The sequence below is a fragment of a genome, unplaced genomic scaffold (assembly GCF_019419815.1).
Source record: "Pyrus x bretschneideri cultivar Hongxiangsu unplaced genomic scaffold, Pyrus_bretschneideri_v1 Contig4, whole genome shotgun sequence".
Taxonomy (NCBI): Eukaryota; Viridiplantae; Streptophyta; class Magnoliopsida; order Rosales; family Rosaceae; genus Pyrus; species Pyrus x bretschneideri.
The window spans coordinates 13,629,744-13,701,832 of NW_025999723.1; the positions used below are offsets into that span (position 1 = coordinate 13,629,744).

Below are 72,089 nucleotides of genomic sequence, written 5' to 3' on the forward strand. Positions count from 1 at the left end.
GACGCTCATAATTTGTTAATGGCGTAGAACAAGATTGCCGAACGAGCCTATAATCAACAAGTTAGACCAAAAATGGTCGGCGAAGGAGAGTTTGTTTGGAAAACTGTGTTGCTTGTGGGAACTAAAGACCCTAGATTCGGCAAGTGGTCGCTGAATTGGGAAGGGCCATTCGTAGTCCATAAAGTCCTCGGAAATGGGGCTTACCATTTCAAAGATCGAACTGGCTTAATTCATAAACTACCAATCAATGGGAAATTTTTGAAGAAATACTATCCAGTCACATGGGAGATGCGAGAATAAAGATCATTTTATTAAATTCATAAAATGACGTACAGGTACATATATAAAGGGCTTCTAAAATTCTAAGGGTCGAGGGGAGAAAGGTTTCAAGAGCAGCCTTCAACTCTAGCCACCTTACTTCGCTCAGTATGATCTTGGCCTGTTTCGTCTTCTTATTAAGTTGGAGCTGCTGGATATGCTTTATGCCAGCAGCGAAATTTGTCATCCGGACCTTATTCGTCTCAAAATCCCTCTCGAGTTCTAAAACGACAGTCGACCTTTGTTGTTGAAGCTTGGCAATTTGATGTTGAAGCTCAGAAATTTGGCGATCAAAACTAGTCAGCTGCGCATTCTTTACTTTTATAGCCTCGACCTCCGACCGGCTGGCTTCATGAGCAATCTTTGCCATCTTTAGGTCGTCCTCGGCCCGGAAAGCTTGTTCAAAGTAATAAAATGTTGCTGGGTTTGCTCTAGAAGATCAGACAAATAGGCGACATTTTTAGTACTCAAGAAATCATTGTTCGCAAGGTCATTCAGGCACTCCCTTATAGAGATGAGGCCCTTGCACTGAAGGACCTGAGAGGTCGAGAGGGATAAAAGTTCTTGCAGCTTCACAAAAGCATAGGATTCGGCCATAGTGTCCGCAGGCTTGGTCGAAGCAGCAGAAGAACCAGCAATGCTAGTGGTGCTCTGAAGAAGAGCGTCAAGCTCGACTTCCCACGAAGGTTGCACAGGAAAGAATTGTAAGCAGAAGAAAAAATTATATGGAATGCATAAGGGAATTTGCTTTAAACCTGTTGAGATGAGACTTCGGCCATGTCATCTGGTTCATTGCTCGAACCTAGAGAGCTCAATGGCTGAGCCCAGTATTTGAGGTTGCTCCTCAATTCACTCGGCCGATGGAGGTTATCCACGTTTGACGGCCACTGATGTGGCCAGGAAATATAGATAACACCCTTCGGTGCGTAGAACTGTCGGTGAAATGAATGGTCGGGCACCTGACATTTAATATTTTCTAGGTTCAAATTTGTTGTAGTAAAATTAAACAGAGAAAGGGATCGAGCCTTACGAAAGCCGAAGTGACTTCTTGAGGAGGAACGCCGAGGTTTTGATTTTACTAATGGACCGGCGTCTCCGCCGTCATTTCAGGCTCAACGAGTAGCCTTTTCCCGCAATCTGCTACAAGAGGATTATCTTGATTGGCCGCCTCAACCACAGGAGGGGGATTTACAATAGGGGCTCTGGTTGGTCGAGGACGGCTCGTCAATGGGATTTCATCGTTTTCGTCATCTTGAAATAAAAAGTCGTCAATATTTATGAATTCGATGTGACGAAGAGGGTTACCAACAACATCATCATACCTCTTCCAAATTGATCGTTGGTTGCTTGTTGGGAGTTGTCTCGGTGGGTGTGGCCACCTCTTCCAAAACTGGCTCAACAGTCGACTTCGAAGCTGCAGATGGAGCGACAGTTAGTCCAACCACGACCTCAGGGATTGGTTGGTCCATTTGGTGGGTTAGCGTTAGCCATTTTTCCGTCAAGGCTTGGACAACTGGAACGGGATGAGAGACACTAGGCTCGGTCGCTCCCGTGGTCTGACTAGAGATAACGTGAATCTCCCATTCTCCATTTTTCGCCAATTTCTTGACACATTTTGGGGGTCGAGGAGCTTCACCTGCCATCTCTGTGTCCTGGCGGGGCCGTTTGCTCGACAAGGCATGTGTGGCGGCTTTGATTTTCTTGGAAGAAGGGGCTGACTTCTTCTTGACCGCGGTCGCGACAATCATGTCTGTTGTTTTCAACGCTCCACCACCTAAGGAAACCAAAGCAGGTCAGCAAAGTTAAAGTTAGGTATTTGAAGAATGAGGGTGGATAAACAAATACCTTAAGCTTTGTTCTGTGGGTGTGGGGGCAGAAGTTTTCTTCAGGCGATCGCCGAATATTTTCTCGATAACATTTTCGACAGGCGCGTCAAACAAGTCTTGAGTATTGAGAGTCTCAGGGACGTTCGATCGAAGACGGAATTTCTTACACCTTTCTTGAAATTTTTGCTCGGCCTCCCTGCATTCTCTCTCCGAAGAACCAAAAAAGCGTCATCAGTTCATGAGAGAACGGGATGTTAGTAGGGGCAACGGGCAGCCTTGAAGGTACCCAAGTTGCCGTGCGGTGAAGTGGGGTTGGTAGATTTCCCAGCTTGCATGTTTGGCGTCACAGCCGAATAGAAGGTCGCGAGTCAGAACAAACGACCCCCAGCTCTTTCGGAAGTAAGCATCTTTGGCTTCAGCCCATGCCGAGGATGAAAGTTTGATAGAAGGAGGGTATTCTTGTTGATGGTAGATCAAAAATTCATCATCAGAGAGGTCTTCTAGGCCGAAAAAGTATATGAAGACTTCTTCAGTCGAATGAGGAGAAGCAGGTCTATAGCCCAATTGAAAACCCAAGACTTGGATGGGTACGAAGTTTGGGGTTTCTGGCTTGAGGGTGGCGAAATAGACCTGCAGCCATAGTTGAAGAACCCAGAGTAAGCCAGTCTATTGTGGGTCAATCTTGTTTACTATCGCCTCGACTAGACAACGGGTAAGCTAGGCAAATACAGCCGAGCTAAGTGCCAGGACGTGACCACTGGCTAATGCCTCAACAATTGGCATGTTCTCCACCAAACACTTATTTGATTTGGTACAAAAAATGAATTTGTTGTATCAATAGAAAATGAAGGCTTAATGTTCCCTATTCCTGAGATTTTCTTCGCCTCGGCCAGCGAAATGCTGGATAAGGGTGTTGTAGTTGAAGAAGTTCTTGTGCAGTTTCTGAACTTCTTCTTTTATGGGCTTTTGGTGTTTCTTCCTCAGTGATTTAACATCACATTCATCGAAGAGCATCTTAAGGTCGAGATTGGATGGACACCCAGAGAGAGAGACGTCGATCGGGAGACCCAAAAGAGAAGTCCCGAGAATGGCTGAGACATAAAAAATGGTGGGACCAATGGGGCCAAGTGGAAGAATCATGGTATTGGTGGCCGAGCACCAAAAGCTTAGATCTGCCATAAGAAGCTCATTGTCTATAACAATCTCGATGGTCGAAAGCCTGATAGCGTCGTAGATACCAAGAACCCTCTATTCTTTACTGAAGAACTTCTCCATCCTTTTAACCCACGCTACCCAAGCCATGGTGGTAAAGGCCAAGCCCCTTGGGGTTTAGTTGATTCCCACTTCGACTAATCAAAACCTTGACGCAGGGGTGCCAGGCAATGATCCTTGAGGAGGTTGATGATGGATGCCGGGACGTTATCTTTGAATAGTGGTCCTAAGATTTGATGGGAGGAGCTTGAGTCACCTTCAAATCGCAGGTTTTTGATGGCACTCCAGTCAATAAAGTCCCGACACTTAGCACATTCATCGGAGAGTTTGGAAATAAAGGTGTTGGAAGCCATTGTAGGGAGGTTGGAAGGATTTCTGGGAAGAAAGCTTGGAAAGATTTCTAGGATGAGACCTTGAGACTTTCTGGGATGTTGAAGGCAGAAATGGCGAGAAGAGTTTCAAGTTATTTGAAGACGTAAAATATAAATGAAGGAAACTCAGGTATTTATAAGCATTTCGAGAGGAAGGTCAAACGTTTGATCTTCAAGAGCAGTTGATTTTCAAATTTTAGGGCAAAATCGACCGGGAAATCCCAAATCATTATGGGTATCTTGGGAATCTCGGGGGGAAAATTGAGGTTTTCATGGTTTGAGAACACACGATTACGTGTTGCGGCGGATTTAATGCATTAATGTGGAAGAGATGTTTCGGCTGAGGCACGTTTCGAGGGTCATGATTAGGGGTTGCTAGGATAACCAAAGGATTGACATGGGGCAAGACGTGCAGGGAAATTCGGATCGTGTGATCATGTGTCATAAATACGTTCGACGGTTGGGATGTGTGAGGCTTTTCATTATCCCGTTGTTATCTTCTGGGGTTTACTTCTTCAAGGTCAAAAATCAAGTAAGGGGTTCCAGGCCGAAGACCTCAGAAGCGAGGGGGGCAATGTTTGGGCCTAAAATAACATTTTAGGCCAAGCGTAGGTTCGGCCCAAAGCTTTTCCAAATATACTATAGGCTGCCTGCTGGTCTCGGGCTGTTCAATAAAGGTGGTCGAGTCCTATTGCAAGACGGAGTAATTTGGATGAACGGATGGGTCGAAGAAGTCCCAATACGATAAAGGGTCCTAGTGCAATATGGATTCTCGATCGACAATTAATGTGGCCTAAAAAGGGGGTGAGTTCAAAGTCCTAATAAGAGTAGGATTGGTCGAGATAAAGTTAGATCAGAATAACTTAAATTAAACTTTGAAAACAAAAGATAGAATACACCTAAGAATGTTCCAACAATCCAAACTTGAACAGCAAGCACGGCTCCAAAGGTCTCCTCTCCTTTCACCTTGCAAGGTTGTGGCACAAGGTGTTTGTGTATGAAAATTGGCTGGTGCGGAATTGTGTGTATGATGGATGGCTGAATGGTCCCCTTTGTGCGGCAGAAACATATGAAAATAAAGGGAAAATGCAAGGCATTAATTAATTAATTTTGGAAAAGATTTACCCTCCAAATCCTCAAGGAAAAAGGGTAAATAAATGTCAGAATCCAAGAGGAAAAGGGAAAGGGATATGCGGCAGGATCCAAGAGAGAAAGGGAAATGGCTTGCATGGCAAGGTAAAAGGTTTTCTAGAAGGAAAAGGTGCGGCTCCCTTTAGGAATGGGATTAGGCCTTCTAGAAACATATATTTAGGTGTCCTAAATTAATTAGGGACCCCCTAACAGCTAGAACTTAGGTAGTGAATGATTAGGATAGGTTTAGGACAAAATAAGGTAACTTGGCTCTTGTTTCCTTCTTTCTTTGCTGAGATCCATATCTTCTTTGTCTTGAATTAATTCTTCCATCTCTTTAGCATATTCTTAGCCCCTCTTGAACTTCAATTTCATCCATCCACCTTGCTCCATGCATGTGCTAGCCATTCTAAGCCCAAAACTGCTCTAAAATGCTCCAAATTGCCTTTTCTTGCCACTTTAGCCAATTGAACCTAGGAACACACAAAAATAGCTTATATCACTATAATAAATAGAAACTAACTCACTAAATATAAGGAAATAAGCTAACAAAGTTGCATAAATATGCTCCTATCATGTAGATCTTTTCTAACTTGTGCATAGTCCCCTAGTTTGGTTCCGTTGAACAATGCACATTCAATTGCCTATAATAGAACCTGGGAAAAAAGTAGAATTCTCTTCTCTTCTATTCTCATCCCCTTTCCTCCCCTCCTTTCATAGATTGCTTTTTGACTTCTTCTGGCTATTAAAAAATTAATACAAAACGTTGATGTGGCTTAATCGTAACCATTCAAATAGGAAGGGAGGGAGATTAAGAGGGGAGAAAATCCTACTCGGGAAAAAAAAAGGTTGTCCTACAAACTAAAGCATACCACCATGAAAAGAATGTACTAATTAATAAAACAAAACGCAACACAATATAGACAAACATAGAATTAATATTGTATTGTATCTCTACTGGATTGTGTAAAAGCTCAAGATTATTGCTTAAGATAGATGAGCAACATGTTTCCTTCTTTGCTCAAGAAATATATGTTAAAAGTAAGGGTGGGCGCGGGTTGGTTTCAGTTGAGTTTTGGGCCAAAATCGAAACCAAACCGACCTAGTTGGTTGGGCCAAAATTGCAAATCGAAACTGACCAAGCTGGGTCTTTAACCGATAGTGGCGGGTTAGCTTTGGTCGATTTTGGGTTTGTGTGAAGACGAAAAATACATAACAGTTTTCTCTCCAAAAGCTACATAATGTAGCACTAATATGAGTGATTGCTCAAAAGAAAACACAAATAAAGGAGCCTAAGGAGAGCACCAAAGCAGCAGTTGCTGCGTTCTCGAAATGGTCCCCCTAGTTTAATTAACCGTTTATATTACTACACGTATTAATTATGGTTAAAAAAATGAAATTAAACATATGGGGGTCGGTTTGGTTAACCGCCCCCTATGAATTTTGAGAATCGATTGTCAAATCGATTAAAGTCGGTGCGATTCGATTTAACCACTGAAAATTAAAAAAAAAACCGAACCAAACTAAATCATCCGTGCAGTTCGTATGGTTCTCTTGATTTTTTTTTTTTTTTTTTGGAAGTGTGGAATTGGAGTTTCTAGGCCCCACTAAAATTAATCATATTTTTCAAAGTGTAGGATACTTCAGATTTTGAGAATTTTTTTTGAAGTGTGGAATTCATCAGAGTTTCTAGGTCCCACTAAAATTAATCATATTTTTCGAAGTGTGGGATACTTCAGATTTTGAGAAAACAAAATCCCCATCACATAATTTGGGATGCTATTAAACCTACCACTTAAAAATTAAGGATGTGCTATCCACAAACACTTTTTTAATTCTCAAGCATCTCTTTTTAATTTATGTCGTTGATTTCTTTTTAATTCGTTTGATCTGACAACAACAAATTAAGAGGGTGCATGAGAAGTTAAAAAGAGTTTGTAGGTAACACATCCCAAAAATTATTATTAGAATGGGTGTTAAGACTCTCTAACAGTGAGAGACCCATACTTCTTCAAAAAGTCAAGTACATTAGAAAACAAAAATACTAGCCTTAGTATATATATTTGAACTATAGTTTGCATATATTTTTAATAAAAATGAAATCCGTATATGTTGAAGGATTTTACTCCTGTTAAAAAATGATATAGATAATAATAAATATATGGTAAGTATAAGATTATTGAAAACTACATTCACTGAGAAAATGGAAGGTACTCATCAACCATTTGAAAACTACAGCTAAGGTTGTCGGTTTGTCTTTCGTTCAAGAAAATTTCTCCACCACAGAACGTGAAAGGAAGATTTGTCTGCATCAACTGTGGCCTACGGATTGAATAAAATCACGTCACAACCAACTTTTCTTTGATTCATTAAAACGTTAATTTTGGACACGGACAGGACACCACGATGACGGTGCATAGGTGTTTTACTACATACTAATAGATTCGGACATGGCTTCTTTGCCCTTCCATTTGCTATACATTCTCATTTCTTTCTATTTTGTACAATCACAGATAAGTTATGTTAACATTTTATATTGATTTTTTTTTATAAAGATAATAAGATAAAAATTAATAGTAATATAAAATGTTGATGTGATTGCACAAATAGGAGGAGATGAAAGTGTATGGGAAGGGGGAGGGCAGAGAAGCCAGGTCCATTAGATTCTTCCCATAGTAGAGGGTCATAATGGAGGTGGATTGTCTGCCCTCTCATTTTCATACTCTTCCCATGTCCTCCTGTTTGTATGGTCACGGTTAAACGACATTAACATTTTCTATTTCTATTACTTTTTGTTTTATTATTTTAATAAAAAATTAATATAAAATATTTATATAGTTTAATCATGATCACATATCAGAGGATATGGGGAGAATATAGAAATGGATAGGCAGATAATCCACCTCTGGTTATAATGGCACTCCTCATATGCCCTTGCATGCACGCCCCACACAGATGAACGGTGTCGATACTGCATCGATAAGGTATCTATTGATATTATCGACAGAAGAAGTCAAGCACGGAGAATTTCTAAAAAAAGAGAAAAACACAAATACTTGGTAAAGAAATTGCCTTTCATCAAACTAATATCTGCAAGTATTACAGAAGGCCTGACCAACGCAAATACAGTTTCAGAGAGATACACCTCTATAACTTTGTATCAATATTGCAGAAGAGAAATGCCAAACGAAATGATACCAAATTCACAATCGACAAAACCCAGCTCATCGATAATCGTCTTCTTCGTGCTAGATAGATGCCCCAAACTTGTAAAAAAAATGGCAATGTAAGCGAATCAATGTGTGTGTTTCTGGGGCAGTAAATACATATTGACACGGTCTCGAGCAAGTCTCAGCCATGAGTGTTCAAAGCTTCCCAGACCAAGTTCTTCGGGACTTGATTGGACAGGTCCCTAGCCTGAAGCGCAGCATTCCTTAGAGTCCTAATTGTGGACACATTGGCCTCCCAGAAGGACAAGCTCCTGTATGGCAAATTGTGCTTCTTGCACAACTCCTTCACAGTTGGAGCAATCTTCCTCAGTTGTCCGCGAGGCATTCGCGGAAACAAATGATGTTCGAGCTGGAACTGCAGGCCGCCAAAGAACCAATCCATCCAAGTTGAGCAGGAGATATCGATAGTCCCCGCGGCTTGCTTCTCGAACCAGTCATTGGCATTGGGGGCACCGAGATAGGTGTCGCCGGAGAAATGATTCAACGTGAATTGGATGTGCTGGAGCGACGTCACTGCAAATGCTGCCAGCACAAACATAACCCTCTCACTCCAATTGGGCAGACACGAAACGAGGAGGGGAAACCATGTCCAGAAAACAAGGATTCCGATGATGTTCAATCCCCTGTTCGGGACATTCCGCCTCGAAAACAAGAGCAAGAATGTCTGGATAAACAAATTAACCCTCCCCACCATCATAACCGGGTAATATGTAAAATGCTGGTAGCTGACCAAAAGCCTTGCCAGAGGATCAAACGTCAAAACTCTCCCGTAAAAAATCGAGGTGATCGAATTGAAAAACTTTGCGGAGACAGCAAAAACCGGAATGTGCTGGAGATCCGGGTCGTAATCGAGGCTGTTGCAGGCAATGTGGTGGGCATTGTGCGTCCACTTCCACCAGGCAATGCTGATTCCGGTGAAGCAATTACCGGCAACAATCTGGGCAATGTTGTTGTAAAACCGGCTCGACATTACCTGGTAATGCCCCGAATCGTGTCCGATGTAAGCTCCCTCAATCCACAACATCCCCAGAAGCATCCCGCAGATCAAATGTACCAAGACGCTGTCGGATTTCAAAACTCCGCACACGACGAGGTTGAGCATGATGGCAATGATCACGATTGAGCACAGAGCGCCGTGTCCCTTCTTCTCGAACAAACCCGCCTTCGAAAACTCCGTGGCCATTCTTCTGTAATCTTTCGACACCTCGGAGACCTCGAAATCTTTGAGATAAATTCCGGTGGAGAATTTCTTGAGGTACTGCCATGCAGTGCCGGGATGGTAGGCGATGAAGGCGTCTGTAACATCCTGGCCACCCAGATTGTACAGAATCGTATCGCCGCCGGGGTGATCTTTCGCCCAATCGGACACATTGTAAACCTTGCCCTGGATAGAGATCCATAAATCTCTAGGCTTCTTGTGCTTCTTCAGCTCCTCTGCAGAAATATACTTCTTCTCCACCTCCATTTCCATTTGTGAACAACAATAAAATCCCAACAAAATTTCAAAAAAAAAAATCGCAACAATACACAATTTTTTTATTCTCACACGCAAATCAAACCGAGAAAATGCCTGTGTTCATAAAAAATAAAAAAAAACGAACCCAGTAGTGCATTGGGATAATCTCAGATTTGATTTGGGTTTTTTTGGATTCGTTTTCAAATTCTCCTTCTTCTCCCTTATTTCTCAATCTCGGGATTTTTGTTTTTTTTTTATTTTTTATGACATGAATCGTGTTTGGAAATGAGATTTTATATGGGTAGGGGAAGCAGGGCAAGTTGAGTGGTCGAGTTTCGTTGGTTACGGCGAGGCACACGGCTCCAGCGTCCATACCGTATCAGATGTTTTAATCGGATCTGGACACGTCGACACCACCCCACGTTTATAACCACATCCCTAAGTTTAGTTACGTGAATTGTCACACCGAATTTGAACAATAAAATAAAAATATGTAACACGGAATGATGGTCACGTGGTTCCCGGCATGTTTTGGATTTGAGCCTCGGTGTTGATAAATCATACGAGGTGGTCATGAGATAGCTGAAATGCTTATGTGAGTTTTTTCGGTCTCTAAAATAGTAGTTTACCGAGACGAAACCACCAATTGGTTTTTTTTTTTTTTTTAATAAATTTATTTCGTTGAATTTTGGTCGGATAAGTTCTCTTTACCCTTTTATGAAATCAATTTTGTGATAATGGCAGCGCAACCACGGCTCTGTTTGTGTATGGGCAAAAATATCTACAAATTTTTATTCTTATATGGAGATGCGAATATCTTGTATTCTAGCTAAAGAATATACTAAAACATGCTGTGGTTACGCATCGATTTCCATTTGGGTGTTTCATACTCCACCTTAGATATCAAATACATCAATTTGTTTGTATTTTTTTTCATATTTTAGAATTTTGTTACATTACACGTGGATTACTTGCAGCAATTGATTGGTATGGACTTTTATTTTTTATTTTTTATCAAACGATAAATTTGTTAGATCATATGTGTGAGAATCCGTATTTTAGAATTATTATTTGTAGATTATATTTTATATCTAATGGGACCTACCCCGAGAATTTGCTGCATTGGTAATTAACTTAACACCACCTGCTACGTGTAGTAGGCACCTTCCAAAAGAAAACCTAGTAGCATATTCATGGTTGTATATTGATAAGCTCCACCATGCTGCTAATTTATAAGAATTGTCAAGAAGCCTTGTTGTCAACCTTGCATGGCATGCTGGTGACTAAGCTATAGACCATTTCAATACGTGTTGCATGCACGGAATAAGTTTCTCCCAAACCTACACGCAGCAGTTTGCCAGTATGAGTTCGTTGACATTATCCGGAATGCACTGAATGAAATTTAACGACAATCAATGAGGAGTAGGGAAAAATGCACTCAATGAAAAAAGCGAGTATCAAACTCTAACCATTAATGAACTAAATTAATTTTTTCCGTATTGGTTGCCCAGAGAGAATTTCTTCATGGTTGATTAAGTGCATTTTTTCTGAGGCAAATTTGATGTTGAGTATCCCCCTAAGCTATTTTAAACCACCAGATACGATAATTTGGGTTGCAAAGTGTTGACAGTTGATGGTGTGTGGAGAGTTTGTCTCACATTAGTGAGGGACAAATCTAGCTAAGGGGAACCCAAATTTCATCTTGGTATCAAAGCAAGCTGTCTCTCGTGTAAAAGCCTAAAGGACCACACGTGCTCACACATCACCCACTTGTTGTCCATGTGTAGGCTTAAAAATCGGCCACTTGGGCTATAAGGTAGAAGAGCTAAACCGCTAGCGCTAAAACCACATATGTGATTGTCTTTTGCATCTAATCTATTTTATATGTATCTGTATACATGAAATGAAAATTTGGGAGCCCTGTGTGTTACATCCCACATCGTCCAGGATAGTGGATCCTGTAAGCCTTATATGTATATCCCCATCTCTACCTAGCACAAAGCCTTTTAGGAGCTCACTGGCTTCGAGTTCCATAGGAACTCCGAAGTTAAGTGAGTTCGCACGAGAGCAATTCCATGATGAGTGACCCACTGGGAAGTTCTCGTGTGAGTTCCTAGAAACAAAACCGTGAGGGCATGGTTGTGGCCCAAAGTGAACAATATTGTGCTATGGTGGAGTCGAGTTCGGGTTGCGGTGAAGGTCCGGGCCGGGATGTGACACTGTACGGTGGCACCTTTTGCACACCCTCAAGGCAGGCTCTAAATCTGCTCACCGTTGCTGGCAGAGATCATGGTTGCTCGGGTAGCAGTGGTTTTTGCATATAACCTGGTGACAACTCACTTGGAGATGCAGGGGGATGCAATGGTGGTTATGAATGCCCCTTCAAAAGGATATGGCAACTCCATGTAATGGTGCCTTTGGGAACATTTTGAATGATACCCGACAAATTCAAAAGTCTTTTCCGCATTGAAAGGTCACGTTTGGTCGACGGGAGACGAACACGATTGCACATCATCTTGCGAGATTGGGATTACATTGGATAATCAAGTTTCTTGGTTTAAAGAATCTCTAAATATTTATGGTTTTCTTTTTCAGGATAGCATTTTAACTTAATTTAGAGGTGCGGGATGCTGTTTTTTTCTTGATCTGTGTTGAAATCTCCAACAAGGCTTTTATCGAGACCCATTGTTAGCACCCTATCCTCTTTGATTGTATGTTTTCTTTCTTCTTCAAGGAATATCATACTTAATCTATATAAAAAAAGCATATTATTAGAAAAGAGAGTAATTATTTGTTGCAAAAATAGTACGTACGTTTTTTGTGGTCAGAGATATAATTGCATGAAGCCAACAATAGTATTTACCATTGGGCAAAAAAAAAAAAAGTATTTACGACAAGGTGATTCAATGGTTGTGGACACTGTTCTAAAAATCTCCGTCTATCACCGTCTAAGCGCTAGAAGGTTGGTCACCGTCCAGATTAATGTCTAGGTGTTTGAAAATTAAGAAAGGATGCCTAAACCTACTAAGGCGCCCACCTCGCCCGCCTCGCCCGCCCAGACCTGCCTAAGTTGTAACTCACTTAGACAGAAAATAGATAACTTTCATTTACATTTTATTTTTTCAATAAATTGTAATAGACTTGTTGAATACTTAAAGGAAAACACATTATATACTTGTTCTCCATATTTTCATTGTGTTCCAATAGCTCATAATATGTATGTTATTTCATTTTGTAGTTTATGATGAAAACATATATATTGTAAATATAAACAGACACTTATTTACATAAATTATAATAGATTTAATTAAATCCATCTAGTCTGCCTAGACGGCTAAGCCTTAGCCCGCTGCCTGACTAGTGTCTAGTGTCTTTTAGAACCTTGGATGTGGATGAATTTTAGGCCCGTATTTCACATGGCATGTCCTACATTTGATTTTGTTGCGCTGGTGAATCACACAATACTGTCCAGTTGAGGCTAAAATGCCTCTTAGAGTCTTCTGGCCCTCCAAAAGGTGGACTGCAGTGGCCAAGCCACCAGCTGGTCCCCTTTAAAAAAAACAACAATATTTGCCAAGCACTATAATAACAACTACATCAAGTGGCTCAATGGTAAGGACGCAAACTGTTGCTTCCCAATAAACAAAAAAAATGCAGAGATCCCGGATTAGATGCTCTGAGTTGGTGAGTATGCTTGACTGTGGCCATGGACAAGTTGAAATTTCCCATAGCCTCTCTGAGCCCAAAAAGAATGGATAACTGTAACTTGTCACCAGTTGTCCCCCTTCAGAAAAAGAAAAAAAAAAAAAACACTATAATAACACTTTCATCTATTCTAATAATTCAAATAAACTTTTAACCTAGAATTTTTAAAATTGAAATTTTCTTTTCAACCAAGGATATTATAAATTCATAAGTATTCTGTCTTTCATTTTTTAACCATTTATGTGTTGCTTCTAATGGCATTCATGCATGCATGTGTAGACAATATTTGGAAACTTCCTACAATTTTCTTGCAGAATCTAGTAAACATTTTATATGGTAATCGGAAAGCAAATGCAGAATATTCCAAACTACACTTAAAGTAGAGGGAAACCGAGTATGGCAAGTCACCTTCACAACGAAACCACCAGTGCCATACTTCAGCAACATGAGCATATCAAAGATAACGTAAAAAAGTACATGTACAACGTGTTTAATTCAACGTTACGTAAAAAAGAAACAAACAAATCCTTAATCTAATTACGGTACGAGATAAGATTTAGGATTAAGTACCTAAAACCCTCCAATCTTTTAGTGTCATTTCAAATTAGTCTTAGTTTTTTTAAATATTTTAAATAAGTACCCAACCTATTGAAAATGTCACATTCACTAAGCCCCAGTTAATTTTTCAAACATAGATTATATTCAAAACTCACCAACTGGGAATATCATGATCAACATTAATATTAATTGCCTCAAAATCTAAATTTCAAACATAGATTATGTAATATGGAACCAAATGATTAAACGAGTATCGAAATGAATAAAAAATGGACCCAAATTGAAATTACATCAGGCGGGCAATCTTCTAACAAAGAACATGGTTAAGAATTTAGATAGAGTTTCAGGGAACTTGTTTCTGCTCATGTAATTTTCTCATTTGCCGATTCTTGGCTCGTAAAGCTTCTAATTCTTCTTTGTGGGTGGCAAAGATGGTGGTGGCCGCATCATAGCAGTCCATACCATTTCAACAACCTCCATGCCTTCTTCTCGATGTTAGCGGCTTGAGTTGTAGGGTGGAGTTGGTGGTTTTGCGTTGGGTTTTGAGGTGATAGCTTAATGGGGGTGGTGGTGACTCTTAGTTGGTGGAAGCTATGCTTCTTATGACCTTCTATTGATTTTGGAGACAAGTTAATTTAACATATTTTTAATTGGGGCTTAATGGATGTGACATTTTTAATAGGTTGGGTACTTGAAATGCTTTAAAAAGGTTGAGACCAATTTGGAATGACACTAAAAGGTTAGGGGTTTTAGGTACTTTATCCTAGGATTTATTAAATTTAATTAACTATTTGGTTACTTTTATTAGAGAGTGTTAGTTATGTGAATCACATTGCTAATCACCTCTATAATATAGGTGAGTCTCAATTATATAGATGAGGTGGTCAACAAAATAATTACATTAGGTGGTATAAATTGTTGTAGGCATAATTTACTGAACAATTATGGAGGCCAGAGAGAGAATGGGTGCGGCACATAGAGAGAGAAGAGAGAGATATGTAATTGTGAGGTGTGTTCTATTCCATCTCATTGTGCCTTTATTTATAGTAGTAGGGAAGGTTAAATCATTACCCTAATAAGATTACAACACTAATAGGATAATAAATAACCTTATAGAATATTCCAAGATGTCTCTAGATACACTAGGATGTACACAATTACATTCCTAATCTGATAGAACTGCAACTCCCCCATGAGTGTGTAAATACTCAACTAAAATGGCGCATCAGGTCTTCAATGATGAAGTAAGTACAATTGATGAAGTCGTCGGCACAATGAACGAATGTGAGTCTTAGATCAATGGAAGAATGCATAAAAGGTAAAACTCACAAAACATCGCTATGGTAAAACTCTAGGTGGGAGAAAAACCCATAAGCTAAGGAGAAAAGTGAGAAGTTGCATTAAGTCAAAATTAAATATCCTCTGGTCACAAGTAGAAAAAGCTCACAACGGTATGACCAGCCCATGATGGGTACTTCGTCAAAACCTAGTTAGGTCCAATGGAAAAAATGCTCCTAATTGTGGGGAAAAAGAGTACATTAAGATTAAGTTAGTATATTTCTGGATACTCCCCTTGAGTTTGACAGAACTTCCAATTGAGAACTCAAGCATTGCATATGAATAGTTAGGCATACCAATTCCTCGAACAAATTGACTTCGGCAATGATATCGTGTAGAAGTCGACAAGGTTGTTTAGGATTGACTTGTATGACTTCAATCTCTTGATGCTTTGCTAATGTAGATGCAATATGTCTTGGCATTGACTTCGTTGATGTATCATGTCTTGGTCGGATGAATACATGCGACATAGTCTTCATAGATTGTCGTTAGGACTCAATGATAAGAACTCCTAACCATGTCTCACGTGTGGCGTAGTGAAGTGAGGTGAGTCTTGGAACAATTCGAAGGTTTCCCAACTAAGGTTATATCGTGGACCTCCAAGATATTGCGATATCTCTTAACGGTAAAGAGATAACCTTTCGGGGATGTGCCTTATGCGGGTCTAATAAGTAACCAGGGTGAGCATAACAAATAAGGCAAGCATCATTCTGAGGATCAGGGGGTCAAATTCGCTCGAGATACATTGGGATTAGCCCAAATCCGTAGTACCTTTTAGGGTAATGGAAAAACGTCTTTAATACCAATTCAATGGTTGCATGTATGCATAGTGCTGCATCTTTAATAGATCACCAATGAAAGAGATGTTCTATCTAACGCTATGAGCTAAGTACAACAAAGCGCAAAATTGAACTTAGATATGGAATTTCGGATTCCATAATCTCTTCAAGTGCCTCATTTTCATATAGCATATGGAATATCATAGGTATACTCAAAGGCAACACCTTCGGGGTGTAGTTCGACTGGTAGACCAAAGTATCGTCAAAACAACGCTTGAACTTCATGTCTAGGCATAAACGAGTTTTCCCAAGATTTTTCATCTCAAATTCCGTTTTCAAGTGCAAGACAATTTTCTCAAGCTCTTCTAGAGTCTTAGTGAGATTCATGTCATTTGACAAAAACTGTAACTCCAGCAATTCGGAATAAGAATTCATAGTTTAACACGCAAAGGCATAATTTATATCCCTAACTGATCAAATTATTACTTTGACGGGTATACCACATTCGCCGGATTGCTTCAATCCGTAAGTGAACGCCTCAAAAGAGTTGCTAGGGTGTTCCGTGGTTTGGAACTATTTGAACCAGTCCATGTAGTTCCTCAGGAACTTACATTTAAATCTCCGTATCAATATCCCCATGGAGAAACACTAACCACATTCATAATGTTGCAGTCAATCACAGGGTGTTTGAGAGAAACCTTGCGCCGTAAAGCATGCATCATATCGCACCATTTCATTCATCTCATTACGCTTCCTTTCCCACTTGTTACACAATAGGTATATGATCTTGTCACTTTAGCTAGATTAGAGGAATGTGTCTAGAGCAACATTCTGAAAGCTAGAATTCACACTTACTTATCACACTTGTGCAGCTTGGGGATCAAGATGAGACATAATAGGTAACGTCCACTCAAATTCACGTCATTCTATAGAAAAGTTGACGTTCTTATCTCCCCCTAACGACGAGAAGACTGTCTCATTAAAGTGACAATCCGCAAATGAACGATAAAAAGATTGCTTGCAAAGGTTCTAAAAGAGCTAGTGTGAAGGAGAATCATGATCGACAAATATTCACAACCTTCTGTGAGGACCCATATTGGTACATTGTGGCGGTTCAACTTGGCACATGGAATGCACATCCAAATGCGTAAATACCAAGCATCAGGTTCGTACCCAGTAACCAACTGTAACGTCAAATAGGTTGAGTGGCAATGGGCCTTAAGGCGGACCAACATAGCTATGTACAAGATTGCATTGCCCCAGGCAGAAACCAAAAGCTTGGTGCATTTCACCAAGGTCCAGATGATCAATTAAATTACGCTTTATGATCGTTATGCAAGGCTGTTTTGATTGAATATAAGAATTTGATGTTCAATTGTAAACCCAAAAAGAAATAAAATGTGCAATACTTATATTGAAAACCGTCGATATGAAATTTCTGGCATTATCTAGTCTTCCAGACTTTATGGGATAAGTAGGGTGGTCAACCTTTAAAATTGGCCACGAAGTTTAGTAGCAATGTGTGTGAATAAACATGTAACCACTTTGTTGATTCATCAACCAAAACTATAATTATTTATATGGTCCACATTTTGGTTAGATTAGTCCACATATATTCCCTTGAATCCACTGTGAAAAGAATGGTCATTTCGTATATTTGCTAGGGATGATTTAGAAAATCAATTTCCCCAATGAGCAGGCTTGGCAGAGTATGCTTTTAAGCACCATATCCTTACTTTGGGTAAGGAAATGCGTCGTAGCATCATTGTTCGACCGAAGTGTCCCAAAAGGTCGCGCCAAAGCAAGTAAACTATTCGAATCACCTGGCTCTAGCCGGCCACATATAGTGTGTTCCCAGTTAGAAGGCAGCCCATTAGCCCTAAAGCAAAGCTTCAGGCTCATTTTTGGATGTGGTGCAAAGATATTCCACTCTATTTTCTGCAATGTTTTCATTCATGATCATTGTTCTCTCGAATATTCTTAAGCTCAACGACGTTCTTCCAGAACGGGAAGAATATAAAGTCTCTTAAATGGTAATGTGGTACACTTCATACAACGAAGAGCATACCAATGCTCTTAATCAGGTTGGATAGACCTGAAGTCATTGCTAGGGATGTGATTCAGGTATAAAGTTAGTGTGCGTAGTATCGCATTCGTCCAGACAACTAACTTTCCCATATTCCTACCTAATCACGTGTTTAATTGAATTTGGTCACATGTATTAAGAAACATAATTCAATTAAATCATATTCGATGACAATATCAATAAGATTATCCATAACTTACACAAACACCAAATGTGAATCCAAGAACATAGAAAAATGTTCACAAAGTAAATGGTTTACTAAGGGGATTCGACCAACAAGGCCATCCATGTCAAAACTTTGCTCTTCCAATGGTGTTTGGTGGAGCAAAATCAATCTCACATATTAACTACGAGAATGGTACTCCTCAACGACATTGGTTGGGGCACAAACAGGTGCATAACCAATAATCTATTCCATCAAGACGGAAATATATACTACAGGGTTTAAGGTTTTGGAAATATTATCCCTTATTCTTGAAGTTTTAGGTCTTAGGTGCCAAGGATCACACTTCGGGCATGATGCCATACCTTGGCAAACCCTGATTCTGAAGGAATATTTGTGAAAAACATGTTCATTTAAGCAACATCAATAGCATGCAATTAACAATTAAAGGCGGAATCATGCTTGTATGCACTTAAAAACAAAACATTTACCCATGAAATTCAAAGCCTAGTAGATAGGTGAACCAAGACTCAACTCAAAACAAAGTGAGTTGAGAAATCATTACCTTTGTAGATTCCTCTTTGCATAAGCAAAGGCTAATCACCCAAAGAGAGGGCCTTCATTCCTTGCATCTTAAATCCATGGATTTGGATGGATGAAAAGGTTTCTCCAAGTTCCCAAAATTGAGAACCTCTAATGATTCATCACCAAGGCATAATGAAGAAGAAATGAGTGACCTTGGAGGAGTTTGATTGCTAGATGATCCCTCCAAGGTGGCCGAAATTCTTGAGAGAAAGGAGAGCTTGTGTTCTCATCCTTTCCCCAAAAATAACCCTTAGTAAATTTTAGGCTATAAAGTCCTTTATATAGTCCCTTCAAATAAGTGACCTAATGGACCAAAAGCCCTATTCTTTTACACATGGCCGGCCTATAGGTTTATTGGGCTTTCAAGCCCTTTGTTTATTCAAGTTGTCATACAACTTGAGTTAATGGGCTTGACATTCAAATCCCATTGGGCCTTGCGGCCCAAAACTAACCCGAGGTCTTTAACGAACTTATTCGTTTGATTAATTAACATATTAATTAATCCTAGCCTTAGATAAATAATTAAACCATTTAATTATTCTTACTCATCTCCGTTGTTTCTTCAAACTCTACCTTACTCGGTGAACGATCCATTAGGTTCTTTTTAGCGAGGCAGTGGGCGATTAAAACTCTTTCTAATCGATTGTGAATTGAAACTTACTTTCAATTCTCCCGTTAGTGATAATACACTTTTAGGGCTTCCACAAACCATGGTCGACGCCTAACAGCATGTCATGGTTACCCAAGCTAATCAGAAGAGGTGGAGAACCTATTCAGTTTTAGGATTACAAATGCAATACGGTCTTTCTCTAATACAATACTCTTGACCACATTGTTTGGTTTGATAGTTTATTCATGTCTACTATCCAATGTGAGTCTTGTGCTTATATGATTACCTTGAATGTGATTTGGAACACATTCCTAAATCTCATTCATACTTTGGCCAAAGATTCAAAATCATATCATAGAGTATTCTCCCTCAAACAGTTTGAAGGTTAGAGATCCCTTGTTGCGCATTCACTTGCCTCCATGGCTAAGTGGCTTAACCCCAACGATGCCATGGACACCCTCATGATGGAGTGACTTTGACATAATCAAAGATTAAGGACCTAACCACAAGACAATTGTGATGCCTCAGGTCAAAAGACTAATTTGCATTATCCCAACCATGAGTTCTCATGTGACATGAATATGAGAACTCTTCGTTGATCGTGTTCAATGAACTCATTCTCTATTGAGCACCTACGTACTTGTCTTGATGTCACACACACAAATGACTCGAGACTAGTCACTCTCCCTGAGAGAAGACATAGCACGTACTGATCTTAACGGACTGTCAATGCCCAATTGACAATCCTATGATCAGGAACATTTAGGATGTGTCAACGAAAGAATGGTCTCATGAATCTAACTTCTTTAGATCGCATTCTTCCAATCACATATTCCTTGGACTTATCGTTTAAGCATATAACATTTATATGAGACGGCTCAAACAATAATGTTTGCCCTTAATATTAAACTAGATTAGTTTAACATGTGAAATGTCCATAAAGTATCATCATATGATTGGTTTTAGGGCACATTTCCAACAATCTCCCACTTGCACTAGAGCCAATCAGCTTAGTCATCAGTGATGATACCTCTTCTGTAGTCATTTCATAAATGGCTGAGTAGTAGGCCTAGACAATGGATATCTATATGTTATCCATAGAAGCAACCTTGAGAATAACGACGTCACCATTATACATGATTCTCGATCATGTGGTTCAGTCTCTCATTTGAGTTCGGACCTTGATGAGACCTTGATTCCCTGGCTTGAGCTATCGCCCCATTAGTGTCATACACTTTCTGGTTGGAACCAAATGGAGAGTTCATGAATGAACTTTCCCATCCAAACAACAATGTTGTAAGCTTCTATATGGCAATATATTTTGCATACATGATGGAATACATTAAAGTCATTTTACTTTTAACGTTTCCACCCAAATATCTCTTTAGTCATATTAAAGAGATATCTCATTATCACTTCATTCATAATGAAGAGATATTCTATGATGGATTAGATTCATAATCTAATACATTTACGCTTCCATTACGTTACTCTAATTCTTCCTCATTCTTGAGGAATCCATCCTTAGTATTTCTTAAATACCTAAGGATTCACTTGACAGTTGCCATGGTTCTGATCCTGGGCTTGCACTGATATCATCTTGTACCGTTCTAGGTACAACTTATATCAATGTTTTCATACAATATGTAATACATAAATCACCTTTCTGCGTATGCATAAAGGATTCTATTTACGCATTATTTCTTTGGGAGTCAAAGGGTACATTCCCTTTGAGAAGAACAACTTCCTAGTCTCACTAGAATTGTCATTCTAATTGAAGTTTATCATCATATGAGAAACTTCCTAGCATCTCATTGTCTATTTTAGGGATTGATATAATCCAATTATATCTTGAAATCTATCATTATAGATTTCCATCCCATGTATATAGACTATGTCTCCCATATACATTCTATCATTATAGAATGTTTAAAGTCATAACTTTAACGATGAAGAATTCCTTTCATTTTCAAAATTAATATATATCATGTATATATATATTCAAATTTAGGAATATGATCAACTCCCACTAATCTTTTGTAAACCTAGTAAACAAAAGATTCATTTACATCTTTATGAGAAATCAAACAATTGATCTTTTCTCATAAGACGCTTATAGCTCCCACTAGCTTGCTAAGATCCATGATGGATGGATCTCTACAACTAACCTGTCTTGTGATTTATAGTTTTAGACATATATTATCAAGACTATCTTAATAATGGTTTCGGAAACCCATATTATGTCCAAACCATTCAACTGAGACGGTTTATAAATCCTTCTGGACTACCTTGGAGCTTGTGGTATAGGAACTAGGTTGTCTTAGAAGTATATATCATATATATATATATGGGTAATTGATAATGTCCAACGAACTAAATCTTATTCATGTTCATTCTTCTCCTAATGGAGAAATTCATTATCTTACGATGCTACTTTCCTTGATATTTTTCAAGGAAATTAATCTAAAGTGTTACTTTTTCCTTGGATCAAATCTAAGGAGGTAAATACTTTAGACGTCTTACTCATCTACTTACATTTCTTGAATTCTTTGAAACCTTTTGCAAAGTATTCGGACTTGTGTCTATTCAAAATAAACTATAGTCCTACTGAGAGTGATCTTCGGTGAATGTCATACAACATGAGTAGTATTATGTTGTGGACAAGTGCCACTAACATCTAAGTGAATTAACCTCAACAACTTTGTGATTCTTTCTTCTTTCCAAAAGAATAAAGATTCGAACATTTCGCCTCTATACAATTTTAACAAGAAGGTATTGGATCCGGATCTAACGATCCAAAGCATCCATCTATGACCAACTCGTAACTTATGTTTTAGAGGTATCACTGTTGGAAATGTGCCCTAAAACCAATCATATGATGATACTTTACGGACATTTCAAACTAATGTAGTTTAAATGTAAAGGGCAAAGATTATTGTTTGAGCCGTCTCATATAAATGTTATATGCTTAAACGATAAGTCCAAGGAATATGTGATTGGAAGAATGCGATCTAAAGAAGTTAGATTCATGAGACCATTCTTTCGTTGACACATCCTAAACGTTCCTGATCATAGGATTGTCAATTGGGCATTGACAATCCGTTAAGATCAGTACGTGCTATGTCTTCTCTCAAGGAGAGTGACTAGTCTCGAGTCATTGGTGTGTGTGACATCAAGACAAGTACGTAGGTGCTCAATAGAGAATGAGTTCACTGAACACGATCAACGAAGAGTTCTCATATTCATGTCACATGAGAACTCATGGTTGGGATAATGCAAATTAGTCTTTTGACCTGAGGCATCACAGTTGTCTTGTGGTTAGGTCCTTAATCTTTGATTATGTCAAAGTCACTCTATCAGGGTGTCCACGGCATCGTCGGGGTTAAGCCACTTAGCCATGGAGGCAAGTGAATGCGCAACAAGGGATCTCTAACCTTCAAACTGTTTGAGGGAGAATACTCTATGATATGATTTAGAATCTATGGCCAGAGTATGAATGAGATGTTGGAATGCGTTCCAGATCACATTCAAGGTAATCATATAAGTACAAGATTCACATTGGATAGTAGACATAAATAAACTATCAAACCAAACAATGTGGTCAAGAGTATTGTATTAGAGAAAGACCGTATTGCATTTGTAATCCTAAAACTGAATAGGTTCTCCACCTCTTCTGATTAGCTTGGGTAACCATGACATGCTGCTAGGCGTCAACCATGGTTTGTGGAAGCCCTAAAAGTGTATTATCACTAACGGGAGAATTGAAAGTAAGTTTCAATTCACAATCGATTTGAAAGAGTTTGAATCGCCCACTGCCTCGCTAAAAGGAACCTAATGGATCGTACACCGTGTAAGGTAGAGATTGAAGATTCAACGGAGATGAGTAAGAATAATTAAATGGTTTAATTATTTATGGCAAAGATTAATTAATATGATTATTAATCAAACGAATAAGTTCATTAAAAGACCTCGGGATAGTTTTGGACCTTAAGGCCCAATGGGCTTCGAACGTCAAGTCCATTGACTTAAGTTGTATGACAACTTAATGAATAATGATTCACAAAGGCCCAAATAGCCCAATAAATCCCTAAGGCCGGCCATGTTAGAGAAAGAGTGGGTTTTGACTTATTTACAAGTTTGCCACTCAAATGAATTAAGGTATAAGTGTGACTTAATAGCCAAAATTCATTAAGGGTTGTTTTTGGGGAAATTGGAGAAACACAAACTCTCCTTTCTCTCTAGAAGTGGCCGGCCACCTTGAGGATAACATCTAGCAATCTTACTTCCTCAAGGTCACTCATTTCTTCTTCAATCTTACCTTGGTGTGGAGACTTAGAGGTTCTCAATTTTGGGAACTTGGAGAAACCTTTTCATCCATCCAAATCCATGGATCTAAGATGCAAGGAATGAAGGCCCTCTCTTTGGGTGATTAGCCTTTGCTTATGCAAAGAGGAATCTACAAAGGTATTGATTTCTCAACTCACTTTGCTTTGAGTTGAGTCTTGGTTCACCTATCTACTAGGCTTTGAATTTCATGGGTAAATGTTTTGTTTTAAGTGCATACAAGCATGATTCCGCCTTTAATTGTTAATTGCATGCTATTGATTTTGCTTAAATGAACATGTTTTTCACAAATTTTCCTTCAATCACAACTCAGTTGGGATTAGTCACTACCTTGCAACCTTTTAGGTTTTAAGCATCATCGTATTCTAAACAGTTAAACTACCACATCATCTCTACTATAGAGACAACCAATTAAATTACAATAATCTAATTATTGATTAATAAAGAACAATGTTTTTGTCAAACAAAACATTTATCCATCTCTACTATAGTGACGGATTTAAGTTCCTTAAAATTGGAATGTAAAGACAATCTTTAGTATTTTCCAATTTCTTTGGTAGTTCATATGAGGAAGTAAGTACAATCCGCTTTCGCAGAGATCTATATTTTATTCACTTTCCGAATGTGAAGTACTTTCTCTTCTCTCATTAATCTTCTACTTCTTATTAGCACACTTTTACAACAATTGTAAAACATAGTTACTAATACGGAATCAAGCATTCAAGTAGAAGAACCAACTGTTTTGAACTATTTCAAGAACATATTACAACACCTTCGAAAGGTGTGTTCTTGACACTTGCAAGACATTTCTTGCAAATACCCCTTCCAATGTCCATCCTTTCATAAAGAAAGTTTGTTCCCTTGGAGTTATTTTGCCTTCTTCATTTGACTTCCATTTTGATTACAATAGTCATGGTCCCTAAACTCCCACTATCTCTCTTGAAACTTATTTCAAATGTGTTATACACATCAAACGATTTGGAGAGCGTGCGGTTATTGTTCACTATATAGTTTACAATAAACTTAGTGAACCATTAGGATAGGGACACAAAGGTGAAGTCCTTGCCTAGTTTCCGTCTCGTTAAGTGTTTTAACACTTCAACACTCAATGATTCAAAATCATCATAAGTCCATATAAATGGACTATTTTTGTCAACCAACCATTATGTTCTAAACATAATAACAAACTTTCAAGAGTTGTTCAAGGCAACTCTCATTTCTTCATACAACAATTTGTAAGTGAAGAATCATGGCACATAAAGCGTCCATGCCCTTGTGCTTACTTCAAAAGTTCCTTGTTTATGTAACAAAGAAACAAGCACTAAAGTTTGTGTTGATTAAGGGTTGTTCAAAGCAACTCTTATTTCTTCATACAACAATTTGTATTTGAAGAATTATGACATTAAAAGTGTTGTTCTTCTCATGTTTAGACTTATCTAACATATTCTTCCAATGATACATTATCAATAGGAAGATTGTGAGGATGAGACTACTTAGTTACATCTACAAGCCATTAAAGACAATCTATGGGATTGTAGAACTAAGTCCGGAAATTAAAGCGTTCGGTTTTTCTTTGTCAAGTTTTGGATAGCGTTTGCAAATATATTGGTAAACAAATACATAACGAATATAAATTGATTGATTTTAAGCCATTTGATTCGGGTCTTTAAATCAAATAGCACCACCTACTATTTTCGGCAAATTCCATATCCCTCATCGGAATTCGAGAGTTTTGGAGGAAACTCTTGTTGGAAGTATGCCCACAAAGCCACTCATTTGATGTAATAGCTTTTTGGAATACTTATTGTGTTAAACTTTTATATGTTTAATAGAAGGGCAAAGCTTATTGTTAATCACTATTTATAGTATCTTGTGTTTAAGTAATAAGGGAATCCAAGGAATGTATTTGATCTAAGAGACAAGTGATTTAAGTTAGTTAAATTAACGAGACCTTTCTCTTATGTTCATTCCTAAAACGTTCCTAGCCATAGGATTGCCAATTGGGCATTGACAATCCGCTAAGGTTAGTATGTGTTATGTCGACTCAAGCGTGAGTATGAACTAGTCTCAAGTCATTTGGTGTTGGACACTAAGGCAAACACATAGGTGCTCGAAAGAGTAATCGAGTACACTGAACAACGATCAAACAAGAGTTCGAACATACATGTCATGTGAGAACTCAATAGTTGCAATATGCAAAGTAGTCCTTTGACCTGAGGCATCATTGATGTCTAATGGTTAGGTCCTTGATCTTTGATTATGTCAACGGCATTCCATTGGAGTGTCCACGGCATTGTTGGGGTCAAGCTATCTAGTCATGTAGGCATATGAATGTACAACAAGGGATCTCTAACCTTCCATGATGGAAGGAGAATACTCTAAGATATGATTCGAGAGTCTTTGGCCAAAGCATATGAATATGACTAAGGAAGATGTTCCAAATCTTATTCAATTGAATCATATAGAGAAGTATCACATTGGATAGTAGACATGAAACAAACTATCACTTAAACAATGTGATTAAGAGTATTGTATTAGAGAAAGACCGTATTGCATTGTAGTTGTAACTGGATAGGTTCTCCAACCACTTCTACTTAGCTTGGGTAACCATGACATGCTGCTAGGCGTCACCCATGGTTTGTGGAAGCCCTAAAGATTAGCAAACACTAATTTAAGGGAGAATTGAAATGTGGTTTCAATTCACAATCGATCGTTAAGAGTAACATCGCCCACTGCCTCGCTAATTGGAACCTAATGGATCGTACACTGAGTAAAGATATAAGTGAAGAAATTATATGAAATGGATATGCAATTAAATGGTCAAGATTAATTAAATAGTTAATTAATTATACGAAACGTTCGTATTGGGCGTTTAAGTTAGTTTTGGGCTTCGGGGCACAAAAACGTTTTGGGCCACAAGGCCCATTATGTTTAAGTTGTATGATAACTAAAACAAAATGGGCAATTAAGCCCAAATACAACATATGGCCGGCCATAACCTTCAAGGGTAGTGAACTTGGCTTAATTGCAAGTTTGCCACTCCATTGTGAGGTGGTATAAAGACATCTTTATAGCCATTTCACCCTAAGGGTTTCTAATTGAATTTGGGTGAAACCTATTCTCTCATTTTCACCTTAAGGGAGGAACATCTAGCAATCTTTCTTCCCTAAGTCATCCATTTCATCTTCACACAACATCTTTGGTGTGGAGACTTAGAGACACCAAACTTTTGGTGTTTTGGAGAACAAATCCTCAAATCCTCAAAGAAGAAAAGGAGCACTAAAAGGGAGGAAATCACAAGGAAGATTCAAGGAGCAAGGAGGTGACTTGAAGGCCCTCCACTTGGGTGAATCCCTTGTGCAATCAAGGATGAGCTTCAAGGGTAAAGAATCTCTAAATTCTTATTCTCTTTAATTTTGTTAAAGAGTCTTATGGTTCACCATATACTAGGCTTTGAAAGTCATGGGTTTTATGAATTGTTTTTGAATGCATGCTTACTTTAAAGTGTTATTAGTTTGCATATGTATTCAAATGTTCTTACATGTTCTTAGCTAGGACAAAATTTTTCCTTCAACTCTTAGTAGGGTATGGGAGGCTCACTATTACCAAGCCCACCTCACGATGATACGATATCGGCTAGCATTAATAATAATGAGAGAGTACGCTTACTCATTTGCATCTCTTGCAAGTACCCATCTTATTTGGCCTCTAGAGAATGTTGCCTCACAATGATATGATATCGGCGCCATTGCACTTAGTTAAGTTATTCCCACCATGCTTAGTTTATGAAGGGGTTCAAGAATAGCCTCACAATGATATGATGTTGGCCATCCTCGTTGCCTACACTCACCTCATCATATGCGTATAGACTCCTCCTGAATGTAAGCATGCACTTTGTACTCCCCCATGATAGGGTGAAGCCGGTGTACAAGTCACAAACGATTGGAGCCTACCACGGTGGAAGGCCACGAAGAGATATTCAAAGCATCTCTCGCTTATCAACTTAATATTGATTTGGTTGAGGGTTTTTAGGTCTCATCACATATAAACATACATTTTAATTCAATTAAAACATTTTGGTCCTATTACAACTATTGGTCCATATGATTGATTTAGTAGTATATAATACTCCCACTATGCTTTTAAAACGGTTTTTAAAGCAAGACTATATGGTACTACTAACATAAGATTTGCATTCATTGATGGACTATATAGTTGCCTTAGGGCCTTAGGATGACTATGAACCTTTGATTCGATTCAACACGAGCCTAGTGTTGAATCTTGGTCTAGGGATGGTGATTGATTTTAGTTACGCGTTTAATCACATTAAGGCGTGTTGTCTTATTGGGCGTTGGACCCAACTACTCCAATTTCATGCATATCGAATAAAACAAGAAAGGAGTACTTCAAAGTAAATAAGAGCTTATGCTCTTTTACAACAATTGATCAAATCAAATTACTTTAAAGTAAAGAAGAGCTTATGCTCTTTTACAACAATTGATCATATCAAATTACAACCAAAATTTAATCTACACATTCCCATGGTTCAAACAAATTTGAAACGGCCTTTCACATAGCTCAATTATAGTAGGCTTAGGTTCATAATCACCCTTTCTTTAATTAATTAACGCTTTAACTAATTAAACTTGAATGCAACATTTTCATTTGGTTTTTGTATCCATAGAATTGATTTAAATGGAGCTAAATGAAATGAAAATCCAATTCTCATTTAAAGAGACAAAACAATTTTTGTTCTCTACCTAATTTGGGCCAAAATGCTATGACCTCAACTTGTTTGGGCCATAGTGCAATTAACCTCAACTTTTGGGCTATTTTGCAAAAACTTAAACTTTTGGGGTCACTTTGTAAAAACACAAAAGTTCACTACTTCATGTAATTACAACTAGAACCCAAAAATTTCCACAAAAAATAAAACTTCATTAAAGGAGCAAAACAATTTGTCCTTTTAGTGATTTTGGACCTTTACGTAAAAACGTGAACTTTTGGGTCAAAATACAAATACACAAAAGTATCAAAACTTTATGTAATTGCATAAAAGCCCCACAAGGACCCTAATTGAGTAGGGTGGCCGGCCATTTGAAACAAAGTATAAAAAAAAATTTCAAAGTTTTGTAAGTGGGGTGTGTGAAATGGAATAAATCATTACACACCAACCCACTAAAATTTCTTTAATTTTTCAAAATAAATATCTAATATATTTAAACATAAGAAATATTTCAAAACAAAAACTTTATGAAATAAATCAAAACACCAAACCTTTTGTTCTTGGCAAGAACATATCAAGAACAATGACGAACATTCATGAAAACCCATAAGAGCTCCATGAACATTCTTCACCCAAAAACATACCAAAACCACTCAAACTTAAGGGAAATAACATAAAACCATACTAGGGCACATAGGGGTTCCAAAAGTCACTTTAAAACACTTTTAACAAGTCAAACAAGAACCCAAAAAAACACCCTTTGGATTTGGCCGAATTTCCCCAAAAAACATGGCACCAAATTTTAGCTCCAAAATTCATGCTCATATGAATTACATCTACCACATTTGAGATGGCAAATTTTCTAACAAAATTTACATTCAAAGAAGCAAGAATAAAGCTTGTAACAATTACAACATTCAAATCACAAACTATGAACTACAAAACCCAAAATGATTCACCAACTACTAGACTTAGGCTCTTGATACCACTTGAAGGAATATTTGTGAAAAACATGTTCATTTAAGCAACATCAATAGCATGCAATTAACAATTAAAGGCGGAATCATGCTTGTATGCACTTAAAAACAAAACATTTACCTATGAAATTCAAAGCCTAGTAGATAGGTGAACCAAGACTCAACTCAAAACAAAGTGAGTTGAGAAATCATTACCTTTGTAGATTCCTCTTTGCATAAGCAAAGGCTAATCACCCAAAGAGAGGGCCTTCATTCCTTGCATCTTAGATCCATGGATTTGGATGGATGAAAAGGTTTCTCCAAGTTCCCAAAATTGAGAACCTCTAATGATTCATCACCAAGGCATAATGAAGAAGAAATGAGTGACCTTGGAGGAGTTTGATTGCTAGATGATCCCTCCAAGGTGGCCGAAATTCTTGAGAGAAAGGAGAGCTTGTGTTCTCATCCTTTCCCCAAAAATAACCCTTAGTAAATTTTAGGCTATAAAGTCCTTTATATAGTCCCTTCAAATAAGTGACCTAATGGACCAAAAGCCCTATTCTTTTACACATGGCCGGCCTATAGGTTTATTGGGCTTTCAAGCCCTTTGTTTATTCAAGTTGTCATACAACTTGAGTTAATGGGCTTGACATTCAAATCCCAATGGGCTTTGCGGCCCAAAACTAACCCGAGGTCTTTAACGAACTTATTCGTTTGATTAATTAACATATTAATTAATCCTAGCCTTAGATAAATAATTAAACCATTTAATTATTCTTACTCATCTCTGTTGTTTCTTCAAACTCTACCTTACTCGGTGAACGATCCATTAGGTTCCTTTTAGCGAGGCAGTGGGCGATTAAAACTCTTTCTAATCGATTGTGAATTGAAACTTACTTTCAATTCTCCCGTTAGTGATAATACACTTTTAGGGCTTCCACAAACCATGGTCGACGCCTAACAGCATGTCATGGTTACCCAAGCTAATCAGAAGAGGTGGAGAACCTATTCAGTTTTAGGATTACAAATGCAATACGGTCTTTCTCTAATACAATACTCTTGACCACATTGTTTGGTTTGATAGTTTATTCATGTCTACTATCCAATGTGAGTCTTGTGCTTATATGATTACCTTGAATGTGATTTGGAACACATTCCTAAATCTCATTCATACTTTGGCCAAAGATTCAAAATCATATCATAGAGTATTCTCCCTCAAACAGTTTGAAGGTTAGAGATCCCTTGTTGTGCATTCACTTGCCTCCATGGCTAAGTGGCTTAACCCCAACGATGCCATGGACACCCTCATGATGGAGTGACTTTGACATAATCAAAGATTAAGGACCTAACCATAAGACAATTGTGATGCCTCAGGTCAAAAGACTAATTTGCATTATCCCAACCATGAGTTCTCATGTGACATGAATATGAGAACTCTTCGTTGATCGTGTTCAGTGAACTCATTCTCTATTGAGCACCTACGTACTTGTCTTGATGTCACACACACCAATGACTCGAGACTAGTCACTCTCCCTGAGAGAAGACATAGCACGTACTGATCTTAACGGACTGTCAATGCCCAATTGACAATCCTATGATCAGGAACGTTTAGGATGTGTCAACGAAAGAATGGTCTCATGAATCTAACTTCTTTAGATCGCATTCTTCCAATCACATATTCCTTGGACTTATCGTTTAAGCATATAACATTTATATGAGACGGCTCAAACAATAATGTTTGCCCTTAATATTAAACTAGATTAGTTTAACATGTGAAATGTCCATAAAGTATCATCATATGATTGGTTTTAGGGCACATTTCCAACAGATTCTACCATATGTTTTAAAAATAAACTCGAAATTAGATTTTGAGAGGGACAGGCCCAAACTTGGGTTCAGTAGGCTCCAACTGAAGCAAGAAAGGTCTATTTGGTAGACCTCTGCCAAAGCAGAGCAATACCGTTCAATGGGCCCCAACTGAAACTATGAATCACCATTCGGTAAGGCTTGGGTCGAGCCATTCGCTAGACTCCAGCTGAGCTAGGTCTATACCATTTTCTCACATTTATGGTAATAATCATATCCGAAAATTTGGTAACCTTCTGTTCTCTACATTGCTGCTTCGAGAGTGCGTTAGAAACAAGGAAGAATGAGAAAAGTATTCTCTCGTCAAAATTCAATCAGATTTTTAAACTTAATAATCATACTTATTCATGGACGTAATCATGGTGTGCTTCAAACAATGTCTTTCATGAGTAGTAGTCCCATCGGAACGAGCAAAAAAGCCATGGCATCCTCGTTTGAGAGGTATTTACGTGGGTAATGCTTCAGGCATAAGTCTTCGAATAAAGATCATGGCGGAGGCTTATTTAGCTCTTTCATGCCATTGTTGGCTTCAATGATTTCTCAGCTACTTGATAGTTAAGTGGAGATTCATGTTTTGTACTCCACATAAAGTGGTTTATATTAGAAACTTCCAAATCAGGAAAATCGAACTTTGTGAAGGTTCAACAATCCACTGAATTGGAAGGAACAAGATTGTGATTAGTACTATAGAAAATAAAATATCTATAAGCATCAAAGTTAGAATCTTCGGGTTCTAAGACATGGTTTACATGAAAAACGTCGGGTTTTCATGAGTGTATTGTTTTAAGAAAACTTCGGGTTCAAAGGCACTAAATTTGAAACTACAGGTTTAATTTAGTTTATGAACAGTTAGTTCACAAAAGAGAAGTTCCTGCAAAAACACATAATAGAATATGCTGATTTAAGTGTAGTGGATTTAAGTTGCTTCAGGAACTCAAATATGAGCACTTCGAGACTACGAAAGGATGTCAACGGTTCAAAGAAGAAAAATAAATTACTATTAATGTCCAAAAGTGATCTTTAGGTCAATAATTTTGGATTTTTTGTCAGATTAATGGACTGCTGGTCACTTTTAATTAATTCAGTAGATCGAGACTAAACGGGGTCGATCGTGGAAGCAAAGTAATGAAATGTAGTCATATTAGCTTCAATTGGCGATGGGCCAAGTGATAAGTGAATTATAGCTTAATTAGTGTTAACCAAAACATCCCAAAAATTAAATGGGTATGGTTATGAAACGGGAATGCCAAAAATTGGCATTGGGTTGAAAAAACAAGGCAAAAATGACTTTGGGCTGAGAACAACAGGCAACCCAACATCGGATTGATGGCTACTGTTCACAGTGGGCCTGGCAGCAAAGGCTACAGGCTATGGGCTCGGGTAGGCTGCATTAAGCAGCCCATATATGCATACAAGTTGTAGGCTTACAGCAGAGGAAAACAAGCCTAATCAGAAACGAGCCCAAGTGGGTTGTGAGGGAAGGCAGCCCAGCTTTAGGCTGGTTCGTGAGGGAAATAAGCCCAAAAAAGTTGAAGCCTAAGTAGGCTAAGCCTAGACAAGGCCCAAAAAGGGTCTGGGTTTGTTTTAGGGCACCCTAGCTTCGCTGGGGGCGTGTAATCACCGGAATAGCTAAACGGCACCGCCACATTTATGGTGTTCTCAGTCGAGGTCGAGTCGGGGTGTAACCATAAACCCTTTAGTTCACGACGGAGAACCTTCTCGACATCGAGGAGGTCCACAACTCGAAGATTTGTATGGAATCTCAAGAATTCTGATGAGATACGTGACTGGAATCTCTTGGATCATTTTTTATCAAAATAAAAATGATGGTCCACTTGGGGACCATCATTTACTATTGTTCAATTGGATCATTTTTTATCAAAATAAAATTAAAACGACATATTTCATGTTAAATTATTCTACATATATACAATAGTAAAACTTGCCTACTAATTTGTCTATACAAATAATGTTACCATATTGTAATATTCTCATATTTTGGGTCATTTACCTGTAACATTCTCATATTCTTTTGGTAATTTTTCTATAACATAGTATTTAGATTAATGCAAAAAGAAAAACCAAGTGTATTGATTTTGATATGTATCTACAAATTAGTCAGGTGTGAAATGAAAATAATTTTCCTACTCCTTATAATGTATGTAAGTGGGGAAATTTATTTGTACAATATTCTAAGTAGGTAAACTAAAATGTAAATCAATTTACTAATATTTTGAATTCTCTAACTCAGATATCTTTTTCATACAACGTTATTACAATATTTCATGAAAAAATATTAATGAAATACTTAGTAACATAAAATATTATATTAATTTACCTATATTTATCAATGATAATAATAGATAAGATTTTTCGTAAGAGATAAATAGATGTTGAAGACCAAGAGTAATATACAATATACACATGGTAGGTAGTTAGTCTTCCTAATATTAGCTTAAATTTTATGCTGACCAATAACACCCTTCCTTTATTTTTTTTATTTTTTCCAGAGTCATTACTTCCCCTTTTCTTTTTGTCTAGATCATTAATTCCCCTTTTCAATTTGCCTAGTTTGAAAAATATTTCATGATATTAATTGGAAAATTAAACATAGAGTATACTTTTAATACTTAATTTTATATTGAGACAAGGATTTGGATCCTCTCCTGAGCTAACGGAAAGGATCCTTCTCATCAATCATCGTGGGCCGTTGGATTTTTATCCAACGGCTACAAACAGGGGGTCCCTTTAAAGTTGTAATGATTGTAGCTGTTGGATTAAAATTCAACGGCCTACGATGATTGATGAGGAGGATCCTCTCCATTAGCTCAGGAGAGGATCCAAGTCCTTGAGACAACACTTTTTTAAATATTTCAAGGAGAGACAAACAATAATAAATGTGAAATATGTCATCATTTGTTTTTTTTTTTTCTCTGGAGTTTAACTTTCGAAAATACCCTTTATTTTTAGTATCTTTTCACACTTCTCTCTCCAACATTGGAGTTGTTTGTGCCACCTAGGCGCCTTGTTTCTTGTGATTCAAAGAGATGACATAGTATGTGCAGGTTGGGCATATACACCTTTTTGCCGCAAGAAGGAGCTTCTGATCATTAGTACAAAAGCTAAAACAATTATATTTACACTTGGAAATGAGACTTTAGAAAACCTATTTCAAATTTATTTGTTTCATCAAGTACATCAAATATGCTTTCAAACTTTTTAAAATGATAAAAAATTGATCCAAATAAACAAAAGACCAAATTACAAACACAAGCATCAATCTTATATCCTTATACATTTGGACATCGTTCAATGAACTCTCAAATGATTGAACACATGATGGGGCCTGCACAAGAGAAATTAAATTAATACACAATGATTAATTTGATTTGAAGGAGGATATTAATTAACTTTGAACTTAATTTGATTGATAAAAAAAGTAAATTCTTTGGAACTTACAAATACTGAGTAAGAATCAATCTAACCCAACCCAACACAAACTAGGCTTCCCCATTTACTAATTCTTCTAAAACTATACAAATTGGTTATATTATAAAATATATAAAACTGGTTCAATTTCGTGCTCCACGATGCTCTCGATTCTTCCGTAACCCTCACCTCCCTCGCATGAGTAAGAAAGTTGCATATTTTTTTTTTAAAAAGTATTAAAGTCAATTAATTTGCATTTTAAAGTAAAAAAAAGTATACAAAACAGATTTTATATGTATTTGAAATTGATTCTGCAAAAATGGTTGAAGGTGGGTTGAACTGATTCTGCAAATGTCGAGGACGGGTTAAACTGATTCTGCAAATGGTCGAAGACGGGTTGAACTGATTTTGCAAAAACAATCAAGAACGGATTAAATAGATTCTGCAAAAAATGGTCGAATACGAATTGAACTAATCCTGCAAATGGTTGAGGAAAGGGTTGAACTAATTCTGCCAAAAGAGTTGAGGACGGGTTGAACAGATTCTACAAAAAAGATCAAGGATGGGTTGAACTAATTATGCAAAAATGGTCGAAGACGGGTTAAATTGATTCTACAAATGGTCGAGGATGAGTTGAATTGATTTTGCAAAAATGGTCGAATACGAGTTGAACTAATTATGCAAAAATAGTCGATGACAGGTTGAACTGATATAGCAAAAATGATCTAGGACGGGTTAAACTGATTCTACAAAAATGGTCAAAGACGGGTTGTACTAATTCTGCAAATGGTCGAGAATAGGTTGAACTGATTTTGCAAAAATGGTCGAAGACGAGTTGAACTGATTCTGCAAAAATAGTCAAGGACTAATTGAACTGATTATAGTAATAATTGATACAAACTTATTCTACATATAGTTCAAAACTGATTATGTAGAAATAGTCGAATATAGGTTGAGCTTATGACACATTGCGTTTATTGGAGTTGTGAAAGCTAGGTTCTATTAAAAGCCTAAAATCTTAGGGGTATAGTTCGTATTTTAAAATATTGTTTTCATGTTTTTGGGTTAGACTTTAATTGTTTTTATGCTTTTATCTCTCATTGACATGTTTAAAGACTAGTGAAGTTCATTGAAATATAATAAAAGTTTTTGTCTTTATATATAAAGCTCTCATATTAATTCACATAATATCCATATAATGAATTGTAGATAACAAATAAGTAATCAGGGGTATTTTAGGTTTTTTATTAATTTTTTTTTTAAGTACATTGATATTTTTACATTAGGGGGAAGGAGAATTCGGCTATGCCACACAATGGGTAGCCTAATTTGGTATTGAATTCACTATCCACGTGATTCGAACCTAATTTGGTATTTTGAGTTTTATATAGATAAAAAGATTATGTCGAGTTTGATATAAAGAAACTTGAGTTTTAGTGATTATAGTCTTTTTGTTTTTTTTTTTTTTTTTATGAAAAAAATACAGCACTTGATGGAGAGGATCTAGCAAACACAATGATGGAGGACTGATGGTTCAATGATTTGAACTGGGATCCTAGGGAAAGGCAATCCGCGGCCTGTTCCCGTTACAATTTTTGATCAATGATGGGTTATCATAAGTAGCTCACTATAGAACTAATTAATAATGGTTACTTAAGTGTTATAATCAGTCGTTCACACACTAATCAGATTACGATTTTCTAGCCTTTATAGTCCCTAGGCTCTGTAAGTCCCTTAACGAATCTACTCTTATTACCATATCCTAAAACCTAAACAAATGCAAAAACATACACGATTGTTTACAACATAATTCGTAAAATTATTTATGCAATTTATTTATTTTGTTTACAACATAATTCCTAAAATTATTTATTGCTTTTTATTCCTAAATTGCTATTGACAACGCATTATACATTATTCATATACTTTGTTGTTTTTTACTACTCATGTCGATGGATTGATCAATTACCTTTTGGTGTTTCATTGATATATTACCACAATTCAAAAATAAACTAAAAGAAAAAAAGAGTAAACTGCCAATTTTTCTCCTAAACTCTCACTTAACTTTCAATTTCTTCCTAAACTTTTTAATTGAAAAATTGAAGACTTAAACTAATTTTGTTGGCCGATTTCCCCTACCATTATTTTTTCAAGATTCTATTTAAATTAACGTTAACTCTTATCATGTTTACACCACGTGACACTCATTTGATGACAAAAGTGTCACTTCGCTAGAACTTCAGACACAAAAACAATAGAATCGCATAAATTTGCATAGGCCTATTTTTTTAAAATATAAGGTTTTCAATTATTTTAAAGAATGAATTGACCGAATTACCTTCACATGTTGTGCACATGCTTCCATTTAATAGAAATTTGAATGAAATAGATGAAAAACTAACAAGAGGGGAAAATCGACAAAAAAAGAAAAGAAAGTTTTGAGTACTTAATTTTCCAATTAAAAAATAAGGAGAAACAAAAAATTAAGTAAAAGTTCAAAAAAGAAATTTGCAGTTTAGTCAAAGAAAAAAAAGGATCATATGCTGTTCACAGCGAACAAACCCACCTTCTGAAAACGACAAATCGCTTGCCGTTAATTAAATTTCCGAACCCCCACCATCCTTCCAACTGCCCCCCCTACATGTGCACTAAATTCTCTGTCCTTTTCCCTTCCATTCGACTCCAAATAAAAAGTAATTAAATTAATCCAAAAAATTAGAAAAACCAATTACCCACCACCACCTCTCGGCGTTGCTTCTCCCACACTCACTCTCTCCCTCTCACTCCCACCAAAACCTAACCCCCAAATCTAACCCCACCGCTGTAATTACATATTTGATTGCATCGCCTTCCTGGAATTTGCAGTTATTTTTCGCCGGAAATTGGTTCTGTTTGAAATGGAGCTGGAGCAGCACCGCCCCGCCATGACCTTCGACGAGCTCTCCATGGAGCGCAGCAAGAGCTTCGTCAAGGCCCTGCAGGTTCGATAGTCGTTGCATCTGAGAGAGAGAGAGAGAGAGAGAGAAATTTTGGGATTGGATCTGATGTTGATTTCGTTTTTGATTGATTGGTTTGTTGTTTTTGGTGCATCTTATAAATTGGTTGATTGGATTTACGAATTGATTGAATTTGTGGGGTCCTGTTTAATGAGAGTTTTAAGATCCCGAATCGTGTTATTGTCTGCATAATTTAGCTTGAGAGTTGAATCCGTTGGGTGTTTATGGTTTCGAGAATAATGATTAGCAATGAATTTTTGGCTGTTAATGCCAAGCATTAGTTAAGGCTGTTGAGCTTCTTTATGGTAGCTACTTACTGTTGCATTGGCAATGCTCTTTTGTACTGCTAATGATTGAAATCGTATGCATTAGCTGGAAATCGTGGTTAGGTTTCAGGTATGTTAGAAATGATTGAAGAGTGCTAGATGGTTAAAAAACATGGTATGTTTGCATTATTTTTTAAGAATATTGTGTATTTATATGTAGCGTGAAGCCTTTTCTTGTTCCTACTTCCTAGTGTTTGTGTTAAGAACCTCGTTTGAATGATACGGTTATGCGGATTGAAGAGAAAAATGGGCATTTAGCCTGTTTGCTATGTTTATCTCAGGAACTCAAGAACTTGAGGCCTCAGCTTTATTCTGCTGCGGAATACTGCGAAAAGTCCTATCTTCATAGTGAGCAGAAACAAATGTAAGGATCTTTGTTTTAATCGTTTGGAGGAAATGCTGGTAATAATGCTGTATAAAATTGCATGTGCAAGTTTCGGAGAATGGGTGTGATGCTCCAGCATGTCATACATATCTGGATGCTTTTACCATCACTTGTCTGATTCTCGGTTCTACCGGGATTTTCTTTGCTCCATTTCTCTCTGACATTGATTATAAAATTATGCATCAGGGTATTGGATAACCTGAAAGATTATGCTGTACGTGCCCTTGTAAATGCCGTTGATCACCTTGGCACTGTGGCTTACAAGTTAACTGACCTTCTTGATCAGCAAACCTCAGATGTCTCAACCATGGATCTGAAAGTTACTTGCCTAAATCAGGTGAGGTTTCCAATTTCTTTATGTTAGAATAGAAAGGGTATCAATAGATATATCTTACGAAAAGATTATCATCCAAGTTCGGGGGTGTCAACATGAATACCTAACTGGAAGGGCTTAACAAACTTCATTTCTTATTCTAGAAACTTCTTACATGCAAAACATACATGGATAAAGAAGGGTCGAGGCAGCAGCAGTTGTTGGCATTCATCCCGAGACATCACAAGCACTACATTTTACCAAGTAAGCCCAAGTACTGTCAACTTCTTGTTAGAGTTGCCCTGTTTGTGATGAGATTTTTACATTTATTTCCATTTCTCTTCTTGCTAGATTCTGTCAATAAGAAGGTACATTTTAGTCCACATGTTCAGACTGACACTAGGCAACATCCTTATCAAACAAGAGCACATCTTCAGCCTTCAAGTATGTCACTTTCCTTTGGATGCTTACTTCTAACCTTCTAAGTCCAGTTTTCACTGGGCGAGTAAGCTTTCCTTGATTTTAACATTGGACAAGTAATGAGTTTGGTGTTTCAACAATGTGTAACGTTTAGGCGCTGCTGCATCAAAAACTCTTTCTTGGCATTTAGCTTCAGAAACAAAGTCAACCTTGAAGGGGACTCCACAGGTCCGGACTAGGTAATTCCTAAGAGAAACAAGAATCTTGCATATGGTTTCACTATGCTTGGCAAAAAATTTGTCTTTGTTGGTGTATCTATTGCGCCTGATACTTCTAAGAAACCTGAAACATTTATTTTCCTTTGTGCAGCACTGGAGACACAAAAATTTCTGTAAACACTGCTGGTGTTTTCCAGCTTGTAGGTAAGTAGAATTGGGAAGTTACATCATCATATCACCTAGCTGTGTGAATAGATGCTTTGCTAGAGAAACGCTAGTTCCTTATGCTTTGACTAATATGAATGCAGAAAATGAAAGGAGTACCCCTAAATCCTCGGCAACGCAGCTTCAGCAACCAAGTGGATTTCCTGCTTCTGGTGGGGTTAAGCAAACGTCAGGTGCTGGACACAAGGTAGAGTGATGTTGTCCTCCAAGTTCTGATCTCCGTATTACAGAAGATGGAAATTTTGAGAGCTGATGAGAAGTTATTTTCCTTGCAGGAAGCGGTAGATGGTTCCAGACCAATGACGGCATTCAGGTCATTTGAAAATCCAAGACGGGAGATAGTGCGCGTCCCTGTTCGCAGCAAAAGCGTGCTATCGGCGTTCTTTGCCAAACAGAAATCGAATAAGCTGAAGGCTGGATGTGTCTCGTGAGGCCTCATTATAACAAGTCAAGGATGCCAATATCGGTACACCCACAGTATGTGGGTCAATATGACTGTAAATCCCTCCTTTGCATTTTGATTTCAAGCTTTTCCCTTCGCCCTTAGTTTATCAACTGCTTGAAATCAAATTCTTTTTTCCCGCTCGAAGTCTTTCCCCGGGCTGCTTAACAACGAGCAAATTGTGCACAGAAGTCCTGTAATGAAGTGGTCGGGGAAATATGTAGCTGTACAATGTTGCACCTGATGAATAATTCAGTTTCTGGTATGTCGCTGAATTTCAATGTCGATACATCTTCTGAATTATCGGCTTTCAGGCACCCACAAGCACTACTAATCATTTTTGGTAATAAGGAAAATTGTAGTAGTTTGAAAAATCAACTGTTAGGTCTTGCGTATAATGTTTTAATGGATCTTTCCAACGGTTAGATTTTGCATTGAACCCACTGAACGTGATGTAGCATTGTAGTCGGACTCCTAGGTGCAATTATTTGTAATCACATTCACAAAACGAGAGATCCGCACCTCTAAATCCAAAACGACGTGTGAGGCTAAGTTTACCGTTCTTTCTTAGTGGAATAATATCGATGTTAAAAAATATAAAAAAAAATCCGAAACGACAACAACGCAAACTCCTGAATCCTGATCTGCTTGTCCGATTGAGAAAACAGTCTGATCACCACCACGGTGGGACCCTTCTTATTCCACATCCTCGCATTCAATTTCGATCATTTCAAAATCTGAGCTCTATTTTCGATTCCAAACTGAAAAATCCATTCAAGGTTTGAATCTTTACGTTAGATTTCTCTGGAACAATGTCCTCCTTCTTGTACCAAAGACCAATCCACAAACCATATTCGATCTTCAGCCCCACTACCCTCCTGGTCCTCCTCTCGCTCATGGTGGTGATGGGCGTCTTCTTCCCCTGGGTGGGAATGCGGGAGAGCCTGTTCTCGGTCACCACCAGGCCGTCCATCGCCAAGTGGCGGGACTACACGCTGGCTCAGGCGGCGTCGTTCGTGGCCCGAAACGGGACGGTGATTGTTTGCGCCGTCAGTCAGCCGTACTTGCCGTTTTTGAACAACTGGTTGATCAGCATTGCCAGGCAAAAGCACCAGGACAAGGTGCTTGTGATTGCCGAAGACTATGCCACGCTTTATAAGGTGAATGAGTGGTGGCCGGGCCACGCCGTGCTTGTGCCGCCTGCGCCGGATGCTCAGACTGCCCATAAGTTTGGTTCTCAGGTATAATTGCTGATTCTTTCATATTATATGTGGAGTTTGAAATTATATTTGGGATAGTTAGATGTTGTGATGCTTATGTTTCTGTAGTTTAGGCTCTGTTTTCGGGGTTTAATTCGCTACTGATTTGTGTAAGTTTTTAGGGTTGACTGGAAGTAAAAATGCGTGCACTTGTAAGAGGTGATGACCCGAATTCTTTAGGACGCGACTTCATATTCGTCATATAAAATGGATGGTTAGTTTTAAGCGTAACAACTATGTACGGAAGATCTCAAACAAGCAATATAAATCCTTATTGTCACAGCATTGGCTCAATGAGAAATTTCATTTGAAAATTTTCACTGATCACTTGAATATTAATTTTTGGACACCATCTGCTCAAGTTCCGACAACTAAAAAACTGATATAGAATTCAACTTGTCGGGTACGTATTTGCTCCAGCATAATGTTTCCCCATTCAAACTCTTTATCCTTTTGTTCTTTGGATTCTATTGGTTTTCTGGGTGTTTATGTCTCTTTGAGCCTGAATATGATGATTGGAACCCTTTGCCTTGATGGATTGTTGACTTATTGCCTTTCAAAAGTGATTTTGATTGGTTTCCTAGTGTAGGGATTCTTCAACTTTACTTCCCAAAGGCCGCGACACCTGTTGCAGATTTTGGAACTTGGATACAATGTTATGTACAATGATGTTGATATGGTGTGGTTGGCTGATCCGTTTCCCTATTTCGAAGGAAACCATGACGTGTACTTCACAGATGACATGACTCCAGTAAGTACACTAGTTTTGATTTAGCTATTGACATGTGCTTAAATTGTAAACGGGATTCTAAGCATGTGTTGTCCTAAATTTCATGTCCATCAGCCACCGGGAGATGTGCTCTGCACAAGCATGATTATGAGTAAAACATACACACAAACTTTCGTTAGTTTTTCCTTTTGCTATAAGGAAACTTTGAATTGTGTGCACTCTTTGGTGTATTAAGTGGATATATGGCGATATCTTTTGATACCAATTCAGTACATAAAGTGGCCACCAAACTACTACTTAAGTCGTCATTAATAATCATATCCTTAGATCATTAAGCACACCATATCAATCTACTCCGGAGAAAGCAGTCTTCAATATCTCGATTAGACCAGATGCTGTGCACAATTACACAATGATTGAACTGCTGCTTCCTTTATCTACCATTTGGCACACACAATAAGAAAGAGATGGGAAGGAGGAGGGGAGGGAGACCTTATGATAAATAAGTAAATAGTTGCCTGTTTGCTGCTGTATGTCTAAAAACTAAAGGATAACGGATAAAGGTGTTGTAGCTGCAGCAGTTCTTAGTATTATTCTTTTTTGACTGTGCAGTCTAGTCTATTGCTGCAGATATAACTGCTTTCGTTATATTTACAAGGGGTTTATTCGATTTTGGTGACCAGGTCAAACCTCTGAACCACTCTCACGATCTGCCACCTCCAGGAAAGAAAGGACGCACTTATATCTGCAGCTGCATGATTTTCCTGCGTCCAACCAGTGGAGCAAAATTACTTACGAAGAAGTGGATTGAGGAACTTAAAGACCAACCATGGTCCAGAGAAAAAAAAGCAAATGATCAGCCTGCTTTTAACTGGGCATTAGACAAACTTGCTAACGAGGTATTTTCACTTTGAAAGTTGTGCTTAATATAGGTACGATGATAATAGGCCCAGATGCGTGAAAAATGTTTATGGCATCATACCTTCACAAATTTTTTGGATCCTTTGAGTGATTATGTTACTAATTTTCTGCAGGAGGATCTCTATCTGCTGCCGCAGGCAGCATTCCCAACTGGAGGACTGTACTTTAAGAACAAGACATGGGTGCAGGAAACTAAAGGGATGCACGTTATACTTCACAATAATTATATCCTGGGTTTTGAGAAGAAGATAAAACGCTTCCATGATTATGATCTCTGGTTGGTCGATGATCATGCTGATGAGTCACCTCTTGGGAGAATATGAGATTGACGGACATCATGGATATTTGATTCCATAGAACCTGAGTTCTATTGATGCTGCAGGACATGCTTCCTACCAATTCTTTTGACCTTCCTGCGCGGTGGTTTTTCTTAACAGACTAAGAAAGGGAATCTATGTTAGTGGCCTACTGTTCTATGTACTGATGGTTTCTTCAAAGCAAGGATAACGTATCTTGAACGAGGCAGTCAGTTTCATTCACTCGTTGATGTTTGGCAGCGATTTCAGATAGCCAATACAACCAGGTCAACTAGCTGTACAATTGGTGTTCTTGTTCTCATTTGCTCTCATTTTTTGACTAAGCTATTTATTGAAATTCATATTTGTTCACAAACCTTTTCTGTGGTGTAACTTAACCAGTTAGTGTATCGTCTTTTGAAAGTTCCAAATACTTATTACATTGTTTCAGAATATATATACAGAGTTATTGTGGATGAGCATAAAGATGAGAAGATTTGTTGATCTAGGATGTTATAGTTGCTATGAGTTTTCGGTTCCCTACTCTGCAAGAAACGTTTGATTACGTTTAACTGGGGTCGCTGTTGCATTTGACCTGTGATCATATGCATTATTCACCAACCTGCACAGTAAATAACCAAATAGAGAAAAAGGAATAAAGGAAGCAGCAGAAAGAGGGGGCATATTTTGGTTCTTTTTCCAAAACAAGGAATAGTAAAGAGATTTAAGAAGTGGAAAATGTGCCACTTAGTACGACGGTCTTATAGTATTTCTTTTCACTTGTAAGTAAGATGTCTTAGGTTCGATTCTCGTCAATGGGGAATTTGAATCACATTATTGTTAGTTCATTATGAGGCTTTTAGCTTCATCCTCACCCCTTTAGTATAGATAATACCGTTTGTTAAAAAAAAAAAATATGCAAAATGGAATAGTTGCGTCTTAATGGGTGTCAAATTAGTCAATTACTCGGAAGGTAACTTTTAAGCATTAGTCAGTTGACTGTGTTTGCCAGCCACACAAGCTGGTACTTTTATGTGCTTAATACAAGTGGAGAGAAAAAATATATTTTCCGTATCCTTTCATTTGTGTTGTGATACGTAAATTGCCAACTTGAACGGTGTATAATTGGAAAAATTTCTCCTAACGGTCCATCACAATTCCCTATCAGAGGTTAATGTGTCCAGTTACTTGGTTGATAAACCTGACGCTCTCAAAGAAAAGTGCACTGAGAATAACTCTGGAGTCAAGTAAAAAATCATATTTGATTCTGCATTAACATCAACGTTTTGTGTTGAATGATAAAATTTATGATTACTAAAGAATTTTAAAAAGGTATTTTGATATAAACACCTTGTTTTGGAATGTTATAGACTAAACACCTATTTCTTTTTTTTTCAGAATGATGCTAGACCCATCACAATGTCTTATTTTTCCACCTACCGTAAAAAATTAAAAAATTAAAATGTTATTTTTCCATTCACCCTTATTCCTAAAATAACCTCTTTAATATATATACACACACACACACACATGTATGTCTCTTTCTCTCTAAACTTTCTAGACCGTTCAATTAATAAAATAAAAACTAATGAAAACCCTAAAATTGAAATGCCCAGGCTTGCACCTCCTTCAACCCAGCTATCCTTTGCCTCTGCCCCCATGCTGAGCGCAACCACGCTGCCATTAGGCTCTCATGCAATCTAATGGGCAATGGGTTCTCCATAACAAAAGCCACGAAGAAGCTTGAGACTCCTCCGGGACGAAGATCAAGAACATCGACTGAATTGAGGCTAGAAGAATCGCGCGGCGACCACTTGATTTTCAATTTTAGATCCGTCGCCATTGTTGCTTTCGTTTGTTCATCGTTTTTTGGGTGGCTCAGTTCGCTGTTTGAGAGGAAAGTGGTGGCGAAAATCCTGTTCAAACCTTGGGTTGATATTGAAGATGAGCCAGAGAGGGTTGCAAAGGGGTTTCGCGGTGGAGAAGATCCAATTGGACCAATTAAAGCGACCTACAAGTCTTTTCTTTCAGTTTTTTAATTTGTTAACATTAGAATTTTTAAATAGGGTCTAATAGTCTTTTTATATAAGGATAAATATGTCATTAATATTTTCATGAAAATATGAGTGAAAAAATAAGATAATGGAGTGTGTTTAGTTAGAGCCGGTCCCGAGGGTAACCGGAGTAGGCGCACGACTAGGGCCCCCACTTCGGAAGGGCCTCCAATTTTTAGGAGGAGCTAGGCAGGTCTAGACCAGGATGGGCAGGAACTATGTGGGCTTATATGTAAACGTTGGAATTTAAAAATTATTTGTTGCAGAGTTAGCCTCTCGCGGGGAAGACGACAACCATATTTCCAACATCATTTTAATTGCACGACTTTACTTAAGATGATTCCACCATATTTTTTTTTATAGCTGCACATCTTCTTCCTTTTAAATAGTCCCCACCATCTTATTATTACTTTTTTGCTTCTATCTTAAATATCACATTTTTGGTTATTTTTATGGAGTTTTATTACTCTATTTTAATATCACACCACATATATTTTTATTATGTACCTAAAAGGCTAAAACTCTCACCTTTTTGAACATTGACATTATTTAATGTTCAAATTAATGAGTTTATATAATCTCTTCTCTATTAATTAATAAAACTCTCTTTGTCAACCAAAAAATGGTGAAAAGACAAATTAATTTTCCATCACACACAAAAAAAAATATATATATAGGGCAATAATGTAATTTCACATGTTCAAGTTTTAATGTTTTTTATTGAAGCCTCACCTACAGGTGATGTTAAAATACCTCCAATATTTAAAATAAAAAATAAAAAAATTCTAAAGACAAAAACCTCCCACTCCACCAACATTCTCTCTCTCTCTCTCTCTCTCTCTCTCTCCCTCCCTCTCTCCTTCTCATTTTCTAAAAAATTGTGTTCATACACACAAAGTGTGTAGGCAAATGCTAGTATATAATAAAATTATTCAAATCCACCTCGTCCGCCTAGGCGCATATACAAAAATTACTATCCTCTTCATTCTAGTATTTTTCCTAGTTATAAGATGTTATCTCTATAATCCAACCATTCGTTCATTTATTGAATGTAATATGTAACATTGTAACAATAGAAAAATGATTGGAATTTGGCGTATTGGGTAGGGACTTTTCTTTTGGTTTGAGTTGGTTGAAAAATTAGCTTATGTAAACTTTTGCATCTAAAAACGTGAGGGGTAATATTTGAATATATATATATATATATATATTAATTTTTAATGATATTTGATGTAGAAATAGACTTTTCATGTTTTTAGTGATTTTTTTTTTTTACACTTGTCAATATACAAAGGGTCAGGAGTTAGAGAACTCTAGAGCGCCACTTCAAAGACTCACCTAGGCTCCCAAATTCTCAAGGCCGGCCCTGTGTTTAATATCACTTTTTTTTTTACACAAACGATATTATCTACATTTAAAAGAATGAGGTTGATAACTTATCCTCCTTTTTAAAATTTGATTAAACTTTTTTTTTCCCCTACAATTTTTGCGATAAAATTTTATTTTATTTGAAGTCTATTTCTTCACGTTTCTTTTTGTCTAACTACACGTTATTTCTTTGGCCTTCTGTTTTACTCTTATTTTAATGCATTTTTTTTTATTGTTTACTATAATATTATTTCAATAAATTAACTAGGGATGAACTCGAAGGCTTCGGGGAGATCGGTGCTGTGATCCGTGATGACCAGGGCGTGTTTGTGGCAGCTATGGCTGCACGGTATGCGGGGTGTGAAATCTGCACAAATGGCAGAAACCATGGCGGCGGGAGCTGCTGTCCTTTTTACGCAGGAGGTGTCATGCTCGGCCATGGAGGTACAACTTACAAGGAGATGCAGTGGTGATAGTTAATGCCCTCCAGGCAGCTGATGCAGCGGCCTTAAGTGGGGAATTTTGGGCATATTCTAAACGATGCTAGACATATTTGAAGTCTTTCTCGCAACTGAAGGTCACGTTTGGTCGACGGCAAACAAAAAAGGTAGCTCACAGTTGGTAAGATTGGGATTAACATTAGATAGTCAAATTTATTGGTTTGAAGAAACCATCAGATGTTATCTCTAATTTTTTTTTTTTAGGATAGTATTCAACATTAATTTTGGCACGGGATGCTCTTTTTCCATTCGAGCGGGCTGAAATCCCGACAAGGTTTTTATCGAGGCTCACCCTATCTTACTTGTTTCTACGTATTGTTCCATCTTTAATGAATATCGTACTCTTTCTCAAAAAAAATAAAAAAAATAAAAAAAAAAACCTAAGCATAATATAGGTACGTTTAATTGTAGGTTTGCTTGTTTATATCAGTACGTAGTATGGTTATGTATAACATGAGCATATTTGGTTTATGGTACAATTGAAATTTTAGTACATTTGAAATCTAAACATACCAAAAGTCGTTACGTTTTTTTTTCAAATGAAACATAAGTTTTATTATTTATTTACTAATAATGAGGAATTGGAGGAAGAAGAGGAATCATCATGGGAATTGATTTAGTTATTGAATCATTGAATTAGCAGAAGAGATTAGGTTGTTACATTGCTTTTAAAATCAAGGGATCTTTGTGATCTAATGTGGCTAAGGTTTATTAGGTGTGTGATTCTCATCATCAATCATATTTGTTTTTAATAGATATTATTCATAACGCAGCTATATGTATGCCGATATCATTGAAATCACTAAAATAATGAAAATATGAAGTCTTACCTCATGTAAAGTTTCTGAAACGTTTATGTCACATCCCGGCCCGGGTGGGACCACTTCCCGGGCCCGCTCTACCACCATAGCACGATATTGTCCGCTTTGGGCCCCGACCACGCCCTCACGGTTTTGTTTCTGGGAACTCACACGAGAACTTCCCGATGGGTCACCCATCCTGGGAGTGCTCTCGCGCGCTACTCGCTTAACTTCGGAGTTCCTATGGAACCCGAAGCCAGTGAGCTCCCAAAAGGCCTCGTGCTAGGTAGGGATAGGAATATACATATAAGGATCACCCTTGGGCGATGTGGGATGTCACAAGTATACAAATAACAAATTCCGTATTAAAATTTATTGTTCTTTTAAGTTAGCCAAATAAGAAAATTCACAAATTCTAAACAATAAATTGGCTTTTTTTATTAGCACCCCACAATATGTTGTATACACCCCTCTTTAAATTTTAATATCAAACGACTTACATACCTAATATGTAATGACAATTTTGATCTTATAAGGTTTGAAAAAAAATCCAAATTACTTTTCACATGTATATCCCAAGTTTATTTATCTTCTTCAACTCGTAAAACCACTCTCATCCTTCATTGTAGAATTAATTATACTACAAACACGTTAATTGAAAAAATTATTCTTGACGAATGAAACGTGAAATAAATGTGACATCCCACATCGCCCAGGGGAGCGATCCTTAAATGTATATCCCATCCCTACCTAGCACGAGGCCTTTTGGGAGCTCACTGGCTTCGGGTTCCATGGGAACTCCGAAGTTAAGCGAGTAGCGCGCGAGAGCATTCTTAGGATGGGTGACCCATCGGGAAGTTCTCGTGTGAGTTCCCAAAAACAAAACCGTGAGGGCGTGGTCGGGGCCCAAAGCGGACAATATCGTGCTACGGTGGTGGATCGGGCCCGGGAAGTGGTGCCCCCTGGGCCGGGATGTGACAATTTAAACTCCGAAGCCAGTGAGCTCCCAAAAGGCCTCGTGCTAGGTAGGGATGGGATATACATTTAAGGATCGCTCCCCTGGGCGATGTGGGATGTCACAATACTCTCACTCATAGAAATTTGGAAATGACACTATTTACATAGAATTTAAACTTGGGAATTGGATGTCCTAAATTTCAAGTTTTTATTCCATGCAAAAATTCTAAAGTTATATGTTTATGAACCCAAACAAGGAAATTGGTGCATATCAATTTACAAATTATGATTTTCATTAAAATTTCAAGTTTATTTCCCTGATCCAAACATAGTGCAAGAGTCATATATGACTTTACATTTTACTCCAAAAGGTAAAAAATTCATATGGATCCAACGGTCGGACCTTCATTTATTACGAAAATCGTACGACGATACAATTATCCTAAAACTTGAATAATTAAACCATCATATCGAATTTCAACAAACGGACCTTGGATATGTGGTCAGGACATCGAGAATGTCTTATTGTCCAAAACCCATGAAATTTGACTTCTCCCCATGTTCTGCAACATGCACTTGCCTTTCGTGGTGGTTTACGACGATCGGAAACCTAGAAAAATGAAAATGGTGGTCGGAGCACTACCGAAACCCTTGAATTTCATGGCCTTGCACCACCACATACGGTGGCTAAATGGGTTGATTCTGGGGTGGGTTTTATAGAGAGGACTGAGAACTTCAAGATGGTGGAGGTGGCGTCAAAAAATTTCACTGGAGTTGGCTGGAATCGATGTCGAAAAATCGATGGTCATGCGGGTAGATAGGGTTTAATTTGGGTCTGTAGGTTTTCTGGGTTCTGGTTAGGTTTGCTGAAATGGAAACCTTCCAGATTTCTAAGTTTCTAAAATAGCACTTACTAATTATAGTACATGCGACTCGTAATTTCTTCTTCTAACTCAGAATTGGAATTCGTTTGGGCTTATAAGCTCATGAGATCGAGCTCTACTTAACCAACTCAACAATGGATTCAAAAGGTCAAGTAAATTTGAAATTGGTACTAGGTGGAATAACCTGCAATTTAAAATCTGTATACGTACCTGTTTGACTAGTCAACAACAATCATCAACTAAGTTCAGATATCTTAGTTTACTCATAGCGGAAGAAGTCAAATTAAAGTTCAGTTTACTATAAAATTCCTAGTTAACTAAGGTTCAGTTTAGTGCACATTTTAATACAGGCATGCTTAGTTGCAAGGACTTATCTATTTATGGATAATGAAGAGCATATATCACAACCAAAAGGAAGAAAAGTAAACTAGTAAAGTGATAAATTGCACGGGATGTTTTTGGCTGGAAAAATCCACCTCTAGGTTAAAAAACCGAAGACTCTCCACTAAGTCCAATCCACTAATGAATCCACATAAGCTCAATTCCTAGATCTTAAACTACGAAGTAGCTTGTACCTTTGTGCAACCTTGCTTTGCACAAGGTGAACTCCTTCTGTCCTCACAAAGTGGTGGCTCCTCCTGAGCTCTTCGCTTTGTGGCACCGAGATTCAATCAACTTATGAAAATGATATTATGTTGAAGTTGATGCAAATCTGGATTTGTTGTCTAGTCAGTTTCACCAGTCAAACACTTGAAAGATGAAACTGACGCGAATCCAAAAAGAGGTCAGTTCAAAGATTTGAAACTTATAAAAACTTGACCTAAAACAAAGATCAAAATCACAAAAGCAATGTTACCCTAATATGCAATGATGTGGGTGTTTAGTGCATGGATGTGATTTTGAGGTTAGTGTTTTCAAGTGAGAACCAAAGGGCAGCTCTAAGCTAAAAACAATATTTTTCGAAAAATAAACTCTCCTAGCCAAGTGAAAATGAAACCTTAGAAGAAACTTTATAGTGGGCTTGTTTCAGACAAAGAGAAGGGGATGGAAAGACCACGTGTCATGTGCAAAAACAATATGCAAAGATCAAGGGATGAAAAACACTCTTGGGGAAAAGGTTGTCAGAAAGCCCATGTGGGTTGTCTTAAAGTGTGTGCCCAACTTGTGTGAAAACAGCAAAAAGTTTTGACTAGACAAAGCCACTAGACAGAATGAGTTGGAAATAATGTCATAAAATGCATATGTAGGAAAAACCTTTGATGTACTTGAGATGAATATTTCCAGCAGCATGATCCCAAAGAAGTATTTTAACCCTAAAACTAACTAGAGCATGTGTGGTATAATTTACAACATTTGACAGAGGGAAGCCAAACAATACAACTAGACTTCACAATCTTCCCATTTGGTTTTTATTGACAAAATAACCCAAAACCTATAACTAAATTCACCCAACCTCACTCAAGAGAACACAAAAGGATGAGTCCTGCAAAGAAGTACTCTTGACAAAGAACAAGTGAAAAGTTATCATGGTTAAAGGAATTGCAAGGAAGTAAATTGCTTAGCATTGTACATGATTGCAACACAACACAACACAAATTTTCATATTTTATTTTCTTCTCCCCCATTTTGTCATGGCAAAGACAAAGAATTTAAAATGAATGATATGCCAAATTCAATAAACAAAAGAAATGGATATGTCAATTAAGCTCAACACAGAAATATCCAACTACAAATGAAGTATATAAGAGCCAACAACAAGGACAACAGATAGGTTTACGGACAATGTACAATTCTCAGTACCAAAATATTAAAAGCATAAAAGCATGTCAGTGGAATCTGTTCAAAACACCTATTTGATTTGATAGCCAACATTAGCTAAGCTGAGACTAGCACAACAATAATTACAAAAAAAAAAAAAGAAAAAAAAGAGTTTCAAATTACAATTTGATAGCCAACATTCGCCACATTACTATCTTCATCCTCATCATCAGAGTACGTGAACCGGATATGTTTTGCATTGGGAACTGGAGAAGAAAGCAATGGTTGAACATCAGGAAAAGAGACTCCTTTTACTTTTTCAGCATAGATAGCTGTCATAACATCAGAGTGACCAAACGAGTCATCAACAAAATATGAGGAAAATGATGGTGACACGGAACAGTGGGGAACCAATTTTGGAGGATGCACATATGGTTCAGGTACAAACGATGATGGGTTGAAGGGGGATTGAGTTGTCTTTTCACCTTATTTTCATTAATTAATAGAGATTTAATTTTCTCTTTTTTTTTTTTCTCCATTTTATCTTCCATGAGTTTTTGAATTTGTTTTTCTTTAACCTTTTTTTTTCCCACTTTATCATCAATTTTTTCTTGAAAAAAAAAAAAATTCTTATCTAATGCAGTGTCAAGACAGTATATATTATCCGACGTTAGCCTGATACTATACCAAACGTCAGATTATTTAGTTAGTTCAATTTGATGTATAAATTAACATATCCGATTGAAATAGTTAGTACAGTCCGACCTGCCAAACGAGACCTTATGGTTCCTCGAAACAAAAGCTGCAGCACCCTTTCCCAAATAAGCAGATCCATCAAAATATGGTTATGGTACAATGCCACCGTCTTGACTGAATTGTTGTTTGCCCAAAAACAAAATAAAAAAAATAAAAAAACAAAACAGTACCCACTTTTGTTGCCACACAGCCACACCATGACTTTTAGTTGCATTTGGATCTATGCTATTAAACACTTTGTTATTTCTATCTTGCCATAATTGCCAACAAATTAGAATTGCTTTACTCAAGTCAGTTAACTCCTCCTCCTTAGCGTTAAGGATCTCTTATCAATCGATTAACATTACTGACTTGATGGTTGTTACTTTTCCATGGACTCACCTGGGATCAATTCCACGTTTGAAGTGCATAATGGCAATTAAGGAAAATATGATTTTGACTTTCCTCATCCCTATAACAAACAGGACAACTTGTACTAATGCTTTGAATATGTCTACTCGGTCGTGGCTTAGTATGCAGTCTTTCCAAGATCAAAAGCCAAGCAAAATTTTTAATTTTTGGAGGAATTTTTAGACTCCACATCCGTTTTAGAAGTTTACTAGCACTGATGCCCGCGCGATGCTGCGGGTCATCAATAGTGACACCATTTTTTCAGTAGGACATTACATTTTAATTACATAATAGAAAATGATAGAAGAAAGAAATTGTGAAAAAGAAGTTGATCATAGTAACTTTTGACAAAAACCTACTTAGCAAGGATGGAAAATTGGTGAAAATAGAAACGATCAACAAAGAAATGCATAAACAAAATGATTGAACAAACCAGGTTCATTCTTGAGAACAAATGTAATTTTGCACATTGCATATATGTAAATTAAGGAGAGTGGTAACATACCTTTTAATTTGTACAAATTGAATACTTGCAATATCAACAATGACATAATTTCTACTAAGACATTAGAAAAATCATATTAATATTTGTAATTAATGGATAGCGTAATTACACAATAAAAAACAATGGAGAATGAGAATTGGAAAGGAAGGTGAGCACATTAAAGTTTTTTCACAAAAGCTTATTAATTATGCAATGTGTGTTCTGTTTGCATTTCGTGGTTACTATTTTGTATCTTAATTTTACGTAATGTAAAGTATTTTACTAAAAACTGTTTTGTCATTGTTAAACCATGTGTGTGTATCTAACAGTAGCAAAAAATGGAGAGATGTTCATACCGAGCTTGATGAAACAGAGCAATAAGTTGCTCTTTGAAGGACTGATGCTTGTTTGATGTTGGTAGGAGATTGTGTCAACATAGGAAAAAGATTAAAAAAAAAAAAAAAAAAACAACAACATTTGTGACATCCCACATCGCCCAGGGGTGATCAGTAAATGTATTTTCCCATCCCTACCTAGCACGAGGCCTTTTGGGAGCTCACTGGCTTCGGGTTCCATGGGAACTCCGAAGTTAAGCGAGTAGCGCGCGAGAGCATTCCCAGGATGGGTGACCCATCGGGAAGTTCTCGTGTAAGTTCCCAAAAACAAAACCGTGAGGGCGTGGTAGGGGCCCAAAGCGGACAATATCGTGCTATGGTGGTGGAGCGGGCCCGGGAAGTCATCCCACCCGGGCCGAGATGTGACAACATTAGTAAGAATTGGTGGGTAAACATTAATAAAGTTATTGTAGTAACGTGCATGATTTGGTAGAGGTTTGGATAAACTAAAGCAAATTGAATACTTTAATTTACAGTGAAATAAAAATACTATATTCAAACATCCCAAAACAGGAATGAACTTCCAGAAAACATGGGCATGAAAATAAATGGCATTACTCACCCATTTAGTTGGACCATCAAACTGGAGCATTAGAAGGATCATCATGTACCTATGAAACCCAAAGGTATTTTAGCAACCCCAAAGGCTGTATGCAAGCGTGAATAAATATGCATGTATGAATCTATTCATAGTGAAGAAGACTACCTTAAGAAATATTTGCATCTGCAGCTTCATATGGTCATACAACGAAAAGCACCGCATACGATAACAAACTATAGCTGCACCACAAAAGGAATATGATCTTCCCCTCAACTTGTATTTGCAGTTGTTACAGTAACATCTGCAGACAGCATACATAAGCACTGATTTGAAATTTCTAAAGAAAAAAAAACTCTTATTCGATAATGCACCAAATCCTATCCAAAAACCAAAGGGGTGCCATATCCCTAGATTAACAGAGCGTCTTTCTTTGTTCCAAAAAAAATTGCAATTTGGCTTTGGTAAAGTAGAAAGATTACCAGATATCTCAGGCATAATGTCAACTCTGTTCCATTATTTGAGCATTATACTGTCCTTTTAGTTCTATCTCTCAACATGGGAAATACAATAAGATAGTAAAAACAAAAATTAGTGATAGCTATTACATTGAAAGAAAATAAGACATTCACGTAGTGATAGCTATTTACTGTCATTTCTCACCATAATCTCGACTCTATTCCATTATTCGAGCATTCTACCGTCCTTTTAGTTCTACCATATGTGAATGTCTTCATACATGTCAGCATATATATATACCAAATGGGGCGGAACTACTGGTAGGAGGCAAAGCCTTCCATAGAATATAAAGTGCGGAAGTAAAATATAAAATAGCAGCAGGAGGCATAGCCTTCCATATAATTCAGAGTGTGGAAGTAAAACATATAAAAACAGAGAAACATATCAATATAGTGAATTAAAAGAATAATGAATTAAATATAATGATGCAAATATATTTGGAAAATAAGTTTTATTGAAAACTTACTGCAATGCAGATTACAAACAGGTATTGCCTAATGGCAGATGAAATAAGTAAACAAGGTGGAGCTCGCAGGCATCCTGAATAATATGTATTACAAGTGTTTGGAAATATTCTCTGTTCTTTTGAATGCGCAGAGAGTGTTTAAAAAACTATATCTATCTTCTGAAGATGAGTTCCTCTTTTATAGAAGGAGGAGAATGATTGAGGGATGCCATTTTGAACCGGGAATCCCGCTGGCTGACTGAAGAACCTCTACTGTGGAGTCACGTTGTTACTTTTACAAAAGCTGAATGAATAGTGAAGATGCTTTGATTCTTTTACAAAAGTTAAATGAATAGTGACCTTTTTGTTTTTCACTATTGTGAATAGTGACCTTTTTGTTTTTCACTATTGAAGAATAATGCCTTGTCTTTTGTGAAAGGGATGATAACAGCTACTGCTGATGATGTTGTTGGGCTGACACAATCACATGGGCAAAAAATGCAGTTCAATAATCAAACGGATCTTGTGCGTCTTGAAGGTCCACTTGATCAGCCCAATTGGCGGGGAGGTTGAGATCCTGCATCAGAAGCGTCAGAGTCCGAATCGGAACCTTTCTTTTTCTGGAGCATTGCTGCTTCAACCATGAGCTGATGGGCCATATCCAGAAGCTGGGTAGTCTTTGCAGATTTTTCTTTCTTTGAGCTAGAGGATTTGGCTGACTTGGACTTTCCTTTGAGGGAGGAGGATGGACTAATGTCTGATAGAGACTGAACTGGTTCTTGAGTTCTCAGGAGCTCAGGAAATTGCTGAGTGTCTGGCAAGGCCTACGAGGGAGATGCAACAATTGCTGGGGTTGAACTTTGGGGAAAATCTGCACGAACTAGATCAAGAATCCTCTGGTGATTGAATTTGTCCCACCATTTTACCCACCGGGCCCTGAAGATTCCTCCATTGTCTAACTGGAAATTCCATTTTAAGATCCATGGAACTCTGTATTTGGCCATGAATAGAGAGAATAGGGAAACCTTGCTGTCAAAACGGCTACGGTCAAAACCAGTCTTGAAACTATTGTTTAGTGCTTGACGAAGATCATCAGGAACAAGGGAAATATTTGGGCCATGAGTAGCCCACCAGTCTGGAAACCATGCTGGGAATCTCATTCTGAAACTTTTATCAAAAGTCACGAACCATGAATGACTAAAATCATCCGTCTGATGAAGAAAAATATTAGTCCAAGCTTGAATGTAATCATAATAATTATAATTGTTGTTTGGTATGAGAACATGCTGGGTGTGAAGGGGTTTGGTATGATAAAGTGGGAGACCCCAATCTTGCTCAATGAGAAATTTTCCAATATGAAGTGAATGGTATAAAATTTTATTTTGGTTAGTGGTGCTATAGATTGGCTTAATAGCAATGCTTTCGGTCTCAGAGAGAATGGCCTGGTAGTATTTGAGGCTTTTGTATGGTGCTGCTGGGAGATAATGAGAATTTGGGGGCAGAAGCAATTTAGCAATGCGTTCTGGAGGTTGATTTTTATCAATGTCAAGAGGTATGCAAAAAAGCTTTTCAGTAGTGGGGTTTTGGATATATGGAGAGGTTTTAGCATAGCTGGGTGTTTTGGGTTGTGAAGGTGTTGGAGAACGTACTGAAGAGTAAGGATCAAAAGGAGTAGCTAAAGCTGTTTGGTAATTTGGTCGGATATTTCCTAGTGTGGATCCTAATGGAGTGAATCTGTTTGTAATGGCGAGGGCCGAAGAAGAGTCGGGAATAGACTCTTGTTTTACTGGTGCTGGGGTTTGGGTGAGAGTGGCTGGAAGCCTTCTTTGATTAGGATTGGAACCCATTCTTCCCCTGCAAAAATTCTCTGGTCAGAAAATCTGGTATGCAATTCTGGCTGCCTTTAATGTATTCAATTTCGAAATCAAAAATACTTAATATGGCTTGCCAGAGTGCAAAAATTTGTTTTGATGCAATATTTTGAACATCCTTTTGTAAAACATGTTTTGCAGATTTGCAATCAACACGAACTAAAAATTTTTGATTTAATAAATCATCTTGGAATTTGCTAATGCATAATACAATTGATAAAATCTCTTTTTTAATAGTACTATAATTACTTTGAGCCGGATTCCAAATTCCTGAATGGAAACGAACAATTTGTTCAGGAGATTCGGAAGAAGTTTTTTGTTTGAGGATACCTCCATAACCGATATCAGAAGCATCGGTCTCGACTATTTTGAGAGAGCCGGGAGTTGGAATACCAAGGCAAGGTAAAGTCTTGACATGATTCTTTATCTGTTTGACAATGGAAGTATGATTTTGAGTCCATGATGGAGGATTCTCCTTGAGACGATCAAACAAAGGTTTACATTGTTGACGAAGATGAGGATAAAATTCTGAAACATAATTGAGAGAACCAAGGAATCTTTGAAGCTGGGTTTTATCAATAATTTGATCTGGAAATTTATCAGCAAACTGGATGACTCGATCAATTGGCTGAATGGTAGACCTGTAAATATGGTATCCTAAAAATCTAACTTTGGTCTGAAATAACTTAATCTTAGATGCCGAGACTACTAACCCATTAGACTTAATGATCCTAACAAATGCATGCAAATGCTTCCAATGCTCATCTATTGATTTTGAGAAAATTAATACATCATCAATATAAACAATCGAAAAATGGCTGTATTGATTAAAAATCTCATTCATGATATTTTGAAATTCACTTGGTGCGTTTTTCAAGCCGAAAGGCATTACATTCCATTCATAGTGTCCGAAAGGAGTCACAAAAGCAGTTTTGTACTTATCAGATTCATGAATTTGAATTTGCCGAAAACCTGATTTCATGTCAAATTTGGAAAAAACAGTTGCTTGAGAAAGTCTTTTTATCAAATCTCTTTTGTTGGGGATTGGATATCGGATCCATTCTAAAACATCATTCAAAGGTTTGTAGTTAATAACTAATCGTGGAACGCCGCGTTCTAATTCTGCATTTTTCTGGACATAAAAAGCAGGGCAAGACCATGGAGATTTGCTTTTACGGATAATTCATTTTTCTAAAAGTTGATTAATTTCGGTTTTACAAAACTCTAAAACTTCTTGGTTCATTTGAATCGGTCGTGCCTTGGTGGGATTTTTGATTCAACAAAATCTTTAATATAAGGGAGTTTGACAATATGTTGTTTTCTATGCCAAAAAGCATTTGGAAGATCTGAACAAATTTCTTTAGTAAGCTTATCAGAAAAGTGGCGAATAGAATCTAATAAAGATTTGTTTGTTAACTGTTCTTCAATTCTTTTGTGAAGAATTTCTTCCTGTAAAAAAGCAATTTGTTGGGATTTTGCAGTAATCTGGTTGAGAGTTTTTGAAACATTATCCTTTTGTAGTTGTTTTAACTTTTTAAGATCTGTTTCTATGCAAAATTCAAAAGTAATTTTTTGGCCAAAAACCTTTGTTGAAATACAGTTGTGATGAACTTTAAAAGGATAAATTAATGCAATGAAAGGAAGTCCCAAAATAACTGGATCAGAAATATTTTTAATTAAAACGAATGGAGTTTTAAAACAAATATTTTGTTGACAAACATGGGCTTTGGGGATCTCATATTTTAAATTCATTGGGGATTGATTAGCAGCGCTAAGTACCTCAGTTGATTTGTGATAATACTTTGTAGGTATTAACCCTTCTTGAATGCAATTTAAATCTGCGCCTGAATCAATTAAAGCGATGGTTTCTAAAGAAAAATTGTCAATTATTATTTTGATTTTAGAATACAATTTTCTAATTCTAATTTTGTCTAAAAGACTTAAAACAAGATCTTTTGAAGAAGAGGATTTGCTTGATCGGGCATCGGAATCGGAATGTGAAGAAGAATCGCTATGTTCTTCTACAAGTGCTTGTGTGCGTACTTTACTGAGTTGTGAACGAATTTCGGTATTTTCGGATTTTAAAAACTTAATTTCTGATTTAATTTGATTAATTTCTTTTTGTAAATCCTTGATGGTTAAATCCTTTTTTGGTTTATTAAACCGTTCCAAAGTGGTGCTGAGAGAAATCTTTTGAGAAGAAATTTGACTAGTGCCAGGTTCATGAGAAGAAATCAAAATTTTAAGTTTTTTCAAATAAAAAGATTTTAAATCAGGGTCATCGACTTTACTAATTAATTCCATTAAAAACTCTTCTTGTTCTTCTTGCTTATTAAGTACTGAAATCTTATTACAACAAGTGTCCGTGCACCCAAACTTAATGTTTGGCGAGGAGACGTCGCTAGAACTGCTAGAGTCAGAGACGGAAAAATCGGGATTTTTATCAGATTGACTAGAGTCGGTATTTCTAATTTCTAAAGCCTGAATAAGTTGAACCTTCTCTTCTTCAGAGATTTTTAGTTGGTTAATAACCTTTTTAACTCTACATTCATTTGCATAATGACCAAATTTGCCACATTTGTAGCATTTTCCCTTTTTATTTTGAAAATCCTTTTTAGGCTTTCGAAAAGGTTTTTTGTTTGGAGATGGTTTTTCATAAAATTTATTTGTTTGAAAAGGTTTGTTGGAAGATCTTTTGTTTTTATAAAATCTGGATTGATATTTAGAAAACCTGCTTGTTTGTTGGGCTTTTTTCTTTTTGCTTGAAGGAGCTATTGGAGGTAAACCATATTGTTCACAAAACGTTCCAAGTTCGTATTTAGCAATAGATTTATCCTTATTAACTTGTTTTGAAATCTTCATGTCAATACACATTTTCAATCCTTCCTTTTGTATAACATTAACTATGCTACCATAAGTAAGGGTATGATAAGGTATGACACCTTCTTCGTTAACTAAAACATTTTGGATTTTGTGAGCAAAAAGATTTGGTAAACCATTGATAAATTTTTCTTTCCAAAAAGGTTGATTACTATCTTCCCGAAGCATAACTCTAGATATAAAAACATCTTTATACCATCTGAAATCACTTAAGGTTGGACACCTTAAATTACTCAGTTGGTCGTGAATACGTGTAGTAACGTTGCTAGGTGTTCCTATAAAGTGTTCTATAATCGTATAAAGTAAAGTATTTACTCCGTCGGGTATTCCCTGTCCTATCGTTTCATCAAAGATGGGAAGTCCTTCCTCATCTTTTTTGACCGCAAAACGTATTTCATCTCTGGACTGAGAAGTTAAGTGCTTCTCCCACCAAGAATGAAGCATTCCAGTGAAACCAGTGACGAGAAGATCAACGATTTGTGTTTGTGTAAAATTGTGATTTGAAATGTAGCTATTGGCGACCATGGACATATGTTGGAGTTTGTTCAAAAGTTCTTGTTCTGACAATCCATCTATATTGCATTCATAGAGTTTGTCAGCAGAGACTGAAAATTGATTTTGGATATTTATTTCTTCAAACTGAAGATCAGGGGGAGTTGGCTTGGGATACCAGTTTTTTGTAAGAGAAGTAGGGTTGACAGGACGAGTATGAATGCGTTTCAAATCAAAAGTTGGCTGAAGATCAATGTTTTGAAAAGCATTTTCAATATTTTGGATAGCAGAACTAGTTTCCGTGTCCTGAGAAGAATCTGGGCTAGATGTGTTTTCTTCTTCAACAGAAACATCATTGTTTTGCAAAACATTGACAACTTTTTCTTTTTTGAGCTCAGTGAGCATATGATCAATTTTTTGTAAAGTAGTCATAGATTTTAAAGCAGTAGAGCTTGAAGAAGTATTAGTAAAATTTACTAAAGGTTTTTCTTTTGGAGAAGAAATTGGTTGAGACAAATTGTCGATTTTGGTTTCAATTTTGTCTAACTGTTTTCCAATGGTGTGAAGACTTTGGTTTGTAAAATTGTTCTGTTCGATGACAGGTTTAATACCAGAATCTTCTTTTGGAATTTTGAAAGGAGTTGCGGGGATGTTGGTATTACCAGTGGAAATTAAAATAGTTTCTTTGGGAGGATGACTAGAGGAAACCAAAGTTTTGTCTTCCTTAACCCAATTTTCTTTGGTAACAACCGTAACTTTATTTTTGGTCTTATAATGTTTTTCGATGAAATCAAAGAAAGATATTTCAAATTGGTATTGTTCTACAAAAGCTTTCCACTTGGCATAAATGGCTAGCTTTTCATCATCACAATACTTTTTTCTAAAAATATTTCTTCTGGGGATGTTTTCCTCAGAAGCGATGTCAGCTTTAAGCTTCCTCCATCGGATTTTATGTGGTTTGTTTAAAACAAGTAATTGGTGATTCACCGATGTTGTTTCAAAATCAGAAGCAGTTGGAGAAGTGGGTTCTCCTTGGTTTGGAGGATGATAAACAGGATGTGCAACTTGTGAAGAAGTGTCGACAGACTTTAATTTGAGCAAATCATTGATTAAATCTTGTTGTGCAGTTTCCTGCTCTATTAACTTTTTGTTTACTAAGGATTTGATCAAATCTTGATTGTTGATGTATATTTCCTTCCTAATGCTAGAATATATTTAGTATAATGGCACAAGCAAGGGTGTCGAATCCACAGGGACTAATTGGACCTATGTAATTACTTGTTTTGCTAGAACTCTAAGAAATGAATCAAACTAATCAAACTAGGCATGTTAAGAAACTAGGCATGTTAAGAATTGAATCAAACTAGTCTAAATAGGCAGATTTGTTATTGAATCTTGAAAGCATAAGAAAATGAAATAAACACAAACCAATGAATCAACAACTAATATATTGGGATAGTATCAATGGAAATGAAGCTAGGGATTCGATTTCACCATTGCTCAACTAAGTCCATGTTTGTTAAGTTAGTTTATACTCATTCATCTACCTATTTCTTGAGTTTGTTTCACTTGGATATGATCAACCATATGATGTGTGGATTTGATCAAATGTCTCTAATCTTGAACCTAATTGTGATGTGCAACTTTGGTTCATAATCTAGAGTATGTAATGCACAAGAAACGTTCACTAAACCAAAGGGAACACTCGGCAGGATGTTTGCCAAGCTTTCCCTTCATTCATTCACAAATCCACCAATATTAGACATGATGTATGCTTTAATCTTGGCTAAATAACTTGTGGTTAACTCAAATGGAGATCAAGCATACAAATCAACTCACAAATTCACAATTATAACAGAGAATGAAGCAAGAACTAGATAGACAAACTGAGCATTCTAACTTAATTACATGGCAAACTTTGCAAGGTTACATCGAATCCCTAGAGGAAGATTAGTTACACTTCATGTTTACAAACGATTTGACATAGAAATATAAAACATGAATGAACATAGAATTGATAAGAATGAACCCTTGAAGCAAATCTGATGTTGAAGTCCTTGAAGAGTTCCTTGATGTTGCTTCTCCAAATGTGGTGCGGATGAACTAGATTGGCTTGGTTTGAATGGTTTCTGCCCTTGGGACAGAAATGGACAGAGAATGGAGTGAAATGGGAGAGATTTTAGAGTGTGTAATGGACTGAAATGAAGAAGGAAACTTGCGGACCCCTTTGGGACAGAAATGAGACTTGTTTTATGGAAAAGAATGTGTCCCCAACATTGAGATTGGATCTGGGATTTGTTTAACTCAGATGGCAGTGCATTGTTGATGTAATGAGTGTGTTTCTGAGGTAGTGGACGCCTCACATGGACAAGGTCTGCAAGGAAGTGTTAATGTATTCAAAGAAGCATGTGCCCTTGCTGCCACAAGTGAGTGGAACCTGCAAAGGTTACTTAGAGCACCAGAAATTGTTTATACAAATCTGGAAATGGGAATAAAACACACGGCCTGAACAAGAAATGAGTGATTTTCTGGAATAATGGGTGAATAACAAAAGGGAAGTGTGTAAGCATGTGGATTTCTGCCAAGATAAAACATGAGAAAGGTAATGGAATGCACAATCTGACTTGCAATCACATGGGAGTGCACGGCATGGAATGATTGTGTTTGTTGGTGTCAAAATGGCTGAAATGAATTAAGTGATGGAAATGGGTGTTAATGGCGCAAAAAGGGAGATGGAATGGATGTGTGGAATCTGATTTGGTGCTAGAAGTCCATAACATAATGGGATGACAAGGGAATGCACGGCTAAAGTTGTGAACTTGCATGTGAATGCATGTTTTGATGTTGGAACCACATAGCCGACTTCCATGTTTTTTCTTTGTTTAGAATCACCCAACATGGCTGAATTGCATCTCTTAACACTTCACATCTTCTCTGGAATGTTTTTACTTCATATGTCTTCCCATTAATCCAATTTCACAAAGACTGCACACTAACACCAAATAATGTAAAATGCAACTAGTTTAATCCAAAACAATCACAAAGACACCAAATAATGAAGATATAAATGTATACAAAATGTGACTTATCAAATACCCCCAAACCTGGTTTTTGCTAGTCCTCGAGCAAACTTAAAACTAAAACACACAAAACACAAACATATAACTAAACCACTTTCGCTGGCTAAACGATTGCACTGAGCATGTGCAACAAGCCTTTGAACCCCTAGGTGTCCCTAGTTGGAGGAGTTGTGTCTCCTGAGGGTTTACAGTGATGACACCCACAAACATCTACAAACACTGCAAACAATTTGGTTAAAACATGCTTTAAACAAACTAATAAGAACCAATGAAGGTTTTGTCATTCTTTCAACTCAAAAGTTTGCCACTTCAAAGAATCGTATCAATTGTAACGTATAAAGATATTTCTCAATGTCTTACAACTTCAAGGTCACCATACCCAAATGCTTAAGATAGAATTCGCCTCAACTCTACTCCTCACAGCTTCCACTCAAGTTTTCACTCAGATCTTAAGGTTTAGTCTCTCAACAACATATATGAGTGACATTATGTAAAGGAAATCAAAATTCTCACATATGAAATCTGAAATGGAAGCACAGTTTCTGAGTAGATCTCATGAAATGAATCAAATACTAAGAATATAGATAACACACACACTTACCATCACCCATGAATACATCCTCAATGATCAGCTAGGTATTTCTCAAGGTTGTAATGCAAGGCTTAGGGTATAAGTTATGAAAGACTTGATATGAAATGCTAGAGTTTGGGGCATACCAAAGTGTCTTTGAGGCTCTTCACTGGCATTTGTCTTCTTTTGTTTTTGACGTCCAGGCCCTATGCTTTATAATGAGGCGATTTGGAATTTGTATCCACTTTGATCCTCTTTTTTTTTTTTCTTTTCTTTTTTTTTTTTTTTAGAAACATTTTCAACATAGGCGCCCTCGGTACACGCCACAATCTTGCTTTATAACTCAATCTGCCCTTAGTCTTCATCACATTGGTATTCCCCAAACTATAAGGTATGGCTTGTAATGGGCTAGAATGGGTAGATTATGGTGTGGGTGATGAAAGAATTAGGCTAAAGTGTTTGGCTGCAACAAGGGTGAATGGAGCACACAAATGGGTAGGATTTAAGCCTTTTAGTAGTTAAACATGCATAGCCTAACATCATCTCATTGAGTTCATTCATGAATGACACTAAACACATGGTATCTGCAAAGGAGAATGATTCTTAGTATCCAAACAAAATAGAAGTAATGAGATCATTTAGAGTGAAATTGAAAGAAAAAGATAGGAGTAGAAACACTTTAAACCCTCTCAAAGAAGCAATTAGGCTCAAAATAACTCACTAGGGTAGTCTCCACTATTCTTCTTCCAGAATTTAAGTATGGTACCTCTATCATCATAATTCCAAGAGTTAAAGCTTTATACATGACAACAAGATGCAATACTTTTTCATAGCAACCCAATTGTTTTCAAACATAGCCCTCATATACATTCATATTAGTAAGCAAAACACACTTAACTGAAACAAACCCAAACAAATTGAACCAAATGAAAGCAAAACACAATTAACTAAAACAAACACATAAAACCAATACAAACACAAACTTTCAATCAAACTAACACATAAAACAAATACAAACACAAACTTTCCATCCCACACCCCCAAACCTAACCTAAGCATTGTCCTCGATGCTTAAAATTGTATGCAAAGTAAATAGGCAAAGAATATGGAATGGAAATAACATAAACACAAAATAAGGAAAGAACACAAACCACACTAGGTTGCCTCCTAGCAAGCGCTTTATTTAATGTCTAGGCAAGACATGGTAGCTTGTTCATGGTGTTGTAAACTCAAGAAAATCTACAACTTGATACACTGGCTCCTCCTCTACTTTCTCCAAATATGGTTTCAATCGCTGCCCATTGACTTTAAAAGAAGTGCCATTCTTCATGTTCTCTATCTCCACAGCTCCATGGGGAAATGTTTGCAGTACTTTGAATGGTCCCACCCACCTAGACTTCAGTTTTCCTGGAAAAAGTCTCAAACGTGAGTCATACAAAAGTACTTTCTTACCTTGGTGAAACTCCTTCCTTAGGATGGCCTTGTCATGATATAGCTTAGTCCGTTCCTTGTAGATTTTGGCATTCTCATATGCCTCATTTCTAAGCTCTTCCAACTCATTAAGTTGGAGCTTCCTTGCTATTCCAGCATCCTTGTAATCAAAGTTGAACTTCTTGATGGCCCAGTATGCACGATGTTCAAGCTCCATTGGCAAATGGCAAGCTTTCCCAAACACAAGGCGATAAGGACTCATGCCAATGGGAGTCTTGTATGCTGTTCTATATGCCCATAGTGCATCATTCAACCTTAATGACCAATCCTTCCTTGTAGGGCTCACAGTCTTCATCAAGATGTTCTTGATCTCCCTGTTGCTAATCTCCACTTGTCCTGAGGTTTGAGGATGGTATGGGGTTGCCACTTTGTGGTTGATGTTGTACTTCTTCATCAAGGATTCAAAGGGTTTGTTGCAGAAATGGCTACCACCATCACTAATAATAGTTCTTGGAGTTCCAAACCTACAAAAAATCACATCTTTAAGAAAATTCAACACAACCTTATGATCATTAGTTCTTGTAGCAATGGCTTCAACCCATTTGGATACGTAATCCACTGCCACTAATATGTATAAGTAGCCAAAAGAGGATGGAAATGGTCCCATGAAATCGATTCCCCAAACATCAAAGAGCTCCACCACCAAAATGTTGTTCAATGGCATCTCATTTCTTCTGCTAATGTTCCCCATTTTCTGGCACCTATCACACTTAGAACAAAAGTCAAAAGCATCTTTGAATAAAGTGGGCCAAAAGAAACCAGATTGTAAAACCTTTAGAGATGTCTTTTTGGCACCAAAATGTCCTCCACATGCCAAGGTATGGCTAAATGTTAAGATGCTTTGTTGCTCACTCTCTGGGACACATCTCCTAATGATTTGATCAGGGCAATATTTGAACAAATATGGTTCGTCCCAAACGTAGTGCTTTACCATGGCCAGAAACTTCTTTCTTTCCTGAAAAGAAATGTCATTTCTCATTATACCACAAGCCAGATAATTAACAAAATCAGCATACCATGGCTCTTGTTCTTGAACAACAAGAAGTTGTTCATCTGGAAATGATTCATTTAGGGGCAAGGGTTGCTCCACTCCATGGTTTTCATTAAGCCTGGACAAATGGTCAGCCACAACATTATCACTGCCCTTCTTATCTCGAATTTCCAAGTCAAACTCTTGTAGTAATAGTATCCATCTAATCAAGCGTGGTTTAGCATCTTTCTTTGTCATCAAGTACCTAAGGGCTGCATGATCAGAAAACACAATAACTTTAGATCCCACAAGATATAACCTAAACTTTTCTAATGCAAAAACAACAGCAAGCAACTCCTTTTCAGTTGTGGAATAGTTAAGTTGAGCATCATGCAGAGTCCGGCTTGCATAGTAGATCACATGTGGAAGTTTATTCACCCTTTGCCCTAAAACTGCACCAACAGCATAGTCAGAGGCATCACACATTAATTCAAAAGGTAACGACCAATCTGGTGCCATAATAATAGGGGCCGAGGTTAGTTCACTTTTCAAAGTATTGAATGCATCCATACAAGCCTTATCAAAATGAAATACAACATCTTTAGCTAACAGATTGCATAATGGACGAGTGATCATTGAAAAGTTCTTAATGAAACGACGATAAAAACCCGCATGACCCAAAAAACTTCTTACTCCCTTCACAGTGGTGGGGGCTACCATTTTGGTGATGACGTCAATTTTGGCTTTGTCTACCTCCATTCCTTTGCTAGAGATCACATGCCCCAACACAATTCCTTGTTTCACCATAAATTGGCACTTTTCCCAATTGAGGACCAAATTTGTTTCCTGACATCTTTGAAGTACTAACGATAGATGGTTAAGACATTCATCAAAAGAGGAACCAAACACTGAGAAGTCATCCATAAATACCTCAATGAACCTTTCTACCATGTCAGAAAAGATGGCCAACATGCATCGTTGGAATGTTGCTGGAGCGTTGCAAAGTCCAAAAGGCATTCTCCTATATGCAAATGTGCCAAAGGGGCAAGTAAAGGTTGTTTTCTCTTGATCCTCCGGAGCGATTGCAATTTGATTGTAACCTGAGTAACCATCCAGAAAACAATAATGTGAGTAACCTGCCAATCTCTCAAGCATTTGATCTATGAAAGGCATAGGAAAATAATCTTTTCTAGTGCTAGAATTCAACTTCCTGTAATCGGTGCAAACACGCCAACTAGCAGTGGGCTTTGTGGGCACAAGCTCATTGTTTTCATTCTTCATCACTGTGATTCCCACCTTCTTAGGCACCACTTGAATGGCACTCACCCATTTGCTATCAGAAATGGGATATATGATCCCCACATCTAACAATTTCAACACTTCATTCCTAACCACTTCCTTCATGTGTGGGTTGAGCCTTCTTTGTGGTTCCCGGGTTGACTTTGCCCCTTCCTCTAAAAGAATCCTATGCATGCACATGGTAGGGCTTATTCCCTTGATATCTGCAATAGACCAACCAAAAACTGATTTGAACTCTTTTAACACCCTAATTAGTTTATCTTCTTCAATTGGGGTGAGATCAGAAGCTATGATAATTGGAAGAGTTTCAAATTCAGCTAGATATGCATATTTTAGATGTGGTGGAAGTGGTTTAAGTTCAAGTTTTGGTGCCTTAATAGTGGAAGGAGTTAGATGTGACATTGATGATTCTAAAGGCTCTAACAGAGGTGACACATTCAAAGGATACAATGCTAATGCATCCAAGGCAGCTACTTCTTCCATGAGTGCATCTTCCTCATCAAACTCATCTTGAGATTGACTCAAAACAGTTTGTAATGGTTCATTCGATTGTGCCTGCAAGAACTTAGAGAATACAAGTGAATCAAGCACATCAATGGCATAACAATCAAGAGATGAAGAAGGATGAGCAAGAGATTCAAACACCTTGAATTGAACTGTCTCTCCTAACACTGTCATAGTGAGGAGTCCATTTTGCACATCAATGATGGTCTTGGTCGTGGCCATGAAAGGTCTCCCAAGCAATATAGGCAACTCACGATCATGTATAGGAGCTTCTTCCATGTCCAACACTACAAAATCTGCAGGCAAGATTAGTTTATCAACTTAAACCAGAATATCTTCTACTATACCTCTTGGATATTTAACTGATCTGTCTGCAAGTTGTAATGAAATAGTGGTGGCTTTCAAATCTCCCAAACCTAGTTGAAGGTACACTGAATAAGGCATTAAGTTGATGCTAGCACCCAAATCAAGCATTGCCTTCTCTACTTTCTTGTCCCCTATGGTGATGTTGATAGAGAAACTTCCTGGATCCTTGAGCTTTGGTGGAAGTTTTCTTTGCAACACTGCACTCACATTCTCAGACACCACTACCTTCTCATGTGGTCCATACTTCCTTTTGTAACTGTTCAACTCCTTGAAGAACTTCCCATATGCTGGCATGTTCCTAATGACATCAAGCAAAGGTAAGTTAACATTCACTTTGCTTAGTATATCAAAAATTTCTTTGAATGACTTATCCTGCTTGCTCTTGGCAAGTCTTCCAGGGAATGGTATTGGTGGAGTGTATGGTTTCTCAGCCTTGTGAAGATTTGGTGCTTCAAGTGAGGAAGTAGCATGGCTTGGTTCCTCGTTTGGTTTCTCATTGTCTCCTTGAGTAACACCTGCATTCACATGATCATATTCATCAGTAACTTCATTGCCAACTCTATTATCAATAATCTTACCACTTCTAAGTGTAGTGATTGCTTTGGCTTGCTCTTGGTTCCTTTGGAGTATCACAGGTTGGCTTGGAAACTTTCCAACTTCTCTTTGGTTCAAAGCATCTGCAATCTGCCCCAATTGTGTCTCCATTTTGGTTAGAGCTGCTGAATGTTGTTGGAGAGTGCTATTGGTGGAATGTTGGAATTGCAAAGTGTTTTGGGCTAACAATTTAACTGTGTCCTCAAGGGTAGGGGCAGGTTTTGGTTGGAAATTTTGGAATTGATTGTTGTTCTTCCATGAAAGGTTGGGATGATCTCTCCAACTTGAGTTATATGTATTGGAATACACATCATTCCTTGGCCTTTGGTTGTAAGAATTCATGAGGTTCACTTGCTCTTGAACATACTCGGGGTAAGCCTCCCTAGATGGACATTGGTGAGTAGGGTGGCTTGGTATGTTGCAAATGGCACACACTTCATTAGTTTTTGGCACCATATTGAGCACGGATTCAAGCTTCCTTTCTAGGTTAGCTACCTGCAACAAAAGCTCATGGTTAGAACTTGTTTCATAAACTCCAACTTTCTTACCCCTCAAGTCTTTGTGTTGAGCATTAGACCCCAACATCTCATAAATGTTATATGACTCTTGAGCATTCTTTTTCTTCAATGCTCCACCTGCTGCATTATCAACAGTTGATTGACAATTTTGGGTTAGTCCATCATAGAAAATTTGCATTTGTAAGTGAAAAGGTAACATGGTTTGGACTTGACTCAAAATGCTTCAAAACACAAGATAAGACAGATTCTAAGCCTAAGACTTAACAAAATATGGAGGGATTTGTATTTGGACGAAATGCAATTAAATGGACAGATTATAAAGAAAACAGATTGTCAAGCAAATTGATGTAAACCAATGGATTGAAACACTAAACTAAACTCAAAGAATGCAAAACAAAACAATAAAAACACTCAAACAAATCAAAAGACTCAAAACAGCCCCAAAACACTCAAAACTGCCTTAAAATCACTTTCTGGGCAGTTTTGAGCACTTTGGTAACTTTGGACGAAATTGAGTAATAGAATGAATCAAAATGCTTAAAAACACAAACTAAGAAACTTTCTAACTAAAATGACTTAACAAAGAAAAGGGGGATTGGTTTTGGATGAAATTGAAAACAAAACAAATACTTGGGAGCAAAATAGATTGTAAAACGAAGAATGATGAGAAACTAGTTAGTGGGTTCCTTATCCACACATGAACATATGCATATAATCAACTTCCAGTTATCAATTTGACAAGTTATGAACCTTGACACTAATCAAAATAGCAAACAAGCAAACAAGCAAACAAGCAATTACAAGGGACTGAAATCAGTCCCCGGCAACGGCGCCATTTTTGTTGATGTATATTTCCTTCCTAATGCTAGAATATATTTAGTATAATGGCACAAGCAAGGGTGTCGAATCCACAGGGACTAATTGGACCTATGTAATTACTTGTTTTGCTAGAACTCTAAGAAATGAATCAAACTAATCAAACTAGGCATGTTAAGAAACTAGGCATGTTAAGAATTGAATCAAACTAGTCTAAATAGGCAGATTTGTTATTGAATCTTGAAAGCATAAGAAAATGAAATAAACACAAACCAATGAATCAACAACTAATATATTGGGATAGTATCAATGGAAATGAAGCTAGGGATTCGATTTCACCATTGCTCAACTAAGTCCATGTTTGTTAAGTTAGTTTATACTCATTCATCTACCTATTTCTTGAGTTTGTTTCACTTGGATATGATCAACCATATGATGTGTGGATTTGATCAAATGTCTCTAATCTTGAACCTAATTGTGATGTGCAACTTTGGTTCATAATCTAGAGTATGTAATGCACAAGAAACGTTCACTAAACCAAAGGGAACACTCGGCAGGATGTTTGCCAAGCTTTCCCTTCATTCATTCACAAATCCACCAATATTAGACATGATGTATGCTTTAATCTTGGCTAAATAACTTGTGGTTAACTCAAATGGAGATCAAGCATACAAATCAACTCACAAATTCACAATTATAACAGAGAATGAAGCAAGAACTAGATAGACAAACTGAGCATTCTAACTTAATTACATGGCAAACTTTGCAAGGTTACATCGAATCCCTAGAGGAAGATTAGTTACACTTCATGTTTACAAACGATTTGACATAGAAATATAAAACATGAATGAACATAGAATTGATAAGAATGAACCCTTGAAGCAAATCTGATGTTGAAGTCCTTGAAGAGTTCCTTGATGTTGCTTCTCCAAATGTGGTGCGGATGAACTAGATTGGCTTGGTTTGAATGGTTTCTGCCCTTGGGACAGAAATGGACAGAGAATGGAGTGAAATGGGAGAGATTTTAGAGTGTGTAATGGACTGAAATGAAGAAGGAAACTTGCGGACCCCTTTGGGACAGAAATGAGACTTGTTTTATGGAAAAGAATGTGTCCCCAACATTGAGATTGGATCTGGGATTTGTTTAACTCAGATGGCAGTGCATTGTTGATGTAATGAGTGTGTTTCTGAGGTAGTGGACGCCTCACATGGACAAGGTCTGCAAGGAAGTGTTAATGTATTCAAAGAAGCATGTGCCCTTGCTGCCACAAGTGAGTGGAACCTGCAAAGGTTACTTAGAGCACCAGAAATTGTTTATACAAATCTGGAAATGGGAATAAAACACACGGCCTGAACAAGAAATGAGTGATTTTCTGGAATAATGGGTGAATAACAAAAGGGAAGTGTGTAAGCATGTGGATTTCTGCCAAGATGAAACATGAGAAAGGTAATGGAATGCACAATCTAACTTGCAATCACATGGGAGTGCACGGCATGGAATGATTGTGTTTGTTGGTGTCAAAATGGCTGAAATGAATTAAGTGATGGAAATGGGTGTTAATGGCGCAA

The 72,089-nt window shown here is 37.4% G+C and overlaps 3 protein-coding genes across 3 annotated transcripts; 2 read left to right on the forward strand and 1 right to left on the reverse strand.

Moving 5' to 3' along the window:
* Nucleotides 1–7,911: 7,911 nt before the first annotated feature.
* LOC103941637 (delta(8)-fatty-acid desaturase 1-like) lies at nucleotides 7,912–9,819 on the reverse strand. The gene has a single exon (XM_009351846.3). It carries the CDS (start codon nucleotides 9,557–9,559, stop codon nucleotides 8,210–8,212), a length of 1,350 nt encoding a protein of 449 aa, XP_009350121.2. The 5' UTR covers nucleotides 9,560–9,819; the 3' UTR covers nucleotides 7,912–8,209.
* Nucleotides 9,820–37,356: 27,537 nt separating this feature from the next.
* Nucleotides 37,357–40,279, forward strand: LOC103941638 (protein ABIL1). The gene is made up of 9 exons (XM_009351847.3): nucleotides 37,357–37,670; nucleotides 38,293–38,375; nucleotides 38,583–38,733; nucleotides 38,874–38,973; nucleotides 39,061–39,153; nucleotides 39,284–39,368; nucleotides 39,499–39,551; nucleotides 39,656–39,759; nucleotides 39,848–40,279. Exons 1-9 carry the CDS (start codon nucleotides 37,587–37,589, stop codon nucleotides 40,001–40,003), a joined length of 909 nt encoding a protein of 302 aa, XP_009350122.1. The 5' UTR covers nucleotides 37,357–37,586; the 3' UTR covers nucleotides 40,004–40,279.
* A 142-nt stretch (nucleotides 40,280–40,421) lies between these two features.
* LOC103931108 (UDP-D-xylose:L-fucose alpha-1,3-D-xylosyltransferase MGP4-like) lies at nucleotides 40,422–43,724 on the forward strand. Its single transcript, XM_009340519.3, has 4 exons — nucleotides 40,422–41,255; nucleotides 41,863–42,024; nucleotides 42,687–42,902; nucleotides 43,038–43,724. The coding sequence occupies exons 1-4, from the start codon at nucleotides 40,827–40,829 to the stop codon at nucleotides 43,245–43,247; spliced, it is 1,017 nt and encodes a 338-aa protein (XP_009338794.2). The 5' UTR covers nucleotides 40,422–40,826; the 3' UTR covers nucleotides 43,248–43,724.
* Nucleotides 43,725–72,089: the final 28,365 nt, after the last annotated feature.

Bases quoted from the DNA above. Each gene is read 5' to 3' on its own strand.
- LOC103931108 (XM_009340519.3), top strand. From the start codon at position 40,827: ATGTCCTCCTTCTTGTACCAAAGACCAATCCACAAACCATATTCGATC. The intron at 41,256-41,862 runs GTATAATTGCTG...TTCCTAGTGTAG, and splicing joins CCCATAAGTTTGGTTCTCAG to GGATTCTTCAACTTTACTTC. The intron at 42,025-42,686 runs GTAAGTACACTA...TTTGGTGACCAG, and splicing joins TCACAGATGACATGACTCCA to GTCAAACCTCTGAACCACTC.
- LOC103941637 (XM_009351846.3), bottom strand. From the start codon at position 9,559: ATGGAAATGGAGGTGGAGAAGAAGTATATTTCTGCAGAGGAGCTGAAG.
- LOC103941638 (XM_009351847.3), top strand. From the start codon at position 37,587: ATGGAGCTGGAGCAGCACCGCCCCGCCATGACCTTCGACGAGCTCTCC. The intron at 37,671-38,292 runs GTTCGATAGTCG...TGTTTATCTCAG, and splicing joins GCTTCGTCAAGGCCCTGCAG to GAACTCAAGAACTTGAGGCC. The intron at 38,734-38,873 runs GTGAGGTTTCCA...TTCTTATTCTAG, and splicing joins AAGTTACTTGCCTAAATCAG to AAACTTCTTACATGCAAAAC.